This window comes from Girardinichthys multiradiatus, chromosome 3 (assembly GCF_021462225.1).
Source record: "Girardinichthys multiradiatus isolate DD_20200921_A chromosome 3, DD_fGirMul_XY1, whole genome shotgun sequence".
NCBI classification, from domain to species: domain Eukaryota; kingdom Metazoa; phylum Chordata; class Actinopteri; order Cyprinodontiformes; family Goodeidae; genus Girardinichthys; species Girardinichthys multiradiatus.
The window spans coordinates 49,225,467-49,293,849 of NC_061796.1; the positions used below are offsets into that span (position 1 = coordinate 49,225,467).

A 68,383-nucleotide genomic window follows, 5' to 3' on the forward strand; every position below is an offset into this window, starting at 1 on the left:
TGTTCTGCTGCTATTCTATCTGCACAACTGCACACATTTAGACTTGTTCCAGTCCGTTCCAGGATGGAAGGTCCAAGTCTAAACTTTAAGATCTGCTTCAGAAAGACAACCTTGAGGCAGAAAAAATAAAGTAGATAGGGTCGACATCTAGTTTACAGACACTTTATTAAAGATTCAGCAGGTCTTTATTACATCGAGTTCATTTTTGCTGAGATGTTTAATTCTCGTCTTGACCAGCAGGCGGCAGTGAATAACCTAACTGTCCCTTAACTGAAGATAAGATGAACATGTTTGCTTCAGGCCAACAGGTGGCGGTATTGCTCTCCAAGCGTGTTAACCACTTACAAAAGAAGAAGAAGAAGAAGCTAACATGACGGATTAACCCTAAACTGAGGAGCTCCGTTTCACTGTGAGTTCTGCTCATCTGTAGGTCCAGCTCTTGCTCAATGGTTGTGGTTCGATTCACGCGTTTTAGTTGTAATGCTGGTGCCAAACGAACTAAAAGAGAACGTTCAACGCATTGGGCAGCCCGCTGCGCGTTAGCTTAGCCACTGACTGGATGCAGTCTGCTGGGTTTCCTTGGATAGAAACTTCTTAACCAATTTGAAAAATAAACTGCATCTCACTGTTTGATTGTTAGGATTAATTGGAAGGTATGAACCGGACTTGGAAACTGTATGACTGGATTGAGTTGACTTTGTAAAGTGCCTTGAGACGACAGGTGTTATGAATTGGCGCTATATTCTATAAATAAAACTGAATTGAATTGAAACCAATTAGCTTTGGTGTTTTAGATCCAATAGGGATTCAGTTGGGTGGCCGCGGCGAACCAACCAGTAAAAACCGATTTGGTCTGATGGGTTTTTAAAAATGTGAACTGTGCTTGAAAATAATCGGCCTAACTGTAAAACTTTTAGTTCAATCATTAAACTATTATCGGATGGAAACAGCGCGGTAAAATGTGACTGTCCGCCAAAATAAACATCCGCTCTTATTTATACCAAGACCAATCTAACCTGAACACCGGTCTGCTTCAGTTAAACGGACACTAACTAGTATATATATACACAGTACAGACCAAAAGTTTGGACACACCTTCTCATTCAAAGAGTTTCTTTATTTTCATGACTATGAATATTGTAGCTTCACACTGAAGGCATCAAAACTATGAATTAACACATGTGGAATTATATACTGAACAAAAAAGTGTGAAACAACTGAAAATATGTCTTATATTCTAGGTTCTTCAAAGTAGCCACCTTTTACTTTGATTACTGCTCCACACACTCTTGGTATTCTGTTGATGAGCTTCAAGAGGTAGTCACCTGAAATGGTTTTCACTTCACAGGTGCCGGTCCGTTGTGGTGAAGAGAGAGCTGAGCCGAAAAGCAAAGCTCTCAATTTACCGGTCGGTCTACGTTCCTACCCTCACCTATGGCCATGAACTTTGGGTCATGACTGAAAGAACGAGATCCTGGATACAAGCGGCTGAAATGAGCTTCCTCCGTAGGGTGGCCGGGCGCTCCCTTAGAGATAGGGTGAGGAGCTCGGCCATCCGGGAGGAGCTCGGAGTAGAGCTGCTGCTCCTCCACATCGAGAGGAGCCAGTTGAGGTGGCTCGGGCATCTATACCGGATGCCTCCTGGACGCCTTCCTCGGGAGGTGTTCCAGGCACGTCCCACTGGGAGGAGGCCCAGGGGACGGCCCAGGACACGCTGGAGGGACTATGTCTCTCGGCTGGCCTGGGAACGCCTTGGGCTCCCCCTGGAGGAGCTGGAAGAGGTGTCTGGAGAGAGGGACGTCTGGGCGTCTCTCCTGAGTCTGCTGCCCCCGCGACCCGGTCCTGGATGAAGACGATGAGTACGAGTATTGTCGCTACATGCATGCTCAGTATGAGGGATTGCTGCAAAGTCAACACCAGTGACTGTCCACTGTCTCTACATGCTCATCCAGGAGGAGTGAATGCTGCAAGTCACTGACTGGATGCAATCTGCTGGGTTTCCTTAGATAGAAAAACTTTTTATCCAATTTGAATAATAAACTGAATCTGACTGAACTGTTCAATGATTACGATTAATTGGAATGTATGAACCTGACTGTTGTGAAGAACCTTGAGATGACATGTTGTGAATTGGCGCTATAGAAATAAACTGAATTTAGTTGAATTGAATTGCACACACAGGCAACAGCGTTGCTAAGGAACGGGTAAGATTTCAATGTAACGTTCACTGCTACGGTGGCTCATTAAGTCCAAAGGATGTTTTCTGTAGTTGGCTCGAATCAAGGCCTGTTCGTATGCACACCAGTAGTGAACCGCACCAGAGTTTGTTTGAAGGGAACCAAGACCACCTCCTCTCGTTCTCACCTGTGCCTTCATCACTCTGTGGCATTCTGGGTAATGTCATTAGTGTCCGGTCGGGGCGTGTGCTGCCGTGAGACCTGGCTAAATACCACAATAGCATGAAAAATGCAGGTTCATAACATTTGGAATATATAAGCCAACAATTATTGCTCTCCAAACAGTCCTTGGTGATATGACTATTGTACACATTGATATTGCCATGACCATATATTTGTGATAGGGATATTTTCTATTGTAATATCTGGTCCCATTTCCTCAAAGCCAGTACTGAGATTTATTGGTCATGGTGAGCAGCTAAGCTGTGTCGTCCTAATCCATAGTCAGGATAATGAATAATATCGTTGGTCTCTGCGTTCCAGATGGCACAGGGTCATCCAGCCGAGGACACTTTCTGTCCTTTGGAAGGAAAATCAAGGACGAGCAGACATATGATGGAAACCAAGACAAAGGTTCAGGAAGAAGAAGCGGCAGCACCTGGCTCAGGTGAGCTTTCATCCAGCCACAGGAGGGGGCGGGGCCACAGGTAGGTGCACAATTGTGTTGGGCGGAGACAGTTACTCATACCGTTTTCTGTCCTGTGCAGATCAGGTGGGGCTAAATTGGGACGTAGTTGCCATGGAAACCAATGAGTGCAGCGACGTAGAGCTGGGACAGCTGGACATCGATCTGAGTAGGAAGTCCAAACAGCACAATCTGACATCCAGGAACGTGCGCGCCATCCTACACGTGAGAAGCACAGGTCATCACACTCATGCTTCAAGCATGTCATGTGCATGTGCTCAGTGTAACATGTGTTGATGTGTTGCAGGAGGTCATAACACACGAACACGTGATCGCCATGATGAAAGCTGCCATCAGAGACACTCGGGATCTGCCCATGTTTGTGAGTTCTGATTGGTTAACAGTATCTGAGTTAGGGCTGTTGTAAACGATTATTTTAGTAATCAAGTATTCTATCAATTATTCTGACGATTAACCGGGTAGTCGAATAAAAATACTGTTTTTGTGTAGCAACTTAAGATAGTAGAAATACGGGGGTTGGACAATGAAACTGAAACACCTGTCATTTTAGTGTGGGAGGTTTCATGGCTAAATTGGACCAGCCTGGTAGCCAGTCTTCATTGATTGCACATTGCACCAGTAAGAGCAGAGTGTGAAGGTTCAATTAGCAGGGTAAGAGCACAGTTTTGCTCAAAATATTGAAATGCACACAACATTATGGGTGACATACCAGAGTTCAAAAGAGGACAAATTGTTGGTGCACGTCTTGCTGGCGCATCTGTGCAGGACTTGTATATGTCATTCCCAAGATGAATTGATGCTGTATTGGCCGCAAAAGGAGGCCCTACACCATACTAATAAATTATTGTGGTCTAAAACCAGGTGTTTCACTTTCATTGTCCAACCCCTGTATATGAAATAGAAATTGAAGTAAAAATTCAATAAATTTTTAAATAACATTTTATTGCTTAAAATGCAAAAAGATACAAAACAATCTAAATCTTGCATATAATTTTTACAGATTACAAAAGTAAATGTGATCTTTGTAATGTTATCAATTAGGTGAGTCAATAGGTTTGAATTTAGAAATTTGGCTACAATAAACTGAATTTTGTTGAGTTACTGTTAACGTTTTAATATGTTTTAATTAAGACTGTATTATTATTATGTTGGTCCAGTGTTTGCAAACTGTCTGTAAACAAATACTACACTCATAGAACATAAAGGTGAATGACGGCTTCCAAAGCAGAGGTTTGGTGCCAGTCATAAAAAAGGAAAACCATGCTAATGACTAAAACTGTTTTTTAACTAGTAATATTCACTCCAAGTATCTCATCAATGAAGCTGAAGCACATCAACAAATAAACGGTTTTTAGCTCAAGCGGTTCATCTGTTGCTGTCTTCGTATCTTCCTCATGTCGGACGCCAGCAGTAGAGCTTCGTGTTCTTTCTTCTTGCCAGCGAGTACATAACGTTTGCCAAAATGTATTTCTTTGTCCTTTTATAACATGGCAGATGCTGCACTATCGATCAGATTGCAAAGGGAAAATAAACATCACCCAACAGGTGAGCTCAATGTATGCAGCAGATGTTTCCTGCTGAGGTGTTGCAGCATCGAGGACGCGCTGTTATGAAATGCCAAATCCATTTAGCAGTGCACGCGTTGCACTGTGTTTTCCTTTCTGTTTTAAAGTGATCCCACACTTTAGACGCTTTCAGTTTCTTTCTTGGCGGCACGTCTTTCCCCACGCCTTCTTCCTCTATAGCTGCTAGTATCCCTTAGCGTCCTTGCGTCAGCTCCGGTCAGCAGCTCATTGGCAGAATTGAGAGAATTGTGCAACACTAACACAGATCTGGGTGGAACACATTGCGCTGAATAGTAAAACATAATTTAACGAAGCCTTGAGGGAGATAATTTGCCTGGAGGAATTTTATAAATCAAGTTACTTGAGTTATTCGGGAATCGTTTCAGCCCTAATTTCAGTCCATTCACACAGATGGTTCCAGATATTACAAACAGAAAACCCCAACCCTCAGGTTTTCAGGTAGTTTATTCTGGAGATGAGAAGTTCTGGTTCTGGGAACACTGAGGAAACGGGTCTCTGAGGAACTGAGGGCTCTACATCGTTGATAGCTGTGAGACCATTCAGCTCCTAGACTTGGAGGAAGAAGTTAATACCGAACCTAAACCTGGAGCCAGTGCAGTGATTTAAGCGCTGCTAGAATATAACTCATGTTCCTGTTGTTGGCCAGGAGTATGGCAGCAGCAGTTGGAAGCTTTCTCATTTAGTTTTTATCAGAGAAAGCTTTGCAACGATCCAACCTGCTGAATATAAAATCAGGCAGCTGTTTTTCTCTAAGGGCCTCGTGTGGCATTTCTAGGCCAGTTATGGGGTACCCTTGGAGCTGCTGTTGAGAAAACAATTCTGTAAAGATTTCCCCACAACCTTAGGGCACAAAGATTTGGATGGGTTTCCTACTAAACTATGTTTTGTGCTGGTGTTTCCTACATGTAGTTTCTTTTTTATGACCACCTCCACGTTTCAGAAGAGCCTAGAATAACATCTTCAGTACAGCTGAGCTGCCTCATTGTCAGGACAGTTATTTTTCTTAGGCGACACTGGTGCTAGTTCCAAGCAGCTCATAATGTTTAATAGATTCTAAAGTATGAAGTTACAGATGAACTTTTTACCTTGTTGTTCAGAATATAGAAGATGACTGTAACAAAAACAACAAAACGGACCTAAGCCACTGAGGCGCTGCTGACTGGACTTACTTAATTGACGCGTCGTCTTCTGGCTCCAATGAGTAAACAAACACATGAGTGTCTTATACGATCACGTCCTGTCTGAAAACCTATTAGTTCAGGGCTTGGATTACCAAGGTGCGGTTGAACGCCTCATCACATGAGCTGCGTCTGAACCGAGTTTTGCAGGCTGCTGCACAGTTGTCGCCTCATGGAGATGACTAAGCAGACATGGAGAACGCTTGTTCCCAGTTTCATGTGTGTTTTGTGAATACCAAGTAGGTTTGATGCTGCCGTAGTACTTTCACACAAATTAATCTGTTTAAACGTGCTAATTTGAGCTAGCTTAGTAATGTTGATTTTCAATGCTGTAGATGCAGTAATGTTATTCGTACTCCGTGTGCATTAATAAACCCACCAAATGTTGAGTTAGAACCTATTTCTGTTTACAAGTGCGGATACACCTATGCAGTTCTTTTGCTATGTTTATTATGTTGCTAACCGCTCGGATTGTTATAACAGTGCCAGTGTCTGAGACATATTTACAGCAGACATTAAAGGGTACCTATTGAGAGGTCATTTAGTGTGTTGTATAGCAATGCTATATGTCCGGTTGTTGTACTGTGTTGTTGTAAATAATGACAAGGAGCATGGTAGTTTAAGTTTATTACTTTATTTACCATTATCCTTATGGCATCGTTTCTCTTTATATTTCTGTTTAGACCACACATATACAATAGCTGTACATTTCCTGGATTTGATGACCTGCTGTGTGGAAATAAAGCTGATAAAAGGATTCTCTGGTCGGAGTCTATCCATAGTGTTTCCCTCCTAAACTGAACCACTTGTCCAGTATTTGATATGGCCGTTTATTGCTTGTGCGCTCTTCATAAGAATGCGATCTTAACTGTGAAAACAATTACATGCGTGTAACTTGTAATACAGACAAGATGTAGCTCACATAATTGCCACAATGCAAACCCATTGCTACAACAATAATGACAATGGTCAAAAACTGTGTGTTTCTCCCATCAATCAGCACACCTTCCAAGTGATTACTTTTCACTCTATTTATTGGCACAGGGTGCCACCTACTGTGGTCTTCAGGTATTACACCAAACAAAACAAATACATAAACCCAAACATGGCTCTAACAATACATTTTGTAGCTCACTTTTGAGTGAGCCTGACTGACAGCTTTTATAGTTTCGCAGGTTTTTTGGCAGTGTTCGTACGGGTGCTTGAAATCCTTGAAAATGCTTGAATTTTAACAAGGTGTTTTCAAGATTGATCATTTTGGCTCTAGTGAAGTCTTAAGCCTCGCTGCTTTTTCTAATACCGCCGTGAGAGCAGCAGGCAGCACCTGATGAACGTCCTCTGGCATAGCAATGAACCAGACCTACATTGAGAACGTAACTGTGTCTCGCTAGTCGAACACGTCTCCGGTGAGCAGGAGAAAACAGCATGGCTGAACATGGTTGAAACGAGGACATAATCCTCAAACAGCTTCCTGAAACAAGACGGACCTGCAGCTTTTCACGGTGGGAGAGTCGGCGCCCTCCAGCGGTAGGCCATAGTAGTGGGACGTATTCCTAAATTTAAGCTCGCTTACAACTTTGCAGGTAAATTGCAAATTGATTGTTTGAAGGATGGATCAGGCTAGGGTTTTATGTCATCTACTGTACTTTACAATGTGCAGCAACAAAACATTTTATTGAAAAGGTTAGTAAAGGTGGTTAGCTAATGGTTTAATTAAAGGGCACATGTTATGTAAAATTCACTTTGTGATCATTTTTATACTTCCATTTTGGTCTCTAATGCTTCTACAAACAGTTCAAACGCAAAAAGAAGATGGTACTAGTTTGCACAAATCACTTCACTACGGACTGCTTTGAGAACTTACATCAGCACACGTCAGGATTTGCAGGAACACTTAGACTGAAGAGAAATTCAGGCCCTACTGTTCATTGCAAATCTGCAGGTGACAGAAATGTAAGTGCTTATTGTTGTGTCTTAAGGGCAGAACACAGTCGGGTGGACTGCGCACAGTGTCCGGGGCTTCATAGTCGAGCGTACCGATTTCTATATTTCTGGTGACAGATTCCTACAATTCCCAGACTTTCTGCCATGGCGTCATCGGACAAATGCAGAACTAATTTGCCGCGTAGCTTTGGAAAAACAAAAAGAAAAGAGGTGCTGGTTGGGGGCGTGGCCAGATTAAACTAATTTGCATTAAAGTGACAGAGCCCTAAAACAGTTCATTCTGAAAGGAGCCCATAAAAGGGGGAACTGAGGAGGTGAAATCCTATTATATGAAAATGATTTTGTGCAAAAAATGTAATTAACATGTTTTGTAAAGCCCTAGATCTATCCCAAATGTTTAAAAGGAAGTATGATAGGTCACGTTTAAGCAAAGAGCAGCTGTGCCTTGGCAGTGCTCAGTCATGCGTGTTTGGACTCTTATGCTGACATGTCCATTTTATAAATACCATAACTTGTAGAAGATACAGAGATACAGACTGCTCTGCAGTTTAATGCTGGAAAAGTTTGAAAATTTACATTGAAAATGCTTGAAAAGTGCTTGAATTTTACTGTGGGAAAAGTGTATGAACCTGAATAAATGTTGATTGACTGAGATCCACGATCAGTGTGCAGAATTCACCTTTTTCTGGGTTCCGATTGTTGCCTGAAGGTTCTGTTTTCCTTCAGGAGCCCAAGATGACCCGGTCCAGGCTGAAACAGGCTGTACAGCAGGGACAGGTGAACAGAACCTCCACTCTCACATTAACCCTGTTGATCAGAACCAGCATGTTAATTTTGTCTATTTACAGCATCTGAACTGGGGCCTATCAGCTCTGAGCACAGTTAAGGTAAACTTTGTCTACCTGCCTCTCTGTCTCTGAAACTATCTGTTTGTTTGCTTTCTAACAGTTTTTCTCTTCTCCAGCCTCCTCAGTTTGTCGACATCGATCTTGAGGATGGTGAGGACTCCTCTGATGAAGAGTATTGTCCTGATGAAGAGGAGGAGGAGGAGGACACAGCTGAGGAGGTGAGGCAGGAATGATGGACTGAATAATCTGTCTGACTCACCAGCACCTAAACTAATCATCGCTCTGTCTTTGGAACATTTATTAATATTTCACACTTAAAAACAAGTTCATTAAAATATTTTACAGTCTAACCAAACAACAACATGAAAGGAAAAATATTAAGGATCGTTAATAAATGAGGAACAGACAATTTTATTCTCGACCTTCTCTGTCTTCCTGATGGTAAAGAATTACAATAGTCCAGCCTTGAAGTAACAAATGCATGGACTAGTTTTTCAGCGTCACTCCTGGACAGGATATTTCTAATTTTGACAATGTTCTGGAGATGAAAGAAGGAAATCCTAGAAACCTGTTTAATATAGGATTTAAATGACATGTCCTAGTCAAAGTTAACACCAAGGTTTTTTACTTTATTACCAGAGGTCAATTTAATGCCATCCAGGTTAAGTGATTGACTAAGCAGTTTCTTTTTTTTTTTTTATACTCTTTATTTAACATTTGTCATGACAATGAGACATACAACACACACAGAACTTGGGGCACTGATTCTTAGTTAAGTAGGAAGAGAGAAAAAAAAAACATTACAAGTGTTACACCTAGTTATGCTTCCTTGCTCTTGTATGTCAGCTATTTAGACCAGCGTTTGTTATAAAAATGTCCTTTTATATGTAAAAGATATGTCACTTTTTCCATAGAGTGAATCTCCACAACCTCCCGCCAATGGTCCAGCTGGGGAGAGAGCTTCTTTAGCCAAGACCGTGTAATTGCCTTTTTGCTTGCAATTGATAGAACTTTAAAAAGATACTCATCTTCTTTTTGAAACACTTCTCCAGATATCAGCCCCAGCAGAAAAACTCTGGGATCCCTGGGGATGATATACCCCAAAATTATCCCAGTAGTCTGACAGATTCCATCCCAGTAAGTTGCCAACATTGGGCAGGACCAAAATACATGAGAGTGATTTACATTCTGATGGCCACATTGTCTCCAACATTGCTGTTCTTCTCCTTTATGTCTACTAGTAATTTGAGGTGTAATAAAATATCTAATTAAGCACTTCTATCCAAATTCCCTCCATCTTTTAGAGCTGGTAGATGTCTGTTGTGTCACACACATTGAAAGCCAATCACCCTCTGTAATTTCTACACCCAATTCCCTTTCCCATTTAGACTTAATATTCAAGGTGTTATTTCCATTATGTTTCTGCAACCCTTTATATAGTTTCGAAACAGTTTTACACAGGAGGTGAGTATAAGCATTTGTAAAAATGTTCACAATAGTATTATCTTCTGGAGGAACACCTTTTTTTATTTTGGTATTGTAAAAATGTCTTACCTGAAAATATTTAAATAAATCTCTGTTCTCGAGATTATAATCCCTTTTCAGTTGTTCAAATGTTTTAAAGGTGTTACCTTCTACAAACGGGCACAAAGCCACAAGTCCTCTATCTCTCCAGCCCATAAAAGAGGAATCTAATTCTCCTGCCTGAAAGTTTGAGTTACAGGAGGGCCACATCAGAAGTCCAGTGACATCCACCAATCTGTACCTATCGACCACTTCTTTCCAGATTAACAACGTGTTTTCAACTATACCATTCCCATTTTTGTCTGTTACTATTTTACTTCTGTTGAAGTACCTCTTTAAAGAGGCCTTCTGCGCGTTCGTTTATTCACCATAACCTGGAGGAATTCACAACACATTAGAATAAATCACACGGAGATAGCTGTATGTAATTAAAATACCTGGACCAGGAGAAGCTCTCATGTGATCAGGCCACACCTCGAGACAACTTCAGAGCTTCTCACTGGGCACATTGTTTTTATTAAAACACATGAAAATGGGCAGCGCCCTGTTTACAGTTTTTTTTCTCACATGTAGTCACGTACACACTTTTTCCGGCTTACCATATTTAGACAGTCATTGTCCAGCACCTGCACTATGTTTTCTACTGATATGAGAAGGGAGTAACACTTATCACCAATTTTCACACACTTCTGCAGTTTTCAGTAATTTTCCACTTCACCTCTTCCGTGAGAAATACTTCTGTAGACCACACAATACACAATGTCTTTATACTAACACATGTTACACATTTTATTTCCCACACTGGTTATGAACATAATAATAATGATGCACACACATAATATATCTCCACACCTCCCAGTCGTGTTTGGTGTTGGACCCCACCCTGCATAAGTTTAATCTGTTTCCATCCAGCCTCTATTTCCGAGGAGCACCAGCAGACCATGAGTCTCATCTGAGATGCGTAATAGTACTCCCTCAGATTTGGAAGGGCCAGACTCCCCTGGTCCCTATTAATTTGGAGTGTTTTAAATTTTATCCTTGGTCTGGTCCCAGACCAAATAAATGTGGAGATCAACCTGTCCCAGGCAGGAAACTGCTCTAGATTTTCTAATAGGCAATGACATGAAAAGATATAAAAATCGAGGAAGCAGATTCATCCTCACTATTTCCATTCTAGCTGTGAAATCCAACAGTAACTTTGCCCAGGCTGTCAAGTCTTTTTGTATGTTTTTAGTAAGATTACCAAAGTTCAAACTAAATAACTCATCCAAATCTCAGGAAATAAATACTCCTAGGTATTTTAGCTTATTGGCATTCCACCTAAGTCCATAGGTCTTTCTTATAAATTTACTAGGGGAGTAGTTAATCGTCAGAACCTGTGTTTTTGCGATGTTTAGACTGTAGCCCGACAGTTGACCAAACTCAGTTACAGCCGACATAACTCTGGGGAGCGTTATATTTGGACTTTGGAGATATGTGATTACATCATCTGCGAAAAGGCCAATTTTGTGTTCTATATTTGCAAAACTAACACCCTTTATCCCATCATCTTCTCTAATGGCCTGTGCCAAGGGTTCAATGAATATTGCAAAAAGCGATGGGCTCAGACAACATCCCTGGCGGGTTCCTCTGTGTAGTTGGAAGCCACTTGTTAGGTGCCCATTGATTTTTACCCTGGCCCGTGGTTCATCATAAAGTGACTGCAAACAACTAATAAACTGGTTATTAAAGCCCAGATCCTCTAGTACCTTATATAGAAAAGTCCAGTTGACCCGATCAAAGGGCTTTTCTGCGTCTAGACTAACTAATGCGGCACTGAGGCCCTGCCTTTTGGCTTGGTCTAGTATATGTAATGTTCGTCTTATGCTGTCATGAGTTTGTCGGCCCCTGATGAATCCCGTCTGGTCTTCGTGTATTAGATCTGACAGGTAACACCCCATTCTCCAAGAAATTATTGATGTAAAAAATGTATAATCGACATTCAGAATTGAGATTGGGCGATATGATTCGCAGTATTCAACATTTTTCCCTTCTTTAGGGAGGACAGATATTACAGCTTCTTTCCAAGATGGTGGGATCTCAGCTCTGCTCAATGTCCAGTTTAAAGAATCAAGCAGGACAGGAGAAAGCTCCTTCCTGAACATCTTGTACCATTCATTTGGAAACCCATCACCACCTGGGCACTTATTACTTTTCAAATGTCCAATAACTGTATCTCATTCTTTCTGGGTAATGGGAGCAGATAAAGCTTTGTTTTGGATTAGTCCAAGTGAAGGTAGGTCCAAAGCTGCCAAATAATTGTCAATAGCAGTTATGTTAACTGGTCCTAGGGCAGAGTATAGTGTTTTAAAGTAATTTTCAAAGGTCTTATGTATTTTATCCATGTCATAGGTTAAGTTACCAGTTGAGGATTCTCTAATTTTGGTAATCGAATGCTTCAAATGGTGTTTACAAAGTTGCTTAGCTAAGATTCGTGTAGCTTTTGGGCCTGATTCATAAAATGTTTATTTGGAGAATCGTAATTTTTCCTCAAGTTCTTCAAGTATCATATCATTTATATTGTTTTTAGTTGTCGTTATTTGTTCTGAAAATTCTCCATTGTTGGTCATTTGCTGTTTTAATTCTAATTTCCTCAATGTTCTCTCCAATTCATCGTATTTTAACCTTTTTATTTTTTTAAGATAAGCAGTTCTAGAAATTAGTCTCCCTCTCATTACTCATTACTGTATGATTCGATTCAATTGACTTTGTAAATTACCTTAAGACAGCGTGTTGTGAACTGGCGCTAAAACTCAGAGTAGTTAGTGGCAGTGTTTCCATGAGGACTTAGTTGTGGTCCCATGAGGACTACTTACCAACACAGTGTACATGACTACTGATCCGACTGTTTCCATAAAGATGGATTAAACTGACTGATGTTCTGTGTGCAGATGCTTCTCAGTGATGCTGACAGCCTTGCCTCGCCTCCCAGAATCCACCTGTGCGCTCCACCTGAACATTCAGACCAGACTCTAGGAACTCTGCAGGTACTCTGAAGTTTAACTTGTTGTTCAGTGTAGGTAGGTCACCTGATCTCTGACCCCTCACCTGTTGTTCAGACTGCTGCAGGTCAAGTGATAGATCAGATGAGGAGCTCCTCCTGCGTTTGTTCATCTGAGAGCTCCTTCCTTGAGAGACTAAATGCTGTGGAGGAGGAGCTAATCTGCAGCTCCACCTACACCTATGACCAGGTAACATTTAATCTGTTTCTCTCTCTGAGGTAACTGCCGGTCTGTCTCTAACCCGTCTATCTCTCTCTTAGGCCCTGGACAGGAAGCCAGCAGCTGATGATGGTAACGACGGTGATAAGGGATGTTTGGCGTTCCGAACACGCTCCAAACTTCCTCTGGTCAATGTTCCTTTGGATCAGCTGGAGGCGGAGCTTCTGGCCCCTGACATCACAGCTGACATGTATGATCAGAGCCCTGCCCAGCTGGAGGAAGACCGTCACTGGACGAAGTGGCTGCAGGGTCTCATGGCACCTGGTCCTGAAGGTCAAAGGTCTTGTTTATTCTTGGGGAGTAACTCAGTGACATAGCACCTAGTGGCAGACCGAGTGTGCTCTGGTTTCTTGTTTGACTGATGGTTTGTAGCCATCCCTGCTCTCTCAGGCCAGTTCAAGTCTCAGTTCTGCTGTAAATACATCACAACCTTCCTTTAACGGTCATTTTGTTGAATCGCACAGTTGATCTGCAAAGATCACAGAACACAGGCTGTGTCTGCATTCAGAATATGCAGCTGGGATTGGGCAACCAAAGGGTTGTGACCTATATCTTGCAGCAGTCATCCGACTAATGTGCAGACCAGTGGTCATTTGGATCTGTCTGATGAGGTCGTGGGGGCCTCAGACTTAGTAGAGACACCCACACTTCCCTCCCCCCAGACACCTCCTCCAGCTCCTCCGGGGGAGACCAAAGGGTTCCCAGGCCAGTCGAGAGACAAAGTCCCTCGAGTGTGTCCTAGGCTGTCCCCCGGGCATTCTTCCTGTGAGATGTGCATTGAACACCTTCTGGGTGAGGCATCCAGGAGGCATCCGATACAGATGCCCGAGCCACCTCAACTGGCTCCTCTCAGAGTGGAGGAGCAGCAGCTGTACTCCGAGTTCCTCCCCTATTTTTAAGAGAGTGCCTGGCCACCCTGCGGAGGAAGCTCATTTCAGCTTCTTGTATCTGGGATCATGCTCTTTTGGTCATGACCCAAAGTTCACGCCCATAGGTGAGGGTAGTAAGGTAGACAGACTGGTAAATCGAGGACTTATGGGACCATGTCATTTGCAAAAAGAAAAGACAAAATCCACTGTGAACAGGACCAGTGACAAATGGCAGCCCTCCCGAAGTCCAGCATGCCCTGGAAACAGGTGCGACTACCGGCAATGCGGACCAAACTCCTGCTCCACTTGTACAGAGACCGGATGGCCCCGAATAAAGGACCCCCAACTCCATACTCCTGGAACGCCCCCCATAGGGCCCTACGAGGGACACAATTGAATGCCTTCTTCAGGTCCACAAAACGCACGTGGACCAGTTGGGCAAACTCCCATGAACCCTCGAGCACCCTGCAGAGTGTGTAAAGCTGGTCCAGTGTTCCACGGCCAGGACGAAAACCACACTGCTCCTCCTGAAGCTGAGGTTTGACTATTGGCAGGAGACTTCTCTCCAATACCCTGGCATAGCGTCCCTGCATTACCAGGGAAGCCGAGGAGTGTGATCACCCTGTAATTGGAACACATCCTCCGGTCACCCTTCTTATGAAGGGGGACCACCACACCGGTCTGCCAGTCCAGAGGCACTGTCCCCGACTGCTACGCAATGTTGAAGAGCCACATCAGGCTCGACAGCCCCACAACATCTAGAGACTTGAGGTACTCAGGGCAGATCTCATCCACCCCCGAATCCTTGCCACCGTGGAGTTTTTAACCACCTCGATGACCTCAGCCTGGGTGATGAAAGAGTCCATCTCCGAGTCCCCAACCTCTGCTTCCACCAGGGAATGCGTGACGGCAGGATTGAGGAGATCCTAGGAGTACTCCTTCCACCGCTCGATAATGTCCCCAGTCGAGGTCAGCAGCTCCCCACCCCTACTGTAAACAGTGTTGGCGAAGCACTGCTTCCCCCTCCTGAGTTGCTGGACGGTTTGCCAGAATTGCTTCGAGGCCAACTGGTAGTCCTTCTCCATGGCCTCACCGAACTCCACCGAGGCCAGAGTTTTTGTCTCTGCCACAGCCCGGGCAGAGGCACGCTGGGCCTCATGCTACCCGTCAGCCGCTTCAGGAGTCCCACAAGGCAACTTCAGCCGATAGGACTCCTCCTTCAGCTTGACAACATCCCTTACTGCCGGTGTCCATTACTGGGTTCGAGGATTGCTGACGCAAAAGGCACCGCAGACATTACAGCCACAGCAATGGCCAGCAGCATTGACAATAGACGCGGAGAACATGGTCAACTCGGCTTCTGTCTCTGCAACCTCCCCCAGAATCTGGTCGAAGCTCTCCCGGAAGTGGGAGTTTAATACATCCCTGGCCGAGGGCTCCACCAGACGTTCCCAGCAGATCCTCACTATACGCTTGGGCCTGCCAAGTCTGTCTGGCTGTCTCCTCGTCCAGTGGATCCAACTCATCACCAGGTGGTGATCAGTGGACAGCTCAGCCCCTCTCTTCACCCGAATGTCCAAGACGTCTGAAGACACCACTACAAAGTCGATCATTGACCTCCTGCCTAGGGTGTTCTGCTGCCAAGTGCATTGAAGAACACCCTTATGCTTGAACATGGTGTTCATTATGGACAATCCGTGACTGGCACAAAGTTCAATAATGAAAAACCACTCGGATGTAGATCAGGGAGGCCATTTCAGCCAGACTCACCGCTCCAGTTGTCACTGTTGTTTCCCACGTGGGTGTTGAAGTCCCCCAGCAGAATGACGGAGTCCCCGAAAGGTTAACTATCGCCCTTGACAGAGACGTTAAAAAGGCCGGGGCACTCCGCACCACTGCTCGGCCCGTAGACTGAAACAACAGTCGGACACCTCTACCCGACACGAAGGTGCAGGGATGCAACCCTCTCATCCACTGAGGTAAACACCAAAACGTGATGGCTGAGCTGGCGGCAATAAGCAAAGCCACACCAGCCTGCCGCCTCTCCCCGCGGGCCACTCCAAAGTAGAAGAGAATCTAATCTCTCTCCAGTAGCTGGGGTCCAGAGCCCACACTGTGCGTCGAGGTGAGTCTGACTCTTACAACCTGGTATCTCTCGACCTCCCGCTTAAGCTCAGCAAGGTGACATTTCATGTCCCTAGAGCCAGGTTAAGCATCTGGAGATCTGGTTGTTGAGGTCTCCACTTTAGTTTGCTGCCCAGTCCTCTTTACTGCAGTTCTTAATGGTTCCCCCTGCAGGTGGTGGGCCCACTGGGTATGGCCTCACTTCTCACGTTCCGGCTTGGCCCAGCTTGACCCTCACTGTAACCCTTAAGAAAATATGCTTCAGCCTCACTGCGTTAGTATCTGCATCTGGTTGTGCAGATCTACATGTTATCTGGATCAGGATTTGCTGATAGGGGGTGAAAGGTGTTAGTGTGTTAGACTGAAGTGCCACTGTCTTTGCTTTGTATTGTCAGACTTGTTCTGTGAATCCCATCTCATCTTTACAGCTCAGTGACGCATGTGGATCAGAGGCATGATATGTCACCTTTTGTGACAAGGTTATTTACCTATCCTGCAGTCAGTCACACTGAGACAGGTGTACGTCACCTGTTCTAGTCTCTGCAGCTTCAACAGCTAAAGGGTTATCGGGTCTCAATCAGAGCCATCAGATCAGGTTCAGATTAAATTGTTCAGCCGATGGTGAAAATCACGTCATGCTGACTTACAGGAAGTGTCTGCTTTCACTATGTTCTTCTGGTTTGGTCCCTAGCTAGCTTGGACCTGTAGGAAAGTATTGGTAATATCCGTGTGTGGAAGTGGTGCATCTTCTCCCAAACAAACCATCAGAGGAACATGGACAATGAAGCGGCAGACCCAAATTAACACAGGATTTGTTCTCTGTCACCAGTGATAGATGTTTTTATTCCCACCTGTTCCGTCTAAATGTGCCAGAGATGGAAAACGACCATCCACCGTGGGGACCTGTGTTGGCACTGATCTAAGGTCTAAACACTGGATGTGGCAACAATAGTATTATATGTAGCCTCGGCATCATCGTGTGCAGAAATACAGTACAGACCAAAAGTTTGGACACACCTTCTCATTCAAAGAGTTGTCTTTATTTTCATGACTATGAATATTGTAGCTTCACACTGAAGGCATCAAAACTATGAATTAACACATGTGGAATTATATACTGAACAAAAAAGTGTGAAACAACTGAAAATATGTCTTATATTCTAGGTTCTTCAAAGTAGTCACCTTTTGCTTTGATTACTGCTCCTCACACTCTTGGTATTCTGTTGATGAGCTTCAAGAGGTAGTCACCTGAAATGGTTTTCCAACAGTCTTGAAGGAGTTCCCAGAGATGCTTAGCACTTGTTGGCCCTTTTGCCTTCACTCTGCGGTCCAGCTCACCTCAAACCATCTTGATTGGGTTCAGGTCCGGTGACTGTGGAGGCCAGGTCATCTGGCGCAGCACCCCATCACTCTCCTTCTTGGTCAAATAGTCCTTATACAGCCTGGAGGTGTGTTTGGGGTCATTGTCCTGTTGAAAAATAAATGATGGTCCAACTAAACGCAAACCGGATGGAATAGCATGCTGCTGCAAGATGCTGTGGTAGCCATGCTGGTTCAGTATGCCTTCAATTTTGAATAAATCCCCAACAGTGTCACCAGCAAAGCACCCCCACACCATCACACCTCCTCCTCCATGCTTCACGGTGGGAACCAGGCATGTAGAGTCCATCCGTTCACCTCTTCTGCGCCGCACAAAGACACGGTGGTTGGAACCAAAGATCTCAAACTTGGACTCATCAGACCAAAGCACAGATTTCCACTGGTCTAATGTCCATTCCTTGTGTTCTTTAGCCCAAACAAGTCTCTTCTGCTTGTTGCCTGTCCTCAGCAGTGGTTTCCTAGCAGCTATTTTACCATGAAGGCCTGATTCACACAGTCTCCTCTTAACAGTTGTTCTAGAGATGTGTCTGCAGCTAGAACTCTGTGTGGCATTGACCTGTTCTCTAATCTGAGCTGCTGTTAACCTGCGATTTCTGAGGCTGGTGACTCGGATGAACTTATCGTCTGCAGCAGAGGTGACTCTTGGTCTTCCTTTCCTGGGGCGGTCCTCATGTGAGCCAGTTTCTTTGTAGCGCTTGATGGTTTTTGCGACGGCCCTTGGTGACACTTTCAAAGTTTTCCCAATTGTTTGGACTGACTGACCTTCATTTCTTAAAGTAATGATGGCCACTCGTTTTTCTTTACTTAGCTACTTTTTTCTTCCCATAATACAAATTCTAACAGTCTATTCAGTAGGACTATCAGCTGTGTACTGTATCCACCTTCTGCACAACACAATTGATGGTCCCAACCCCATTTATAAGTCTTGAAATCCCACTTATTAAACCTGACAGGATACACCTGTGAAGTGAAAACCATTTCAGGTGACTTCAGGTGACCTAGAATATAAGACATATTTTCAGTTGTTTCACACTTTTTTGTTCAGTATATAATTCCACATGTGTTAATTCATAGTTTTGATGCCTTCAGTGTGATGCTACAATATTCATAGTCATGAAAATAAAGAAAACTCTTTGAATGAGAAGGTGTGTCCAAACTTTTGGTCTGTACTGTAGCTCTGTCAACTGCAAATATTTGACCTTCACACACAGTTCTGAAAAAGTTTAATTCCTTCTCCCTAAAGATGGCTTTTGCATAAATGTGTCAATGACAGCTTTGAACAGAAGCAGAACAAGCACATTTCCTTGTTTTCCACCAAGGAAATCTTTAGAGCGATTGTGTGACAGCTTCTGCTGTTGTTTTCTGACTGTAACATGTTCTTTTTCAGATGAAGCTGATGATGATGATGACCCAGAGTACAATATCCTGGATGACCTCGATGAACCGGACCTTGAGGACTACAGGACGGACCGAGCCGTCCAGATCACCAGTAGGTGTTACTGGGTGGTAGTGTTGGTTTGGAGTAGCTACTGGTGGTCTCAAGTTCAAAGTTCTTTATTTGTCTCCCATGGGAGAAATTTACCTTGGTATAAAAGGGCACTGTTGCTCAACAATAAAAAACATTCAAAACCACAAGGAAATGACTCCAGTACAATAAAAACATTAGTAAATAACAAACCATCAATGTGCAAATATGCTAACTTTAAAAATGGCTGTAGAATTAACCAAACATAATTTCCTGAATATTATGAATTGATTTGTTTATTGACAGCTTTAAGAGATAGAGAAACAAATTACTGTTTGTACCTGTTATATTTACACAGTGGTACTGAACATAGGGGAGAAAGAATCACGCGAGTGATTACTTGTTGCTTCTCTCTTGCAGTAGTTTAATGCAATGGAGGAGAGAGCCCCATAGTGGAGAATGGAGCCACTACCAATCGATCCCAGAAAAGGCTTACTAGCTGATTCCTGATGCACACATCGCCATTCCCTTGAAGAAATTACATTAATTCAACATGAAACCTCACTTTTTAACACTTTGTTTTACTGTATTTACATTGTTGTTTAGGCTTATGCTTATTAATATGAATGAATATTTATGTAACCCTTTTTACTGTCAACTCTTAAGTATGAAATCAACGTATGAGCACATCTATATAAAATCTTTTAGTACCACATTGGGGGTACAATAGTAGTCTTTCCACCTGGGCAACGCACAACAGTGCGTTGCCCAGGTGGGTGTGGTCTGTAGCAATGTGTCTGGCTCTTTTCTGGACTCGATCTCATTGTGGTCTGAATTGCTGAGGGGAAGTTTTGCTCTGGTGGTATAACCTCCTTGAAATTACCGTAGGACTTCTCCAAGATGTTACATTTCACACATTGATTGAAGCCAAACAGGCTCTTATCCAGGCTACAGTGCTTAAAGTCTCCAAGTATTAACATTGGAGCATCAGGTTTACTCTGCAAGTGACGGTGGACTCAGTCGGTGATTTGATGAGTTGCCCTGCTGGGTTTCCAGTTTGGTGGAATTAAAACAGCGCACACAGATATGTTCCCTTGATAAGTAGTATGGCCTTGATGTAATACACAACAATGCTAGTTGCAAATTATGTCTCTTGCCGCTGTTTTAGTACCAATTGTCCTTAATATAAAAATATATAGTCTATTTCCAGAGTTTGAGTCCCTCTCCATGCACATATGGGATAAGCCATCTAATCTAATAAAGTTGTCTGGTACACCACTGCCAAGCCAAAGCTCTGAATACCATTAGATCAGACTCATTATATTCATGACGGCTGCTGAGATGTAAACCGAGCTTCTCCAATTTGTTTTTTTCAGAGAAGGAAGTGAACGAGCTGCTGGAGGAACTCTTTGAAACTGTGAGTTTGTTTCACTGATTTCTAATCCTGAGGCTTTTTCTGGGGAATGTTTTACTTCTTGCTTCATTTAAATCAGACATTGCTGTGGTGATCCAGTTATTATGAGTGATTTGGATTGTTCAGTGTTTTTGTTTTGTGTTTTTTACTTGTGTCCTCTGTAGCTCCAGGAGGAAGAGGTTCCAGCTGAGGAGCAGGAGGCCCCATTAGTGACTGCTCCTAAATTTAATATCCCGCAAGCCTTACGGTAACTCAGCTTAAATAATTAATGGTGAAAATGAACTGAATTTGTTTATTTTCAGAAGCATTCAGCTCATCTGTGCTGAAACATCTGCAGTCACCATATGGCAAACGGGGACGAGGCTATCATCTAAAAATACATCACCTCAGTCCTAAATCCCTGAACATCAAAGGTAGCACTCAACTACTCTCAGTAGGAATCTGTTTTCCCAGGAAGTCCTAGGAAGAAGTAGGATCAAACTTATAGAAGCTTTAGTTTAATGCATCTGATGGGATTGGCATGATACTAAAATTTCAAACTCAATACCAAGAAAAATATTCAACACTAGTTAGTTTTCAATACTGCAGGAAAAACACATGTATAAAATTCTTTTCCTGAAGATTTTCCTGAAGCCAAATCTGTAAGCAATAGCCAAGTCCTCAGCCAATTAGATAAAAAAAGACATGTAAACTTATCTAGCTAAAGATCGGAGAGCACTTTCTAGAAGGGGGGGAATGTAGTGGGAGGAAGACAGATCATCTATATGCATTGTTGTATAGTGGCTTTCTGCTAAAAAGGCAGCAGTGAGCCATGAAGAGGATGTTGATGCTGTTGTCATGTATGAGCAACACCTCTGGGAAGATTGAGCTGAATCAGCAGCTGACTAGAGCAGCCTGCCTTCTAGGTGACTCAAATGGGTATGCTGTGTAATTCTGGTTTTTGTGTGTAGTGAAATTAGTGTCTTGCAGTTTTTTAGCAGAGAAACTAAATTACTGCGGTGTCTTTGTGTTTAGATCAGCCGTTCTAAATGTCTGGACTCCGGTATGTCAAGCAGGACCCGGGCCAATGAGCGGAAAATCCAGCATAAATTGTGGAATTTTACATATAATATATGGAGTGTCATAGTTACAGGAGTTTTAAGCTTCCTGCATGACCCTGCTGTCTTAATGTCAGCCATCAGTGTTCAGGGGAGCCACTGCAAGGGAGGTGAGAGGCTGATGGCGTTTGTCTGCAACACGGCTGTGGGAAGATATCCCAACTTGGGGCTGGCTCAGTTTATTTTAATGCTCAATAAAATCACCAGCAACATAAACAAACCTGCCCACAGGAAAACAATCTTACTTATGAATAGAAAGTCTACTAGCTGTAAAAACTGAGCTGACATCAGACTTTGTCATACCGCAACAGGTTGGTTTGGCTATAACTATTATTAAGTGTCAACAGCAATTATTAGCAAAGTTAGGGATTTTAATCAAAATGACCAAGTCGGGTCACCAGTTGATTATAAGGTATTAATAGCCAATCAGTTCTCAGTCTCTGTCAGTTATGGTTGTATGAAGACCTGTCTGGTGAGGTGTGGTGCTCTGATCTCAGAATGAAAAGCATTTTAAAACAGCAGCGTCATGATAAAGGACAGGAAAGAAAAGTTGGACTACAGATGGAAATTCATGAGTTCAACTTGTTGGTAAAATCACAAGATTAAATGAACCCCCTGCAGGAAAATTTTAATCTTTAACCCATTCATTGATGCACCCGGTCCATATTTTTCCTTGAGGAGGTGGCAACTCCTTGGAACCGTTCTGACCCATTATGCATCTCCATAAAGGGGCAATATTCCTTTAAAACGTTTCCACGTCTGGACCAAGAGTCAGAGACTTCCTGGAGCTCTGTATCTTCCTCCTAATTTCTTCTAGGAGGACCCATCTCATCCAGGGGTCTTTAATGGTGAATTGTTTCTCATTGTGGAGATAGCGAGGTCCTTTCTGCGAGGTCCTTTCTGTTCCAAAGGGGAAAATCCTAATTGACCTTTAACCCCAGTAGAAACCTTTAGCAATATGTTTTAATAGAACCAATAGGTTTAACTTGGATCTAAAGGAACTCAGGGATTCAGCATCTCTGCAGGTTTCTGGAGGTTTGTTCCAGATTAGTGGAGCAGAAGAACTGAATGCTGCTTCTCCATGTTTGGTTCTGGTTCTGGAGATCCAGAGTAGACTGGAACCAGAAGACCTGAGTGGTTTAGAAGGTTGATTCAACAGCAGTAGATCTTTACTGTATTTTGGTGCTAATCCATTCAGTGACTTAGAAACTAACAGAAGGATTTTAAAGTCTCTTCTCTGAGGTCCAGGGAACCAGTGGAAGGACTTTAGAACTGGGCTGATGTTCTCTACCTTCTAGGTTCAAGTGAGGACCAGGCAGCAGCGTTCTGGATCGACTGCTGCTGGTGAACCTTTTAGGTTGTGAAGAACCTGCAGCGATCAGTTCAGATAAACACATGAATGAGTTTCTCCAGGGTTCTGCCAGACATTGGTCCTTTTAATCCTGGAGATGTTCTTCAGGTGATAGAAGGCTGACTTAGTTATTGTCTTTATGTGGTTCTGGAGGTTCAGGTCCATCACTACACCCAGATTTCAGGCCTGATCAGTGGTTTCTAGCTGTAGAAACTGAAGCTGTGTGCTGACTCTTGATCTCTCCTCCTTTGGTCTAAAAATAATGACTTCAGATTTGCTTTTTTTTCCAACAGAAGAAAATTATAATTCATCCACGCATTGATTTGTCCTCTGCATCGACCCAACACTTGAATAGCTTACTACCCACCTGGTGACGTTGTAATGTAGAGCTGTGTGTCATCTGCATAGTTTTGGTGACTTATCTTGTGGTTATGATCTGAGCTGGGGGGGGGAGCATGTCGATATTGAATGGTAGGGGTCCCAGGATGGAACCGTGGGGAACCCCACATGATGTAAAGTTACCTATAGATATAAACAAGTCCCTGTCCTTCAAATAAGAATTAAAACAGTCAAGTTCTGTACCAGAAAGACTGACCCAGTTTTCCAGTCACTCCAGTTATATACCATGATCAACAATGTTCAATGCTGCGCTGAGGTCCAATAATGCCAGCTCTGCCAGAGGGAAGTAGAACTAATGGTGGCTACCGTCTTAGCATAACATTAGCAGCTCAGATACTGGTTACACAATTAACCACCATAAACAGAACGAAACATGGTGAAAAAAACAATATCTAAATTGTCATATCCTAAGCCGATTTTCTCTGCCCAAACACAGCCTCTTACTGTGGCTCGTTCTGATGAACAGGAGAGCATGTTGAGTTCAGCAGGTCCAATCAACAGAGATAGGACAGCTGCTTTTGGTCTAGTGGCTGTAGCGAGTGTCTGCCCAAACTGGCACATGTGGACAAAGTGCAGGGCTGTGGTTTCAATGCTATCCTCATCAGAAGGTGGGGAATAACAACTTTGTCAACGTAATTAGGAATTATGGCGCGTTCACACCGAACGCAGTTTCTGGGAAAGGAGCGGCCAATTTACATGTTATCCCTATGTAGAGGCGTGTTCAGGAGCGGCGCGTGCAAAGGACACGGAGGGCGCGGCGCGCCAAGCGAAGCGGGAGCAAGAGCGATGGACGAGTTGAAAAATCTGAAAATTTTCCTAAATTCGCGTCGCATTGCGTCAACCAATCAGGGACTGGATGTGGCTGTGACGTAGGGTGAAGGACCAAAGCGGAGAAGAAGCAGTTGTCAGTGAAGATGGAGGACCAGATCATAGTGGCGGTGTGTAGCAAGCCAAAGTCGTATGACTCAACTAATTACTTTTACTGTACCGTTAAGTACAGAAAGGACCTGGTTATGTTTAGGCACGAATATCTTATATTTATAAGATGTGGACATTAAAAATCGGCTGTTTTTTTTTACTGAGCTGAGATTTATTTACTCACTGAAGACATTTGGACAGGCGTTCAGCAGCGGGGATACAGCGTCGGTAGACCGCGGTGAAGTTAGTTTGAAGTTGGATGTTCAATCTCCGCGGAGTTAGCGTCATCTAGCTCACGGTTGATCCGATTCAGGCACTCAGATTTTCCACGATTGTTTGGTTCGGAAACTTATTGACAGTCCCTAGTGAACCACCGCGCGTCAGAAGAGGGAGCAACAGAGAGCAGCTACCCGAAATCTGGGTGCCTGACTCGGATCGGCCATGGGCTGGATGCTGCTGGCTCCGCGGAGCTTGAGTGTCCGGCTTCGGGCGGGCTTCACTCCGGTCACCGGTAGTTGGCGTCCCGGAGGCCAATTCGTCTCACAACGCGGGACAGCAGATCTTCGAATTGGGTCCTGGATAGACGGAAGTACCGCTGAAATCGACCGTCATCCAGACGCAGCTCCTGGAGTAGGTGGTGGTGATCTCCGAACTGTTCCCGTCCCTGAAGAATCTGGTGAACCCAGGTGTGTCGACATCGGCGGCTTTTTTCGGCTCTCCACAGGTAAAACACCGTGATTATCCGTGAAATCCTTGTCGGTTCAGTTGATACCAGCAAGCAGCAGATGGAAGCTCCTCCTACTTGATGACGCGGCGAAGCGTTGCCGCTTGTTGCCAAATGGCAACGCGGAGTTCATGCGGAATGTCAAGCGGGCAAAAGCACACAAATGAGGCGAAATATTCGCAGAATCCGCTTTTGGTGTGAACACACCATTAAGCTCAGATTCTTTCTGCAGAAGCCCAGCCAGCCAAATTCAGGTGGCTAAACTTATTTTGGCTGTCGTATGGTCACTTGATATACAAACAGGCGATCGTACTTATGATTCAAGGTTTCTTCCAAGATGTGGTATTTTCTCGGCCTGCGAGCTCAAGACGTTCTTGCGTGTGTTCTTCCCAATGCAGCTTCTGGAGGCTGTGGGCAAAGAGAAGAAAATGCTGCTGATAGCAGAGTTTTGTGGCTCTATAACATCACAGGAATTCTGGCTGAGACCCATAAGATAATGCTGTTGGAATGCATTCTGGAATCCAGAGTTTTTACCTCTATCTTCTGGTGCAGTTCAGTCTTTTTCCAATGGCTGGACCCAGGACAGATTCCATTGCTTGGTTAGGGTTAGTTATTCCTGATTTTTCTTCAGGAATTATATTTAACAGTCTTTACATGCTTATGGAGAACTGTCTTCAGTGAATGCAGTAAAATCCTACATGTTATGAGACTGATATCTGTACCAATACAAATCTGTACCAATACAACCCAACTGCAGATCTCCTTTATAAGTTGGATTATAGCTGTAACATTTCTATATTTTTTTTTTGTAAGTATAAATGTCCTTCATTCTATAAGAAATGTGTTTTTTCCGTCAAGGGAAAACCTTGACTCTGCTAACAGCTGTTGTTCTTCTTTTGACTTCTGTCTATAACAACTTCCACACCACAGAGTGCTGTCAAAAGCACGGAGTACTTTGTTGTGGGGTGTTCACTGAGCAGAAAGAAAGATTGGGGTTTTGAGGTACTTCTTGTATCATCTGCTGATGTTTTTTTTCTGCTGCTGTGAAATCTCTTTTTAGCGGAATTTGTACAAAAACAGACATTTAAATTGTAATCATGCAACTGTGAACACATTGAGACCCTCTGGTTGGTTGCTACCTTTGATGGGTGGGTCACCATAACAATAAATGTCTGAAACCCTAACACATGTTCAGCTGTCCCATCTCATCAGTAACATGTCACACCCAGTCCTCCTGTTGGGACGGTTCAGCAGAGAAGTGCTGTGACCGTTTGGGTCAGGAGGAAGAGAAATTTCCTCAGCTACTTCTTTTACTAAAGGTCTTTAGAGAAGAATTCAGCCAAGAGGAAAACATCCTGTTACCTCTTCTGACTGAAACACATCCTTTCTCTACCAGAGTCAATGAACAGAAGTACATGTGCTTTGAAATGTGACAGTTTTTTCCACCAGTAAGAGGTTTAATTGCATTGAGGTATTGTGCTCTATTTTATCAAATTTATGCTTTGGATTGTTTTATGTGAATCAGCTGAAACTGATGAAAAGAAAACTGTTCGGAGCTACTGATGGAGTGAAAGGTGTTTTTAGATTAGACACTTTTGAATATTTGATTGCCTTTGTTGCCTTGTGTAGTTTTGAGGCTCCATTAGCTGGGATGTTGACGGAGCGAAGGGAGGTGGTCAGAAAACAGTATGAAGCTGTGCATCAGAGGAGAGCTCTGCAGGATACCACCAACCATCTCCGGAACAACACAAAAGATTTATCTAGTCCTCTTCCTCACGCTTTAGCATCTGTCTTTGTACTGGCAAGCCAGACATGCCCCGCCCTCCACCTGGACCCTGCCCAGAAACTGCAGCTGCAGCAGCAGGTGCAGCAGGTATGTAGGCTGCACTTTGCGTCTTTCTTAAATTGTTGTATTTGTTTGGCCACCTAACCCCAGGTTGCCTACTGATCTGTGCATCACTGTATGAATGTGAGTGTGGCTGTAGTGTAAAAGTCTTTGAGAAGTTGGAATGACAAGAAAAGCTCTATAGAACTTCAGTCCGTTGATTACCAGAAAGTTTCATCAGGAAAACCAACTGGGTTCATCATTGAACTTTATTAGATATGTAAAAAGGACGTATGTAAACAATATTGCATGAGAGGGACAACACTCAGTAGAATACAGTAGAAATTATGTAAAAATCTATAAATTAGTTTATATTACAATCAGTCATTGGTCAGTCGTGGAGTGCATCCAGACTGGACTTTTGTTCTGGTTAAGGTCAGAACCTAGTGTGTTTCTCATTAACTTTAATGCAGATGGTAGAAGTTGGGTGAATTGTTGATCCAGGAGGGAATAGAAGCAGAACAATGTACTTCTTTCTCTATTGAGTAAAAGCTCTGCTGAGTTGGACAGACTTTGTAGAGCAGACCTTAATGAACAGAGGTCATCACATAACCTGATGCTTCTCTCCTGCAGCACGTGCAGCTGCTGACTCAGGTTTACCTATTGAGCCGCCGAATCCACGCCCTGAACCATGAGACACATGTGACCAAACGCTACCTGGTGAGTAATCCACACAGACCCCCGCTTAACTGTAAGGCAGGATTCAGGGCTGGGCTGGGTGGCAGATTGTTCCGGAAAGCTGCTGAGATGAAAACAGGTTCAAACACATTTACCTTGTTGATGGATGTTGATGGATTCCTAGAGTGTCCTGCAGCCACTTAATTAGGTCCGCCTGTTTAATAGCTGCATCTACTGGTGGTGAAGATCACTTGCTGAAGTTCACAGCGAGCGTGAAAGGATTTAATTTAATGAGGGTGGAATGAATTTCAGAACCCACTGATCCACTGGGATTTTCACCGACAACCATCTGTCATGTTTACTGTTTACTAAGGTCTCAAGCATAGAAACTATCCAGAGCACAGCAGCTGTGTGGTTGAAAATGTCTTGCTGATGTCAGAGGAGAATGGGCTGACTGGTTCCAGATGATGGAAAGGCAGCAGTAGTCAAATAAGGGCTGGTTCCAACCAAGTTCTGTCAGAACATAATCTCTGAACACATGTACAACCTGGAAGAAGATAAGCTTCAGCAACAGAGGACCATACCAGATATTGCTGCTCTCAGCTAAGAACAGGAAACCGAGGCTACTATTCACGCAGGTTCACCAGAACTGCACCAGAAAAGAAAAAACGTTTCCTGGTCTGAGGAGTCTGGATTTTAGCTGCAACACTCAGATGGTCTGGTCAGAATTTGGTGAAAGCAGCAACTGGAACCATCCTGCCTTGTACCAATGGTTTAGACTGGCAGTGTGGGTGTCATGATGCAGGAGATAAGTTCTGGGATCACTTGGGACTTTTCCAGCTAGAAGAATCAGGAGATCACCTGTAACTTTTTTACTGGGAATTAAATATTTTATGAAGAACACCATAAAACATTTAGTTTCATCGCTGAGTCAACAGACAGGACAAACAGACAGCGTTTACCTTTATACAGGTCCTTCTCAAAATATTAGCATATTGTGATAAAGTTAATTATTTTCCATAATGTCATGATGAAAATTTAACATTCATATATTTTAAATTCATTGCACACTAACTGAAATATTTCAGGTCTTTTATTGTCTTAATACGGATGATTTTGGCATACAGCTCATGAAAACCCAAAATTCCTATCTCACAAAATTAGCATATTTCATCCGACCAATAAAAGAAAAGTGTTTTTAATACAAAAAACGTCAACCTTCAAATAATCATGTACAGTTATGCACTCAATACTTGGTCGGGAATCCTTTTGCAGAAATGACTGCTTCAATGCGGCGTGGCATGGAGGCAATCAGCCTGTGGCACTGCTGAGGTCTTATGGAGGCCCAGGATGCTTCGATAGCGACCTTTAGCTCATCCAGAGTGTTGGGTTTTGAGTCTCTCAACGTTCTCTTCACAATATCCCACAGATTCTCTATGGGGTTCAGGTCAGGAGAGTTGGCAGGCCAATTGAGCACAGTGATACCATGGTCAGTAAACCATTTACCAGTGGTTTTGGCACTGTGAGCAGGTGCCAGGTCGTGCTGAAAAATGAAATCTTCATCTCCATAAAGCTTTTCAGCAGATGGAAGCATGAAGTGCTCCAAAATCTCCTGATAGCTCGCTGCATTGACCCTGCCCTTGATAAAACACAGTGGACCAACACCAGCAGCTGACACGGCACCCCAGACCATCACTGACTGTGGGTACTTGACACTGGACTTCTGGCATTTTGGCATTTCCTTCTCCCCAGTCTTCCTCCAGACTCTGGCACCTTGATTACCGAATGACATGCAGAATTTGCTTTCATCCAAAAAAAGTACTTTGGACCACTGAGCAACAGTCCAGTGCTGCTTCTCTGTAGCCCAGGTCTGGGGAATGCAGCACCTGTAGCCCATTTCCTGCACACGCCTGTGCACGGTGGCTCTGGATGTTTCTACTCCAGACTCAGTCCACTGCTTCCGCAGGTCCCCCAAGGTCTGGAATCGGCCCTTCTCCACAATCTTCCTCAGGGTCCGGTCACCTCTTCTCGTTGTGCAGCGTTTTCTGCCACACTTTTTCCTTCCCACAGACTTCCCACTGAGGTGCCTTGATACAGCACTCTGGGAACAGCCTATTCGTTCAGAAATGTCTTTCTGTGTCTTGCCCTCTTGCTTGAGGGTGTCAATAGTGGCCTTCTGGACAGCAGTCAGGTCGGCAGTCTTACCCATGATTGGGGTTTTGAATGATGAACCAGGCTGGGAGTTTTAAAGGCCTCAGGAATCTTTTGCAGGTGTTTAGAGTTAACTTGTTGATTCAGATGATTAGGTTCATAGCTCGTTTAGAGACCCTTTTAATGATATGCTAATTTTGTGAGATAGGAATTTTGGGTTTTCATGAGCTGTATGCCAAAATCATCCGTATTAAGACAATAAAAGACCTGAAATATTTCAGTTAGTGTGCAATGAATCTAAAATATATGAATGTTAAATTTTCATCATGACATTATGGAAAATAATGAACTTTATCACAATATGCTAATATTTTGAGATGGACCTGTATATAGATAGATATATCTAGATAGATGGATAAATATATCTATATATACATCTAGATAGATGCATAGATTATTAATCGCTAGAATCTTCTATATTTTCAGCCCTTTTTTCAGATCTATGACCTTTGCTCAGAATTTAGCTGCATTCTGCAGATTGTTGTTTATGTCCAACCAAGTATTAAGGTCTGGGTAAATAATAATAATGCACCAACCGTTGACTTGCTAGATTTAGATACCTGCTACATGGAGAAAGCTTTTCCACATTTTAACTAGGTTGCAAAATGCAAAAGAATGAAGAAAACTGTTCTGGATTAATGCTACGTCAACATCAAGGGGCTTCTACTTCCACCTCTCTGCCTGCTCAGACGCTTTTTTCCTAAGCTCCCCGTTTGCTTGCTTTCTTTTACTCCTAACTTTTTATCTCTTAGTCAAAATTACAGAAATATTGGACTAAAACAACTACTTACCAACGACTCCCAAGGATTATTATTACTTTTATTTTTTTTCTAAAGGATTTTGATGCTTTTATAATCAAACTTCAAAGAAGGACAAGTTGACGACAGCTAATCAGCACAAAATGCCTCTCTTCACCATAGAGGACTTCGACAAACGTTTACAGACATTGTCTGTTTTGGAGATGAAAATCCATGGACTAGAAGTGAATGTGGAGGTGAATATGAGGTACAACGATGATTTAACTCTACCTGTGATCCCAAACAGTGACAGCCAGCTCAACAACTCAGCCGTCAATCAGAACACTGAGAATAAACCTACCAGCAGACCCCCCTGGCATGTTTTAGGGGCATGCCCAAAAAATCAAGGTGGACGACTCACTGGAAGATCTCAGCAATTTAAGAAATTAGAATGGCCAGAATTACAGAGAAATGTCCCCATTTCCCCTGGGAAAAGGAGACTTTGACAGCGAGCTGCTGTCACAACAACTGATAGGAGTGAGACAGCTGGAAATGATGGAGTTCTCCTCCAGAACAGATTTGTTCTACTACAGAATGAAAACCAGGAAAATGATCCATCTTCTGAGAACAATAAAAGGTTTGAGAACAACCTTCATTCTAAACAGTCTTCTCCTAAGCTGCCAGAGAAAAAGCGCCCCACCAGACCAAGAACCCTAATAGTGGGCAACACAGCTGTGGATGGGATTAAAAACTTCTGCAACAAGAAAAACACAGAAGTTCTGATTGGTACCAGTAACGTGGTGTCTGATATCTCAGAGAATATTCTTGCAATCACAGAAAAGCGCCCGTCTCTAGAAAACCTTATTATACACTGTGGAGCCATGGATGACGTGGCTAAGAAAAAATCAGAAGTATTGAAGGAGGATTTCACTCGTCTTCTGAATATTGTTGGAGGTCTCAATATCAAGGTGTTTCTCAGCGGACCCTTTGCACAGATTTTCTGTGGAGATGAGGTTTTTTCCAGACTTCTGATGATTAATAAGTGGTTGAAAAAAACATGTGCCACCACACTTGTGAACTTCATCGACAACTTTAATATTTTTTGGGAAAAAAGACAAATCTTCAAGCAAGAGGGTTTCTGTTTGAACAACCCAGGAGCCAGACGTCCAACATCTAATCTCTTCTATTCAGTAAATAATCCACCAGCAGCTTCAACCTTCAGCAGAGAACATGGAGTATCAACAACAATGATAACGCTGCCTCCAACAGCTCCAGCAGAAACAATCAGCCAGTGGGCTGAGAAAGAGAGGTCATCACAAAAGGTCTCCCCGTCGAAATCCACAGGAGAAGTGGACCCCCCCATTATACCCCCCCTCAAACCCAGACCCCGACCCAGAACGCACAGAACTCTCCCATCTCCCCACTGAGCCCAGTTCTTGCTTTACTGGATTCTGATAACATGGAAGGAGCTCTAAGATCGGGACCCAAATGGTTCTGACATCTTCTCCATTCAACACCCCCCGTGGCCGAGGACCTGCTACTAAACCAACATCTTCCAAATGCTGCAGACCTCCACCACCTCCTAATCTATCTCCTCCTAATCAGGACCTTCAAATCACTTCTCTGTGATACAGTCTGGGCCCCAGTGGTAACTCTATCAGAAATGATCATCTCCAGGAAAAACTTGGGCCCCTAATAGGAGATAGTTGTAAAATCTCTGTGCTTATACGTGACAAAGAACAAAGCTAAAAGGATAAGAGACAGTAATAAACAATCAATGAAAGCCATAAACTGTCAGGTACAACCAGACACAGAGTTAATATCAGAAACTAATTCATATAAACTGGCTTTATTGAACATTAGATCTCTGTCAGGAAAATCATTTTTAATCAATGACTTCATTACTGACCACGATCTTGATGTTCTGTTTTTAACAGAAACATGTTTACATGAATTTAATGAAGCTCCCATTCTGATAGAGGCGACGCCTCCAAACTACTATTGTCTTTGTGAGAGCAGACAGCAAAGAAAAGGTGGAGGGGCCACTTTGTTTAAAGATTTATTAGAGTGTAAAAAAGTATTTCTGGGCAAATTTGACTCTTTTGAATATTTGGCTCTCCAGGTAAAGAGCCCGGTCTGAACCATGTTCTTGAATATTTACAGGCCTCCTAAGTCCAAAACAAACTTTATCAATGATTTTAATGAACTTTTATCTGTGATATGTGTTGATTATGACTGTTTAATTATTGTGGGAGACTTCAACATTCACATGGACAATCCTGAAGACAGAAGTCCAATAGATCTATGTGACACTCTTAGAAATGTTGGTTTGACTCAACATGTTAAACAGCAAACGCACAAACAGGGACATATTTTGGACTTGATCATCACTAAGGGTCTAAACATTTCCAAGGTGTCTGTAACTGATGTTGCTCTATCTGACCACTTTTCTGTTATTTTTGAAAGCATCATCTGCAATGACTCAGTTTACCAAAGAGACATGATAAGAAAACGCATCTTTAAGGACGGTGCTGCTGAAACCTTTAACCAGATTTACTCTTCTACCTCCACTTTGCCCTGTAACACTGTAGATGAGCTGGTAGATAACTTTCATTCTAAAATCTCAGACATCATTGATTCAATTGCTCCAATTAAAGTGAAAGTTGTTTCTGGGAAGAAAATGTCTCCATGGAGAAGTGCTCCACCAGTCAGAAGTGAATAAAAGGAGTGTTGAAAAGCTGAATGCAGGTGGAGAAAGACTGGACTCCAGGTTCACTATATTATCTATAAAGAGAGACTATACAGATATAACCTACAACTGAAAAATGCAAGAGAATCTTTCTTTTCTGAGATCATCAGTAAAAACATTAACAATGCTGGTGCATTATTTGCCACGGTCGACAGGTTAACAAACCCTCCTGTAACTGTAGCATCTGAACTCCACTCTACCAGGACCTGCAATTAATTTGTTAACTTCTTCACTGAAAAAACCCAAAAGATCAGAGAGGCAGTCAGAACATCCACATCAACTCCAGGACCAATGTTGTCTCCAACTAGAACTGATTTTGACAAAATTTCCCAGTTTCACCAAATAAACTACAAAAACCTAGCAGAAATCGTACAGCAACTAAGTTCTTCTTCCTGCAGTCTCGATCTTTTACCCACAGCTTTCCTTCAGAAAGCTTTGCCTGTAATAACATCTGATTTAACACAAATAATAAACACGTCCCTTTTGTCAGGTATTTTCCTCCAGGCCCTGAAAACAGCAATTATCAAACCTCTATTGAAAAAGAGTAACTTGGACAAGCTGCTACTACAGAACTACAGGCCTATATCAAACCTCCTCTTCATCAGTAAGATTATTGAAAAATCTGTGTTTCAGCAGTTAAACAACTTCCTAACAACGACCAACCGCTTCGATGTCTTCCAGTCAGGCTTCCTGCTCACCACAGTACAGAGACTGCTCTTGTCAAGGTGTTCAATGACATCCGTATAAATGCAGACTGTGGAAGAACCACGGTGCTGGTATTATTGGACCTTAGTGCAGCATTCGACACTGTTGATCACTCCATTTTATTAGAGTGCCTGGAAAACTGGGTCGGCCTTTCTGGTACAGCACTCAACTGGTTTAAATCTTATTTGAAGGACAGGGACTTTTTTGTGTCAGTAGGTAACTTTACATCAGAGACACAAAAATCACATGTGGCGTTCCCCAAGGATCCATCTTAGGGCCCCTCCTATTCAATATCTACATGCTCCCCCTAACTCAGATTTTAATAAACAACAACGTAAGTTATCATAACTATGCAGACGACACACAGCTATACGTTACGATGTCACCAGGTGACCATGAACCCATTAAAGCACTGGGTAAATGCTTAGAAGAAATCAATGCATGGATGGGCCTAAATTTTCTTCAGCTGAATCAAAACAAAACTGAAGTAATAATCTTTGGACCAAAGGAAGAGCGTTTAAAAGTTATCACACAGCTTCAGTTAATACAGCTAGAAACCAGCAGTCAGGCTGGAAACCTGGGTGTAGTGATGAACTCAGACCTGAACCTTCAGAGGCACATAAAGACAGTAACAAGGTCGTCCTTCTATCACCTAAAGAACATCTCCAGGATTAAAGGACTAATGTCTCAGCAGGACCTTGAAAAACTAATTCATGCGTTCATCTTTAGTAGAGTTGATTACTGCAACGGTGTCTTCACAGGTCTGCCTAAAAAGTCGATCAGACAGCTGTAGTTGATCCAGAACGCTGCTGCCCGCGTCCTCACTAGAACTAAGAAAGTGGAGCACATCGGCCCGGTTCTAAAATCCCTACACTGGTTCCCTGTAGCTCAGAGAATAGACTTTAAAATACTTCTGTTAGTCTATAAATCACTGAATGGCTTAGCACCAAAATACATTACAGACTTGTTGTCAGTGGATCAACCACCCAGACCTCTCAGGTCTTCTGGCTCAAATCTACTCTGCAGAACCAGAACCAGAACCAAAACATGGAGAAGCAGTTTTAGTTCTTATGCTCCAATAATTTGGAATAAACTCCCAGAAAACTGGAAAAGGGCTGAAACCCTAAGTTGCTTTAAATCAAGATTAAAAACATATTTGTTTAGAGCGGCCTTTGACTGGGCCATCTAGGCATGATTAGTTAAGTTTTCAGTCCAATTTTTCTTTCGTTTTCTTATCCATCATTCTATTCTCTTTATTTTTTTAAGTTACCTCTGATGTTTGATTGTCTGTATCATTGTAATGTTTTTCCTTATGTACAGCACCTTGATGCCTTGTTGCTGAAAATGGTTGTATAAATAAAAATGACGACTTACCAACGGCTTACTCTGACTATAGGTTGTTTATACATTTCATGTTAGCCCCGTTGGGATCTGCAATCTTATTTTAAAGAAGGACGTGTTGACACAACATACAACACAGCTGATGAAATTATGCTAATGAAAGCACTAAAATAGCAACAGATGAACGGCTAAGTGTCATTAAAATGGGACGAAGAGGCAGCATGAAGGCTAAGCTCTGAATGTTCAGACGGGATGATGAGATTTAGAAAGGTGTGACTGCACTGATTTGGGATGTAAAAGTTGATAAAGATGATGCTAATAGTCCAATTATTGATTTAATATATTGAAATGCTCCAGTGGATGTATATGTGTGTTTGATGTCCAGTTGATCAAAGAATACAAAGTTCAGCAATGTGGGAAGCTTACATCCTGTTATGAGCCCTAAAGCACTGCAGTAGAAAGTGTTAGATCTGGCAGAAGCAGTCAGGTAAATATTGTCTCCATTATTCAGGACAGGTGGGAAAGTTTCTGGTATTCTGTTTCTAAAAAGAAACAAAGCTGTTGGTTAATATGATAATAAAAAGAGATTTTCATCAGTTTTTATATTCTGATACAAACTCCATACAGCAGCCTTGGTTAGTTGAGCTTTCTGGCACTTTGTGTTGAGTTGCATCCGACATAAATCACATCAACAGGTTTAGGATGACAATAAACTGAAATCATCATAGAGACGAATGAACGAATTAGGTATTTCCCCTAAATCATCGACATAAATAGTAAATATGGGGAGTGGGAGGACTGAGGATGGTGAATGTCCATTGTTGCCATTTAATAAACTAAGAGTGAGAACAAAGAAATGTAGAGCTGCTAAAATCTCTGCAGACCCCACACACCCTGCACATAAACTGTTCAGAGCTTTACCTTCAGGTGGCGCTACAGAGCACTGTTCACTAAAACCAGCCGCCACAGAGACAGTTTCTTCCTCCAGGCTGTTTCTCTGTTGAACATTTAATAAAGTACAAAACAACAGCATACAGATGTTGCAAATGTACCTTTTTATTATTATATATGTGTATATTGTACATTGTAAATATGTATATTCTGTAATGCAGAAACAAAACCAAAGAGCAAAGTGGACCGGAGTCAAATTCTTTGTTTGTATGTATGAACTTGGCAATAAAGCTGATTCTGACATTGCTACTGACCTGTGTCTGCAAGACATGAAATGAAAACAGATTTAGATATATGGCTCACACAAGTCTTTGGAGTCCGACACTTCAACATCATTTATCCCTTTCTGTCATGGTGCTGTTTGGCAGCCTGGTAAGGTGACCATTCTTTGCTGGAGCAAAGCTTATGAACCAGTAATAATTATTTAATATTATGGCATCCCTTCCTGTCATTAATGAGTTTTTAAGCAGGTTTTCAGACCTCAGATTTTTTAACTAAGAAACTGATTCAGCAGTAATCTCTGCAGCTCATTGTAACGTAAAGGCCTTAAGATTTATTTAGTAGTTAGGGCTTTAATGATTTACATTTAATTAAACAAGAAAACTGAGACCTTAAAAGGTGTGACTTGCTCAAGTTTGAAAAAAAGGTGTATGGTCTGAAATTGTCAAACAGGACAGAAGTTTTTACTGAACCGGTTTAATATTTCAGCTTTTCAGACACTGGGACTGAATTCAGTATTCATAATTCAGGGTTATGAAGGCCCTCGGTGATCTGGAAAAAAAGTTGAGCTTTCTTTATGGCAGCAGTAAAAAAGTTTCATGATGGTCTGAAATGCAGCCGGTCGGCTCCAAAGCCAGATTTACTTGCAGGTGCCCATAACTTGTTTGTTTTGTGCAGAAAACCCAGCAGTGAACCAGATACTGACACAAACCTTAAACTTTGAAGGACATTTTTCTGAACCAGGTCAATATTTTCAGCTTATTTTGTTAATGAGGCATTAATAGCCCTGAAAGCCCTGATTTTACAATGATTAAGCAGAGAACCAAGTTGCTGAGTATTTATATGGCATATTTGTAACAAGTGGGACCACTAGCCGGTCCCAGCTAAAATCACCTCCATCAATGAGGTCCCTAACCCTCTGGACAGACTGGGGAGGGAGGGTGTGCAGGACTGATGGGGAGTGTCTTCGTGGTGTCTCTCTGTGGCAGGACTAATATGTCTCAGGAGGCTTAATAGCCGTCAAGCTACTTGTTGATATTTGATGTTTTAACTGATGAACTGTCCTGCCTCTAAGCTTGTATAGATGCTCAGGCATCCAGGACAGTCCTGTCCTGTCTCTGTAAAGTTGTCTTTCAGTGGGACAGACAATTAGATATTTTTTTACAGGTCTGATCTCCATTCTCCTTCTCCTCTTGCAGGAGGAGCTGCAGCAGTTAGCTAGTCGTCGGGAAGAGCTCCGTCTCCCCAGCAGTTTTACAGCATGTAACCTTCAGGGGGCGCTAGATCTTCTTAAGGAGGTAGAACAGAGAGAGCAGGCTCCACCCGCACGTCCTGGTCCTGGTTCTGGTTCTGGTTCTGGAGCTTCCAAAGGGCTGCTGCCGACAATCACTCCAACTACCAGTAGTAAGACAGAAACCTTCTAAAACCTAAACTTTATTCTTTGTCTTTGAAGGTCATTTTTGGTTCTGGTCCTGTCTAGGTCATGCTTTCCCGTTACTGCCCGCTGACACCGCCTGGCTGTTTGCCACACAACCTGTCTTCCTGTATCCAGAACTACTTCCTGTGTGTAGCCTTGACCCCACCTTAAACAGCAAACAACAGCGCAGACTTTACACAGGAGGAGAGGACGGGTACAGATTCACAATATTTCCACACAGAATGTGGCTGAAATCAGATTCTGGTTAATGCAGAATATATCCATGACCTGGTCACTGGATACATCAGTTGCAGATATGTTTGCACAAAGTGACCTTGTTCCCATTTCTCCTTGGTGCAGGCTGATTGTTCTGGGTCTAAAGCACTTTGAGGGGGCGGATCAAACTGATCAACTGATCAGCTCCTACCTGCTCTGTAAAAGTCGATCGAACATCAGGAAACGCATCCGAGAGATGAGTGGTCCAAGAGCTCCACAGGGCAGCGTGATTAAGGTGACATCATCACACCTGTATAATTTACCCAGGAGATGATTACATCATAGATTTCTTTTTTGAAGCATTTGATAATGAGACAATTGCATTTGTTTTGTTTTCAGTTGTTCATGACTCACGGAGTTGTTCCTCCGCTGCCTGTCGCCTGCAGCAGAGTTCATCCAGAAGACCAGCGGCCCCCAGTGGACAGAAATACCTCCAACATGCCAAAATGGCTAAAGGTCAGAGGGCAGTAGTGACCTGTTAAGAGACTTGTCAATCAACTCTTATAGATTACGTAGCTATCAGCTTACCTGTAATGGTTCTTACCTGTAGAACAGTCAACCAATCATCCAAAAGAACCGACTACACGGCACTCATTACCCCCAATCCCTCCCCCCGGGCTGCACCCTCAGGCTCCACCCCTCTTACGTAAATAAGCCTCAGGTGCCTCGGCAAGTCCAAAAACGCCTTTTCATCCTGGCCCACAATGCATCTCTACTTCCCCTCGCTAAAGCCCCAACAAACCAACCAGTCGAGCAGCGGGTGGAGCAAAAGCCAATCAGCCGTCTGTCCCCTCCTCCTCCTGGTGTTGAGTTACTGTCAGACTCCTCTGCTGTGTCGGGACCGCTACCGTTGGCTTTGTCTCCATTCTGTGGGACCGTCCCATTGACTGCTGTTCATCCAAGGCCCTCCAACCCCATATGTCATGATGTCCTCGGGTTTGGCTTTCCTGTTGGGCAGAATATGCAGCAGAAATCTGCTCCATTTCTCTTACCTATCAACTCCCTATCACGCTCCAGTTCTACAACCCCCATAATGTCTTGCTCAGCATCTTCACGAGAGTCAGGCCACTTTCTCCTCCAGATGGTGGGGACACCTCCAGTTTCCTGTTCTACCACTTTCTCCCACCATGCCATTGGTCCTGAGTCCCTTGGGCCAGTTGAACAGCAACACCCAAAGAGCACCATCAGTCCATACCCACCATGTGAAGAAGAAGTAAAGGACAGCTCTCCATCCACACTAAGTCCATTCTCGTCCAGTGCAGGAGACAAGGAGGAGGAGCAGGAAGAGGACTGGTCTGTGATGTGTGTTAGTCTAAAAGGAGGAGAAGGAGGGAACGTGGAGAGAGGCGAACAGGAGAAGACAAAGGATGGAGGTGACCAAGAAAAGGGGGAAACTGACGGGGATGGAGAGGGTGAGGAGCAGGGGGGAGAAGAGGATGACGGAGAAAGAGAGGAGAGGGGAGGAGAGAGAGAGGATGGAGACAAGGACCGTCGTGGTGATGAGGAGGAGGATGAAGAAGACGACGACGAAGAAGAGGAGGAGGAAGACTTTGACGACCTTACACAAGACGAGGATGAAGAAGAAGTGATGTCATCGGCATCGGAGGAGTCTGTGCTGTCGGTTCCAGAGCTACAGGTAAATAATTTATTGGGTAGTCGATGATGTCATCCACAATTGTGTTGTTATGACTACAGCTGGCGTCTCGTGCAGGAGACGATGAAGCAGCTGACATGGCTAGCAGCGGAGCGGCGCCTCTGCAATGGAGACTCAGAGGATGACCACTCTCCAACCTCTCAGGAGGACGAGGACGAGGAAGACGATGAGACTAAGGGGGAAGAGCCAGAAGAGGGGCGAAGCTTTAAGACCAGTCTTGACAAGGAGATGCCATCCGGAGAGAAGACAGCAAAAGGACGAAGGTGTTCGGGACGGGGACGAGGTGAGATCTGTCTGTCAGGTTCGTTTGATTCTGCTGTGAGAACACATTCATCTGAACTAAATGTTTTTCTGTTCTTCCTGTACTCTTGGGACCTCTTGTCCTAAACGTCCCCTGTGGACCCCTGTCCTCTCTGTCCTGTTCACAGGTCGCACTCCTCCCCTCCGTGGTTTGGCGAGGACGCGTCAGGAACGTCTCAGTAAGGACACCTCCAAGCTGTCTCTACTGTATGACGAGAACCTTCTGGAAAAGGACCCGCTCAGAGAGAGCAAAGATGCAGCGTTTGCTCAGAGCTACCTGAACAGGGTTAGTTACAGAGCTGTAAAAAAGTATTTACACCTTTACAGATTTTTTCTACTTTTCTTTTTATTTCAGACTAATGTTTCAGGTACACAAACACTTGTTCTAACTGCATTATTTGAAAGCAGAAAACAGTTCTTCCTAATACTGAAATAAAATATTGACTCTTGCCATAATAATTTTGTTCATTGTAATATTTATTTTCTTATTGATTTTATGTAAAAAACAAAAATGGCAATACATTTTGTAGTAGTTTATTAGAGCTTGTACCTTGATGTACTTGGATATCAGTATCAGTCCAGTCCTACTCACTGGGATTTTACTGTCTACAGGTGCGTGAGGCACTGGAGGGTGCACCTGAGCAGGTGCATGAGTTTGTTTCTCTGCTCAGCAAGTTTGAACAGGTGGGAGAAGGACAGGAAGTGACACAGCTGTTCAGGAAGCTGCGCTGCATTCTGGGAGACCATACAGACCTGCTGCGAGACTTTGCTGCATTCCTGCTTCCTGAGCAGGCACTGCTATGTGGACTGGTGAGCATGTCTTCACTAGTTATTAAATTAAATAAATGTAATTATTTATTGCAGTTTACCATCATCTCAAGCCATGCCCACTGACCAAGGGTGCTGATCATAAAAATTGAAAAAGAACAATAACAAAATCAGTAAAATATTAAAAGTAAATTGAAGGCAATAAGCCCTAACAAATTTTATATGTAGTCAGTTCAGTCCAATTATATGAACAGATCCAGAATTCACCAGAACTATGAATGGGTTCCAAGCCCTCCCCAGCTGGTCGATCCCAGCCTCGCCTCACCTGGAGCCCCATCTACCAGTGATACGTTGGCCCCTAAATAAACATGTCCACTGCTGGAACCGTGTACATGGGCGACTCACCACGTCGTTACTCGCAACGCTTTGTCATTTTGCGCAGTAGCTACACCTACTTTGGCCATTCATCACATTTGTTCACATGTGGCCTCAGAGCTGTTCCCTGAGCATAGAACTCATCTCTGGCCAGCAGCTGTTTGGTAGTTTTTCCAGTTATTGTTTAGTAGTTTTTCTACAGATGTATGATGGTGATCAGTAAAGCGCTTCATGTTCCTCATCATATCTGAATGAATCTGTTGTTCTGTGTTTTGGGGCAGTTTGAGGAGCAGCAGGCGTTCGAGCGCAGCCGTCGGTTTCTAAGACGGTTGGAGATCAGTTTTGGAGATAATCCGTCACATTACCAGAAGATTATCAAAGCTCTTCAGACCGGACCGGACCTGAGTCCATCCAACATCCAGGAGGTACCACTTGGATCAGCCAGTTGTGGTCCAGTCTAACGCCACTGATCTGTGAGTAACATTGATCAGTAACTTTGTACCACATTTTCAGCTCAAAGCCCAGATGGGAACGCTTCTCAAAGGCCACACCCATCTCCAAGCTGAATTCTGGGTATTTTTTGATGATCTCCGACCACCATTGGCCCGGCCTGAGCAGTTTGAAGATGCTTACCTGCCTGAGGAAGCAGAAGGTGGAGAGGGAGGTGGCCAGGTATCAGGTGGCGGAGCCAGTCGCAGCTTTGAGGAAGTAAAACTGCCAGACCTGGAAGAGGAAGAGGATGGGCATAAAATCCGACCAATAACAAGCCGGCGCCAGAGGAGGAAGATGGAGTCTCACCGTAGCTACAAGGTATGCAGAAAAAATCTGTTCCTGTTTGAAGACAGTGAGTTTCACTGTCTGATGGACCCATTGTTGACTGCAGCGAAACTGGATGACACTTGGTGATGTCACAGAGTCCAGCAGCTGTGATTGGTCCATGGAAATGTTTTAATTTGTACAAAAAGTTTTAATTTGTACAAAATGTATAACAGCTGAATCTGCTTTTAAATGAAACTGAGACTGTTGCTGCTTGTTAACAAAGATCCAGCTTCAAGCATCAGGGCCCGTTTTCCCAAAAGACTAAAAGTAGCTCCTAGCGACGTCATTCTAAGAAAAATCTGAGAATGTCTCAAATTCTCAGATTTTTCTTAGAATTTTCACCTGGTAAGATAAAAGATATTCACGAAGCATCTTAGGCCTTAACCTGTTAAGGTATAAGGGGTTTTAGAGCAATTTCTGCCTGAAATTACATACCTTAAATAAATCAAGTATAGCTCCAGAGTTATAAGGTCTACATGCAAACTTTTGGTACCTGTGTAAAGGTAAGATATAAAAGAATATTATTCCAGTGGAACCACTATTGTAACTGTTACTGTGTCTGATTTATTTGTGATTAAACAAAGAAAAAAATAAACATTTTTTGAGCTTTGCCAAAAGTTTTTTCTAAATGAATGTTGCAAAACACTTTGGAAATCCTTTAGAATTCCTAGGAGAACCCCCAGGTTGCATTGATCCACAACTTCACTATAACTGCAGCACATTTGGACTAAATAAGTTGAAGCAAGGGGCGTTGTGGAGCCGCAGATCGGAATGGTAGCTTAGGGTGTGTGCTCCCCTTGCAATTCCGCAAAAGCTAATAAATTCTTGATTATTGACGCTATTACCAGCTCAACACGGGGTCTAAACAACCCTGGTCAAAGCTCTCCCGGAGGTGGGAGTTGAATACATCCCTGGCCGGGATGGTGTTCATTATGGACAATCCGTGACTAGCACAGAAGTCCAATAATGAAACACCCATCGGATTCAGATCCGGGAGGCCATTCCTCCCAATCACGTCTCTCCAGGTGTCACTGTCGTTTTCCACATGGGCGTTGAAGTCCCCCAGCAGAATAATGGAGCACCCCCAACAGGGATGCCAAGAAGGCCGAGAATTCTGCACTACCGCTTGGGTCATAGCCCAGAACAACAGTCAGAGACTTGTCCCCAACCTGAAGGCGCAGGGATGCGACCCTCTCATCCCCCGGGGAAAACCCCAACATGAAACGGCTGAGCTGGGGGGCAAGAAGCAAACCCACCCCAGCAGATCCCATCTTTCTTTTATATCGTAATATCAGTAATATTGACAGCACCAGTCGGTCTATGCAGAAACAATTTAGACACACAAACACACTTAAAGGTAAAGTAGGTAAACTAGAAAAACACAGAGATAAATCATACTACGAAGCAGGTTCAGTCTAGGCTTTTTACAGAGCATCCAGAAAGTGTTCACAGCGCTGCAGATTTTCCACATTTAGTTCTGTTCCAGCCTTTTTCCAAATGGTATCAAATGAAACTCTTACCTCAAAGTTTCACGATACCCCATTATGACAATGTGAAATGGAGACAAAGGCAAACTAAGAATGTTACATATGTATTCATAGCCTTTGCCATGAATTCCCAAACTGAGCTGAGGTCTGCATACCGTTTCCACTGATCGTCCTTGAGATGTTTCTACAGCCTAAATCCAGTTGAGTGGACATGATTAGGATTGGCACACACCTACAGGGGTTGGACAATGAAACTGAAAAACTGTCATTTTAGTGTAGGAGGTTTCATGGCTAAATTGGACCAGCCTGGTAGCCAGTCTTCATTGATTGCACATTGCACCAGTAAGAGCAGAGTGTGAAGGTTCAATTAGCAGGGTAAGAGCACAGTTTTACTCAAAATATTGAAATGCACACAACATTATGGGTGACATACCAGAGTTCAAAAGAGGACAAATTGTTGGTGCACGTCTTGCTGGCGTATCTGTGACCAAGACAGCAAGTCTTTGTGATCAAGAGCCACGGTATCCAGGGTAATGTCAGCATACCACCAAGAAGGACGAACCACATCCAACAGGATTAACTGTGGACGCAAGAGGAAGCTGTCTGAAAGGGATGTTCGGGTGCTAACCCGGATTGTATCCAAAAAACTATAAAACCACGGCTGCCCAAATCACGGCAGAATTAAATGTGCACCTCAACTCTCCTGTTTCCACCAGAACTGTCCGTCAGGAGCTCCACAGGGTCAATCTACAGGTCCATCTCAAAATATTAGCATATTGTGATAAAGTTCATTATTTTCCATAATGTCATGATGAAAATTTAACATTCATATATTTTAGATTAATTGCACACTAACTGAAATATTTCAGGTCTTTTATTGTCTTAATACGGATGATTTTGGCATACAGCTCATGAAAACCCAAAATTCCTATCTCACAAAATTAGCATATTTCATCCGACCAATAAAAGAAAAGTGTTTTTAATACAAAAAACGTCAACCTTCAAATAATCATGTACAGTTATGCACTCAATACTTGGTCGGGAATCCTTTTGCAGAAATGACTGCTTCAATGCGGCGTGGCATGGAGGCAATCAGCCTGTGGCACTGCTGAGGTCTTATGGAGGCCCAGGATGCTTCGATAGCGGCCTTTAGCTCATCCAGAGTGTTGGGTCTTGAGTCTCTCAACGTTCTCTTCACAATATCCCACAGATTCTCTATGGGGTTCAGGTCAGGCGCTTCTGCCGCTGTTTCTGGTTCAAAAGTGGCTTGACCTGGGGAATGCGGCACCTGTAGCCCATTTCCTGCACACGCCTGTGCACGGTGGCTCTGGATGTTTCTACTCCAGACTCAGTCCACTGCTTCCACAGGTCCCCCAAGGTCTGGAATCGACCCTTCTCCACAATCTTCCTCAGGGTCCGGTCACCTCTTCTCGTTGTGCAGCGTTTTCTGCCACACTTTTTCCTTCCCACAGACTTCCCACTGAGGTGCCTTGATACAGCACTCTGGGAACAGCCTATTCGTTCAGAAATGTCTTTCTGTGTCTTGCCCTCTTGCTTGAGGGTGTCAATAGTGGCCTTCTGGACAGCAGTCAGGTCGGCAGTCTTACCCATGATTGGGGTTTTGAGTGATGAACCAGGCTGGGAGTTTTAAAGGCCTCAGGAATCTTTTGCAGGTGTTTAGAGTTAACTCGTTGATTCAGATGATTAGGTTCATAGCTCGTTTAGAGACCCTTTTAATAATATGCTAATTTTGTGAGATAGGAATTTTGGGTTTTCATGAGCTGTATGCCACAATCATCCGTATTAAGACAATAAAAGACCTGAAATATTTCAGTTAGTGTGCAATGAATCTAAAATATATGAATGTTACATTTTCATCATGACATTATGGAAAATAATGAACTTTATCACAATATGCTAATATTTTGAGATGGACCTGTACACGGCCGGGCTGCTATAGCCAAACCTTTGGTCACTCATGCCAATGCCAAACGTCGGATTCAATGGTGCAAGGAGCACAAATCTTGGGCTGTGGACCATTTGAAACATGTATTGTTCTCTGATGAGTCCACCTTTACTGTTTTCCCCACATCCAGGAGAGTTACGGTGTGGAGAAGCCCCAAAGAAGCGTACCACCCAGACTGTTGCATGTCCAGAGTGAAGCATGGGGGTGGATCAGTGATGGTTTGGGCTGCCATATCATGGCATTCCCTTGGCCCAATACTTGTGCTAGATGGGCGCGTCACTGCCAAGGACTACCGAACCATTCTTGAGGACCATGTGCATCCAATGGTTCAAACATTGTATCCTGAAGGCGGTGCCGTGTATCAAGATGACAATGCACCAATACACACAGCAAGACTGGTGAAAGATTGGTTTGATGAACATGAAAGTGAAGCTGAACATCTCCCATGGCCTGCACAGTCACCAGATCTAAATATTATTGAGCCACTTTGGGGTGTTTTGGAGGAGCGAGTCAGGAAACGTTTTCCTCCACCAGTATCACATAGTGACCTGGCCACTATCCTGCTAGAAGAATGGCTTAAAATTCCTCTGACCACTGTGCAGGACTTGTATATGTCATTCCCAAGACGAATTGATGCTGTATTGGCCTCAAAAGGAGGCCCTACATCATACTAATAAATTATTGTGGTCTAAAACCAGGTGTTTCACTTTCATTGTCCAACCCCTGTATCTGTATGTGGTATTTCAGCTCTAAGAGAGTAGTCAACTTCTGATTAGGTCCACAAGGATCAATTCTGCTGAGATATTTCAAAAAAATGTTCTGATTAAGATAAAATTGTTGAATGGGGTGGATGAGTGCATTCACGTTGTCCTTTACATTTTGTCATGGCTCTGATTGGTTGAGAGGCGGAGCTTTCTTTCCCTTGACCTCTAACCTCGCATCATATAAAATGACAGGTCACAGGACAACCAGCATTGTGATACCGAAAACCCCAAACTGAACCTAAAATTGGCTCAGTAGGATTCTAATACTGCTTTGTAGTTCTGGTCATTTCTGTTCATCAGTTTCACGACATCTGGATCTGATTGTTTGTTTACATGAAGGCTGTTTGTGTTTTCAGGGGACTGATTGGTTCTGCCTGTGTCACGATGCAAAGATCAGTCGACATCGAAGGAAAGGATGCTCTCGCTGTCATAGCAACAAGGTTAGAATAATTTACACTGAGGACATTTATTCAAAATTGCTGAATTCAGTTTTGTTGCTTTTTCATCTAAAATAAAATGTAATACTACATTTAAGAATATCTTGACTGCCATCTGCTACTGATCTTTTTTTGCATTGATTATTCTCAGATTGAATTGGTTAAAAAGTGGTGGATCTGTATGTTTTTTTCATATCTTAAAGGTGGTGGATCTGTATGTTTTTTTCATATCTTAAAGACCCCTTTATGTTAAGTAAAGCCCGCCATTTCGAATTTCAGACGTCACAACTCTGTAATGCCGGCATCGTCATTGGGCAAGGTTGGCACTAGAGGGCAGCTATGAGTTAGCTTTTAAAAAAAAATTTCAGACAAAAGCAAACATGGCGGCAGTGAGGAAATAATTTGAACAATAAGAACTCAAGTGTTCGGAGCATTTGCCCAGACCAACATGGGTACTATTATTCAGTGGTAATAATTTCCTGATGATCACAGTAAAAAACCACTGCTGCTGTGAAACTGAAAGATGAGCTTCTATATCTCAGAGGAGTTAAAATGACGTCAATCAGGTAGTCGATGAAACTGACTCACCTCTTTCTCTTATGACAGACCTCAGCAAGTGTCTCCAGGGCTTTGAAGAACTTAGATCCACTTTACTCCCAAAGAAGGTCCACCAACGACGAGCCATGTGAGAAAAACTTGGACGTGAAAGGGGGCAACAGTAGTCCACATCCAGGTGAGTGATGTAATGTCCTTTTTTAAGTGCTTTTATGGTGTTTAATTTTTTGTTCAAATATACAGTGAAATATAAATATCTAGTGTATGTATATATATGTATATATATGTATATATATATATATCTGTGTATGTACAAAATGTGCATTTATAGTTTGCAGTTATGTGCAGAACTTTATAAAGTTGGTATCGGTGGGTCAACAGATCAGAGTGGTGCATCATGGGAACGCTCCGTCCCACTGACTGATGAAAAGGAAGAGGAGCAGCTAAATTGTGAAGGCAATGAACAGGAGAGCCCCACAGTAAAGAGGAGGAGAGAGGAGCTGCTACAACCACAAACCGTTTGCTCCTCCATTGCTCCCTCCATCAGCTCCTCTGACACCTCGTCCTTCATCACATTTGTCTCCACCTCCTCTTCTTTGGATGCTCCAACCGTTAGTGTCTCCTCTCCGTCCTCTGCTCTTTCTCGGCCCAGCCCTCCTCCTGACCTCCCTGTTTGTGCCAAAAACATTTCTCTCACTGCAAGTGGAGAGAAGGTGATCCTCTGGACCAGGTACTAAACCCACCTCCTCTTCTTAACTCCTCCTCTCCAGGTATTCTTCTTTGCTGAATGTAGAAAAGGGAAAGTTAACAGACTTTTTTTCTTTAGAGAAGCAGATCGTGTCATATTGACAATGTGTCAGCAAGAAGGAGCCAATCAGCAAACCTTTCAGGCCATTTCTTATCTGCTTGGCAACAAAACTCCCAATGAGGTGATTGGCTGCTTATTTTTGTGCTGTTCTCCGGTTGGCCTTTTTAAAACCTTCTTTCCTCCTCCCCAGGTATCTCAAAGGTTTCGGGATTTGATGCGATTGTTTCGAACGGCAGCTCGTCACACCACCTTAGAGGATGAAGTTCCCTTCACTGAACCAATAACAGATGAAGCTGCAGACTGACCAATCAGAACAGTTTTGGGGACTCTTATTGTGACAAGGGTTGCTGTGCATTTAACAGCCCTCTTTAAGGACCAACTTGTAAATATAAATATGCAGACAATTTTATGTTTTTATAAAATTGACATTTTGTAACAAATAAGTTTGTGTAACAGTCTGGTGTGAATTTATTTACTCTGATTGCAGTCAGCCAACCCTCAAGAGGGGGCAACAACAAACTTCAAATATGTACTGTGTCTGCATACATTTAATAAACAGCAAACATGTTTTATAAAATTATTGAAAAGGATAATGTGGATGATAATAAAGCTGCTGATTGGGAATGTGTTGGGATGGTTTAGGGTTATAAGTGAAACATCACTTCTTGATGAGACAAAATACCTCAGGTGGAAGGGTTGCTATGGTAACGTGGTTCCCACCTGTAGTCCTCCGTTCTATAGTTGCGGTCATCCTGGCGATCTCTCCTCCGTCTCCTTCTGCAGTCAACCACGGTCCAGGCGTCATCTTCAAATCGAGCTCGCATTATGAGTCTATTCTTATAGCTTCAAACTACTCATAAAAGAGCTAACTGTATGAAAAAAGGTGATGCCACATGGCGCTATGGTAGCAAAAAGAAGAAGGAAAAGAGCTCCCTCTATTGCCAAAAAGCCGTTTTAATAATGAAAACAAGCCAAAAGTGCAACGTTTCGGTTTAAAACCAAACCTTCATCAGGCTGGCTTGTTTTAAAATGCACAAACTTACATGAACAAAACAGTTCAGTATTCATGAAACGCAGTCTGAGTGGGTGTTCGGCCTTGATTTGCTCGTGCTGTCCAACAGTGACTGGGGCTTCCTGGTGCCCAGAGCCAATCAGGATGAGTCTTTCACAGGGCTCAGCCGATTTCTGCTGAACGCGTTCCATTGGTGCGTCCTTCATATGTTGCCTTCAGGGGCATCCGAGTCTTGATATCAATAAATAAAACCAACAAAGAATGACCACATACAAATATATTATGGATCTTATACTGTTATTTTTACAAAATAATCATAAGGACAAAGGATACCCGTCCACGGAATGAAGCCACAACAAGTTTCAATCCCACTGCAGGCAATCAAACTGGCCGGCATCCCCGAGCCACCATGAAAACCCAATACCGGAAAGAAGCTAAGCAAGGGGCTCGGATGAACTCCCCGCGCCGCAATTCAATCCGGCTAGGAACCCACAGTAGTCCAAGGACAACCGGTCACAGAATGGAGCCACGACAAGTTTCTTCCCCAAATGACAAATCAAACCGACCCAGGACCCCCACCACCACTCTACCCATGTCCCCACACCCCCGCCCACAACCCCAATGCAGGAGGTTGTAGGTAAAATGTTTGGAGGGAATAAAAACTTAAAGTTAAGCTAATGGGAACGTTAAAAATTTGGCTTAAAAATCGAATGAAACAGAAATATAAATTTAATTCTGATCTTAGAGATTGTAAGTTAAAAGGGATAATTAAATGTAAAACTAAAATTAAAGTAAAATTTGAACTAAAAATAGAAATTTGAGACACATCATCAGTAGTGGACCCCGGGATCATTGGGTGTTTCGGCCATTATCACTAGACACCCTACCCGAGGAAGGCCCAGCCAAGGTTGATCAAGCCTTGGTGTGTGTCATGAAGACCAATTGGTTTTTGTTTAAAATTGTTCAATAGGACCTTCTAATTTTGGAATTAAAATGAGATACTGCAGGGAGTAAAATTTAATATAGAAAATAAACAATATACTAAAGCTCGAGCTTTGAAAAACGTTATCTGAGTGAGTTAGTAAAAATTTAAATAGTCTGAATAAACAAAGGGTTAGGGTTAGGGTAGGGTGAGTTTAGTGTCACGATGACATCCCCCTAATTCAGTCTAATGACCGAAAAAGTTTGGTGTAGGGAGTCAAAGGCAAGGCACGGGCCGACGCATGTCACTCAAGAGCTCATCTCCGTATGTTAGGGTTAGGGTTAGGGTTAGGGTTAGGCAATTTTTCTCTCTCGGTGACTCTCCCCAACTCGTCCAGCGACTGAGTGGTTGAAACTGGAAAGTCAAAGGTAATGCACTGGCCGTCGCACGCCGTCCGCAGCTCTCATGTCCTTGGCCGCACCCAAGTAGAGGAAATAGTAGTAATAATAGTAATAATAATAATAATAATAATAATAATAAAGAGCTAAAGTCAGAGTTGTATAACATGCTAAGGCTGTAGAAGCTCTCCTTCAAACAAGCTAACTTACTAAATAAATGCTGAGGTCCTAATCCCACTGTAAGATAAGTCCTGAAAGGCTGGTTACTGAAAGACTAAAATTATGGAAAGATTCTATTTCCCAGTGTAAAATACAGAAAAATCAGTAGTGAGGAAAAGAAGAACAGCAGTCGAAAACATGAAATTGAAGAATAGCTCAGGATTGAAGCAAAATTAAGTTAAAAACGCCTATAGTTGAGCCATAAATGGTAAACATTTAATATTAAATATTGAATGGTTAGAGATTAAACATTAAAGGAGTAGACACATCATCAGTAGTGGACCTCTGGGTCATTGAGTGTTTCGGCCATTTATCACTATATAAACAAATATATATTAAGAAAATTATATAAAAAATTATTAATCAGACACAAACTCAATAATTTTAGGTGTTTAGGCATCAAGCCCCAAAATACAATAAGCCAAACTTTTAAGTTTAGGCATTAAAACACCCAGTGAATTTAGGTTTTAGGCAATAACCCTGAAACCTTAGGTTTAGGGTAAGACATCAGGGTAGGTCATAAATTGAAAGATAAAAAGTATATAAACAAATATATATTAAATATTATATAAAAAATTATTAATCAAACATAAACTCAATAATTTTAGGTTTTAGGTATCAAGCCCAAAATACAATAAGCCAAATTTTTAAGTTTAGGCATTAAAACACCCAGTGAATTTAGGTGTTAGGCAAGAACAAGCATTAAGGGTATGAAACTTAAGGGATTATTAAGGATTACACATAAAAAAGAAAAGGGGAAGAGAAGAGTAAGTCGAGGAGGACAGAGGTCAGGGAGAACCGCCTGAACGGGCTGCATTCTCCCCCGCCGGATCGGGCCGTTACTCTGCCCCCCTCTACTCCCTCAAGGCAAGACCTGAGGGAAAAGAGGTGAGGAAAGGGTGAAAAACCTACCAGTAAAAATCACTAAACTCCTTCCAATGAGTAGTATACTATTACTAGTATTTGGATCAATATTATCACCATTAACAAACCCAGTAAGGTCAAATGTCAAAGGTGAGAAAACAGCTAAGTGTGAGTTATGTACCTAGTACATGATCCCTATAGTCAACTGAAAAGAGCACTATGTTCTATTGTGGCTGTACAACATAAACTATGCAGTTAAAAATTGATAAAAACAGGTACTGAAAAACTAAAAGTGTGGAAAGATTCTATTTTACAGTGTAAAATACAGAAAAAGCAGTAGTAAGGAAAAGAACAGCAGTCTAAAACATGAAATTGAAGAATAGCTCAGGATTGAAGCAAAATTAAGTTAAAAACGCCTATAGTTGAACCATAAATGGTAAACATTTAATATTAAATATTGAATGGTTAGAGATTAAACATTAAAGGATTAGACACATCATCAGTAGTGGACCTCGGGTGTCATTGAGTGTTTCGGCCATTTATCACTATACACTCTAACCCGAGGAAGGCCCAGCCAAGATTGATCAAGTCTTGGTGTGTGTCATATAAATTAGGTTTTGCATAATCCTAACAGGTAAATTTGAAGATCGGTTTTAGAGTGAACATCACTGTCATTTTCAGGAACAGTCACAGCAATCTGCAGTTTTGTACCGGTTTAAGTTTGAAGATCGGTTTTAGAGTGAACATCACTGTTATTTTCAGGAACAGTCACAGCAATCTGCAGTTTTGTACCGGTTTAAGTTTGAAGATCGGTTTTAGAGTGAACATCACTGTTATTTTCAGGAACAGTCATAGCAATCTGCAGTTTTGTACCGGGTTAAGTTTGAAAATCGGTTTTAGAGTGAACATTACTGTTTTGTACAAGAGGATTGGCAAACACCATTATAACACAGATCTTTGTCTTAGTTTCTCTAAAGTTTGGTGAAAATAGCACAAAATGAGGAATAGTCACAACAATCTGCAGTTTTACACAGGGTTAATAGTTAAAGTTGCAAATCGGTTTGTAGAGTGAACATCACTGAGGTTTACAGGAACAACCATAGCAATCTGCAGTTTTGCACAAGTGTAATAGTTAAAGTTGAAAATCGGTTTTAGAGTGAATATCACTGATTTTCACAAGAGGATTGGCAAACACCACTTTCTGTTTAATTTTGTAAATTGCGGTAGAAAGAGCTCAAATTGATGGCCCCAAAGGACAAACAGGATCAGCCACAGCAAACTGTGACCATCCTGCCAGCCTCCAGGAGGGGCAACCTAAAATGGCAACAGCAAAATGTCACCATCCAGGCACCCCAGATGCCAGTTCAATTTTGAGCAGCTTTTCCAGCGTTTCATAGGGTTAGGGTTAGGGTTAGGGTTAGGGTTAGGTTAGGTTAGGTTATAGGATAAAAACCAAAAAATGGTTTTGCTCACTAAGAATAACTGAAAAACTAAAGGTCGTAGAGAGCTGAAACTTGGGCTGTAGCACCCTCTAGGGGGCCCCCAGGGACCCTGTGAATTTGGTGGATGGGTTAGGGTTAGGGGTTAGGGTTAGGGTTAGGGTTAGGGTTAGGGTTAGGGTTAGGGGGTTAGGGTTAGGTTAAGGCAAGAACACCACCTGAGGATCGGTCAGTCGGCAAATAACTGGTGAACGGAAAGTGGTAGAGGGATGGAACCAGTGTCTAGGGGGGGGTTTTGGGGGGTTCCGGACGTCCCAGTGAAGACCCCATGTCGATAGCACTTACGGTTCCCGAGATAGTCCAAAATTGGGCAAAAAGGATCGGTCGCTGAGGACATAAGTCTCCGTAGGATGGTCCGACAGGGCTGGGAGTTTGCCCAGATGCTCAGTTCCTCGTGGCGAGTAGATAGACACCCTACATGGCCTATTTCTGAGAGGTGTGAGGATCGGTCGCTTTTTGTCCCAAGTGTTTAGAGTGTGGTAAAGTGTGGGAAAAGCGGTTGTGGGCGTGTGTGAGGGCCAGTAGGCGTTCCTGTGCGTGATTGTGAGTGTCCAAGTGTGGGTTGGTGTGTCCAAGTGTGAGTGGGTTAGTGCAAGTGTGTGAGTGGGTGGTTCCAAGTGTGAGTGGGTGGGTGAGTGGGTGTGTCCTGAAGTGAGTGGGAGTGTCCAAGTGTTAGTGGTAGTTTGCCAGCAGTCCTGTGACCTTAGGTTTAGTAAAAAGGTTAAGGCAAGAACACCACCTGAGGATCGGTCAGTCGGCAAATAACTCGTGAACGGAAAGTGGTAGAGGGATGGAACCAGTGTCTAGGGGGGGGTTTTGGGGGGTTCCGGACGTCCCAGTGAAGACCCCATGTCGATAGCACTTACGGTTCCCGAGATAGTCCAAAATTGGGCAAAAAGGATCGGTCGCTGAGGACATAAGTCTCCGTAGGATGGTCCGACAGGGCTGGGAGTTTGCCCAGATGCTCAGTTCCTCGTGGCGAGTAGATAGACACCCTACATGGCCTATTTCTGAGAGGTGGGAGGATCGGTCGCTTTTTTTCCCAAGTGTTTAGAGTGTGGTAAAGTGTGGGAAAAGCGGTTGTGGGCGTGTGTGAGGGCCAGTAGGCGTTCCTGTGCGTGATTGTGAGTGTCCAAGTGTGGGTTGGTGTGTCCAAGTGTGAGTGGGTTAGTGCAAGTGTGTGAGTGGGTGGGTGAGTGGGTGTGTCCTGAAGTGAGTGGGAGTGTCCAAGTGTTAGTGGTAGTTTGCCAGCAGTCCTGTGACCTTAGGTTTAGTAAAAAGGGTCATGTGAGGTGATAGATGAGTGTTTTGGGTTTAAAAGAGGTGAAGTAGGTGTTTTGAGGTGACTTGACCTTTGGTGACCTTTGTCCGTAACTCTTGAAGTGAGCGTGTTAGAGAGTTGGGAGTAGCAGGGTTGGATCGGGCTCGAAGAGCTCTATAAGATATGTGAAAATGAAGTTTGTAGTGTTTGTCTTTGATATTGATCTCCACTATGAGGAAGGGTGTTGGGTGCGAAGGACCTGAGAGGCTGTTGTGGGAGTGTGCGAGGGTTGTGAACTTTGGCACGGTAGGTGGTAGGATGACAAGTGAGGCATGTATGGAAAGGCCTTGTCTCCCTGAGTGTGGCTGCAGTGGAATGGTGTGTGCAAGTGGTTCCACTTTGCTGCTAGAAGGGGTGAAAGTAGTGGAAATTGGAGTGTCTTTTAATTTTTCATTTGCTTATAGTAAGGGGTAGAGGTATGAAAGTAGTATATTGGGGTACTGTAGGTGAGTCCGAATGACATATATTTTGTTGGTTTCCGTAGGCCTTTTAGAACCTGTAGATTGGGCATAACTTGGGTTAGAAAGGTGGGATTGAGGCAAGGACATGGTGGTTGTATTTGGCATGGGATGCCGAGTTGTTTGAGTACAAACATGACTCCATTTGGAGACATAAGTACTTTATTATGGGGCCCCTTTGTGTTGTTGTATCTGTGGGTAGGAAGGTGCTATGGAGCTGGGAGGTGGTCCCTCGTGCTCAGGGGGTCCCCCTGAGTAAAAGGACACCTGACATGGGTGGGTAGAAAGCCCTTCCTGAAATGGTCCATAATGAGTGAAAGTGTGAGTGGGTGAGTGGGTGTGTCAAAGTGTGAGTGGGTGAGTGGGTGTGTCAAAGTGTGAGTGGGTGTGTCCTAAAGTGAGTGGGTGTGTCCTAAAGTGAGTGGGTGTGGCTAAGTGGGAGTGTCTAAGTGTGAGTGGGTGTGGCTAAGTGTGAGTGGGAGTGTCTAAGTGTGAGTGGGTGTGTCCTAAGTGAGTGGGTGTGGCTAAGTGGGAGTGGGTGTGTCCTAAGTGAGTGGGTGTGGCTAAGTGTGAGTGGGTGTGTCCTGGGTGAGTGGGTGTGGCCAAGTCCTGTGACCTTAGGGTTAGTAAAAAGCATCATGTGAGGTGATAGTGTGAGTGGGTTAGGGTTAGGGTTAGGGTTAGGGTTAGGGGTTAGGGTTAGGCAATTTTTCTCTCTCGGTGACTCTCCCCAACTCGGGTTAGGGTTAGGGGTTAGGGTTAGGGTTAGGGGGTTAGGGTTAGGGTTAGGGGGTTAGGGGTTAGGGTTAGGGTTAGGGTTAGGGTTAGGGTTAGGGGGTTAGGGGTTAGGGTTAGGGGGTTAGGGTTAGGGTTAGGGTTAGGGGTTAGGGTTAGGGTTAGGGTAGGGTTAGGGTTAGGGTTAGGGGTTAGGGTTAGGGTTAGGTTAAGGCAAGAACACCACCTGAGGATCGGTCAGTCGGCAAATAACTGGTGAACGGAAAGTGGTAGAGGGATGGAACCAGTGTCTAGGGGGGGGTTTTGGGGGGTTCCGGACGTCCCAGTGAAGACCCCATGTCGATAGCACTTACGGTTCCCGAGATAGTCCAAAATTGGGCAAAAAGGATCGGTCGCTGAGGACATAAGTCTCCGTAGGATGGTCCGACAGGGCTGGGAGTTTGCCCAGATGCTCAGTTCCTCGTGGCGAGTAGATAGACACCCTACATGGCCTATTTCTGAGAGGTGGGAGGATCGGTCGCTTTTTGTCCCAAGTGTTTAGAGTGTGGTAAAGTGTGGGAAAAGCGGTTGTGGGCGTGTGTGAGGGCCAGTAGGCGTTCCTGTGCGTGATTGTGAGTGTCCAAGTGTGGGTTGGTGTGTCCAAGTGTGAGTGGGTTAGTGCAAGTGTGTGAGTGGGTGGTTCCAAGTGTGAGTGGGTGTGTGAGTGGGTGTGTCCTGAAGTGAGTGGGAGTGTCCAAGTGTTAGTGGTAGTTTGCCAGCAGTCCTGTGACCTTAGGTTTAGTAAAAAGGTTAAGGCAAGAACACCACCTGAGGATCGGTCAGTCGGCAAATAACTGGTGAACGGAAAGTGGTAGAGGGATGGAACCAGTGTCTAGGGGGGGGTTTTGGGGGGTTCCGGACGTCCCAGTGAAGACCCCATGTCGATAGCACTTACGGTTCCCGAGATAGTCCAAAATTGGGCAAAAAGGATCGGTCGCTGAGGACATAAGTCTCCGTAGGATGGTCCGACAGGGCTGGGAGTTTGCCCAGATGCTCAGTTCCTCGTGGCGAGTAGATAGACACCCTACATGGCCTATTTCTGAGAGGTGGGAGGATCGGTCGCTTTTTGTCCCAAGTGTTTAGAGTGTGGTAAAGTGTGGGAAAAGCGGTTGTGGGCGTGTGTGAGGGCCAGTAGGCGTTCCTGTGCGTGATTGTGAGTGTCCAAGTGTGGGTTGGTGTGTCCAAGTGTGAGTGGGTTAGTGCAAGTGTGTGAGTGGGTGGGTGAGTGGGTGTGTCCTGAAGTGAGTGGGAGTGTCCAAGTGTTAGTGGTAGTTTGCCAGCAGTCCTGTGACCTTAGGTTTAGTAAAAAGGGTCATGTGAGGTGATAGATGAGTGTTTTGGGTTTAAAAGAGGTGAAGTAGGTGTTTTGAGGTGACTTGACCTTTGGTGACCTTTGTCCGTAACTCTTGAAGTGAGCGTGTTAGAGAGTTGGGAGTAGCAGGGTTGGATCGGGCTCGAAGAGCTCTATAAGATATGTGAAAATGAAGTTTGTAGTGTTTGTCTTTGATATTGATCTCCACTATGAAGAAGGGTGTTGGGTGCGAAGGACCTGAGAGGCTGTTGTGGGAGTGTGCGAGGGTTGTGAACTTTGGCACGGTAGGTGGTAGGATGACAAGTGAGGCATGTATGGAAAGGCCTTGTCTCCCTGAGTGTGGCTGCAGTGGAATGGTGTGTGCAAGTGGTTCCACTTTGCTGCTAGAAGGGGTGAAAGTTGTGGAAATTGGAGTGTCTTTTAATTTTTCATTTGCTTATAGTAAGGGGTAGAGGTATGAAAGTAGTATATTGGGGTACTGTAGGTGAGTCCGAATGACATATATTTGTTGGTTTCCGTAGGCCTTTTAGAACCTGTAGATTGGGCATAACTTGGGATAGAAAGGTGGGATTGAGGCAAGGACATGGTGGTTGTATTTGGCATGGGATGCCGAGTTGTTTGAGTACAAACATGACTCCATTTGGAGACATAAGTACTTTATTATGGGACCCCTTTGTGTTGTTGTATCTGTGGGTAGGAAGGTGCTATGGAGCTGGGAGGTGGTCCCTCGTGCTCAGGGGGTCCCCCTGAGTAAAAGGACACCTGACATGGGTGGGTAGAAAGCGCTTCCTGAAATGGTCCATAATGAGTGAAAGTGTGAGTGGGTGAGTGGGTGTGTCAAAGTGTGAGTGGGTGAGTGGGTGTGTCAAAGTGTGAGTGGGTGTGTCCTAAAGTGAGTGGGTGTGTCCTAAAGTGAGTGGGTGTGGCTAAGTGGGAGTGTCTAAGTGTGAGTGGGTGTGGCTAAGTGTGAGTGGGAGTGTCTAAGTGTGAGTGGGTGTGTCCTAAGTGAGTGGGTGTGGCTAAGTGGGAGTGGGTGTGGCTAAGTGTGAGTGGGTGTGTCCTGGGTGAGTGGGTGTGGCCAAGTCCTGTGACCTTAGGGTTAGTAAAAAGCATCATGTGAGGTGATAGTGTGAGTGGGTTAGGGTTAGGGTTAGGGTTAGGGTTAGGGTTAGGGTTAGGCAATTTTTCTCTCTCGGTGACTCTCCCCAACTCGGGTTAGGGTTAGGGGTTAGGGTTAGGGTTAGGGGGTTAGGGTTAGGGTTAGGGGGTTAGGGGTTAGGGTTAGGGTTAGGGTTAGGGTTAGGGTTAGGGGGTTAGGGGTTAGGGTTAGGGGGTTAGGGTTAGGGTTAGGGTTAGGGGTTAGGGTTAGGGTTAGGGTTAGGTTAAGGCAAGAACACCACCTGAGGATCGGTCAGTCGGCAAATAACTGGTGAACGGAAAGTGGTAGAGGGATGGAACCAGTGTCTAGGGGGGGGTTTTGGGGGGTTCCGGACGTCCCAGTGAAGACCCCATGTCGATAGCACTTACGGTTCCCGAGATAGTCCAAAATTGGGCAAAAAGGATCGGTCGCTGAGGACATAAGTCTCCGTAGGATGGTCCGACAGGGCTGGGAGTTTGCCCAGATGCTCAGTTCCTCGTGGCGAGTAGATAGACACCCTACATGGCCTATTTCTGAGAGGTGTGAGGATCGGTCGCTTTTTGTCCCAAGTGTTTAGAGTGTGGTAAAGTGTGGGAAAAGCGGTTGTGGGCGTGTGTGAGGGCCAGTAGGCGTTCCTGTGCGTGATTGTGAGTGTCCAAGTGTGGGTTGGTGTGTCCAAGTGTGAGTGGGTTAGTGCAATTGTGTGAGTGGGTGGTTCCAAGTGTGAGTGGGTGGGTGAGTGGGTGTGTCCTGAAGTGAGTGGGAGTGTCCAAGTGTTAGTGGTAGTTTGCCAGCAGTCCTGTGACCTTAGGTTTAGTAAAAAGGTTAAGGCAAGAACACCACCTGAGGATCGGTCAGTCGGCAAATAACTCGTGAACGGAAAGTGGTAGAGGGATGGAACCAGTGTCTAGGGGGGGGTTTTGGGGGGTTCCGGACGTCCCAGTGAAGACCCCATGTCGATAGCACTTACGGTTCCCGAGATAGTCCAAAATTGGGCAAAAAGGATCGGTCGCTGAGGACATAAGTCTCCGTAGGATGGTCCGACAGGGCTGGGAGTTTGCCCAGATGCTCAGTTCCTCGTGGCGAGTAGATAGACACCCTACATGGCCTATTTCTGAGAGGTGGGAGGATCGGTCGCTTTTTTTCCCAAGTGTTTAGAGTGTGGTAAAGTGTGGGAAAAGCGGTTGTGGGCGTGTGTGAGGGCCAGTAGGCGTTCCTGTGCGTGATTGTGAGTGTCCAAGTGTGGGTTGGTGTGTCCAAGTGTGAGTGGGTTAGTGCAAGTGTGTGAGTGGGTGGGTGAGTGGGTGTGTCCTGAAGTGAGTGGGAGTGTCCAAGTGTTAGTGGTAGTTTGCCAGCAGTCCTGTGACCTTAGGTTTAGTAAAAAGGGTCATGTGAGGTGATAGATGAGTGTTTTGGGTTTAAAAGAGGTGAAGTAGGTGTTTTGAGGTGACTTGACCTTTGGTGACCTTTGTCCGTAACTCTTGAAGTGAGCGTGTTAGAGAGTTGGGAGTAGCAGGGTTGGATCGGGCTCGAAGAGCTCTATAAGATATGTGAAAATGAAGTTTGTAGTGTTTGTCTTTGATATTGATCTCCACTATGAAGAAGGGTGTTGGGTGCGAAGGACCTGAGAGGCTGTTGTGGGAGTGTGCGAGGGTTGTGAACTTTGGCACGGTAGGTGGTAGGATGACAAGTGAGGCATGTATGGAAAGGCCTTGTCTCCCTGAGTGTGGCTGCAGTGGAATGGTGTGTGCAAGTGGTTCCACTTTGCTGCTAGAAGGGGTGAAAGTAGTGGAAATTGGAGTGTCTTTTAATTTTTCATTTGCTTATAGTAAGGGGTAGAGGTATGAAAGTAGTATATTGGGGTACTGTAGGTGAGTCCGAATGACATATATTTTGTTGGTTTCCGTAGGCCTTTTAGAACCTGTAGATTGGGCATAACTTGGGTTAGAAAGGTGGGATTGAGGCAAGGACATGGTGGTTGTATTTGGCATGGGATGCCGAGTTGTTTGAGTACAAACATGACTCCATTTGGAGACATAAGTACTTTATTATGGGGCCCCTTTGTGTTGTTGTATCTGTGGGTAGGAAGGTGCTATGGAGCTGGGAGGTGGTCCCTCGTGCTCAGGGGGTCCCCCTGAGTAAAAGGACACCTGACATGGGTGGGTAGAAAGCCCTTCCTGAAATGGTCCATAATGAGTGAAAGTGTGAGTGGGTGAGTGGGTGTGTCAAAGTGTGAGTGGGTGAGTGGGTGTGTCAAAGTGTGAGTGGGTGTGTCCTAAAGTGAGTGGGTGTGTCCTAAAGTGAGTGGGTGTGGCTAAGTGGGAGTGTCTAAGTGTGAGTGGGTGTGGCTAAGTGTGAGTGGGAGTGTCTAAGTGTGAGTGGGTGTGTCCTAAGTGAGTGGGTGTGGCTAAGTGGGAGTGGGTGTGTCCTAAGTGAGTGGGTGTGGCTAAGTGTGAGTGGGTGTGTCCTGGGTGAGTGGGTGTGGCCAAGTCCTGTGACCTTAGGGTTAGTAAAAAGCATCATGTGAGGTGATAGTGTGAGTGGGTTAGGGTTAGGGTTAGGGTTAGGGTTAGGGGTTAGGGTTAGGCAATTTTTCTCTCTCGGTGACTCTCCCCAACTCGGGTTAGGGTTAGGGTTAGGGTTAGGGTTAGGGTTAGGGTTAGGGTTAGGGTTAGGGTTAGGGGTTAGGGTTAGGGTTAGGGTTAGGGTTAGGGTTAGGGTTAGGGTTAGGGTTAGGGTTAGGGTTAGGGTTAGGGTTAGGGTTAGGGTTAGGGTTAGGATAAGGGATGAAAGCCAAAAAAAAAGTTTGCACGTTCTCAATAACTCGAAAAGTAAAAGTCCTAGGGAGCTGAAAGTTGGGCTGTAGCACCCTCTAGGGGGGACCCAGGTACCCTGTGAATTTGGTGGATGTAGCCCCTTCCTTTGACATAGCTGCCATAGACACCCACTGATTGAAAAAAGTTGCACGTTCTCAATTACTCGAAAAGTATAAGTGGTAGATGGACCAAAGTTGGTGTGTATACTCCCCTGGGGGGCTGCCAGGTCCCCAGGAAGTTTGGCGTCTCTAGGTGACTCCCTTCATATAGCTGCCATAGACTCCCATTGATTTTGGGGCCAAGTCCAAGTCTGGGTAGGAAGGTGGTATGGAGTTGGGAGTTGGTTCTTGGTGCTCAGGGGGTCCCCCTGAGTAAAAGGAGGGGTGACATGCCTGGGTCCTTGAACCTTTGTGAAATGTTGAAAAATGGGTGCAAGTGTGGGCGTGGCCAAGTGTGAGAGGTGTATGGCAGAGTGTTGTGGGGTGTGATTGTGGGTGTTTAAGAGTGTGTTGTGTATCAAAGTGTGAGTGGGTGGTTCCAAGTGTGTGAGTGGGTGGGTGAGTGGGTGTGTCCTGAAGTGAGTGGGTGTGTCCTAAGGGGTGATTGGGTGGGTGAATATGAGCAAGTGTTAGTGGTAGTTTGCCAGCAGTCCTGTGACCTTAGGTTTAGTAAAAAGGGTCATGTGAGGTGATAGATGAGTGTTTTGGGTTTAAAAGAGGTGAAGTAGGTGTTTTGAGGTGACTTGACCTTTGGTGACCTTTGTCCGTAACTCTTGAAGTGAGCGTGTTAGAGAGTTGGGAGTAGCAGGGTTGGATCGGGCTCGAAGAGCTCTATAAGATATGTGAAAATGAAGTTTGTAGTGTTTGTCTTTGATATTGATCTCCACTATGAAGAAGGGTGTTGGGTGCGAAGGACCTGAGAGGCTGTTGTGGGAGTGTGCGAGGGTTGTGAACTTTGGCACGGTAGGTGGTAGGATGACAAGTGAGGCATGTATGGAAAGGCCTTGTCTCCCTGAGTGTGTCTGCAGTGGAATGGTGTGTGCAAGTGGTTCCACTTTGCTGCTAGAAGGGGTGAAAGTTGTGTAAATTTGAGTGTCTTTTAATTTTTCATTTGCTTATAGTAAGGGGTAGAGGTATGAAAGTAGTATATTGGGGTACTGTAGGTGAGTCCGAATGACATATATTTTGTTGGTTTCCGTAGGCCTTTTAGAACCTGTAGATTGGGCATAACTTGGGATAGAAAGGTGGGATTCAAGCAAGGACATGGTGGTTGTATTTGGCATGGGATGCCGAGTTGTTTGAGTACAAACATGACTCCATTTGGAGACATAAGTACTTTATTATGGGGCCCCTTTGTGTTGTTGTATCTGTGGGTAGGAAGGTGCTATGGAGCTGGGAGGTGGTTCCTGGTGCTCAGGGGGTCCCCCTGAGTAAAAGGACACCTGACATGGGTGGGTAGAAAGCCCTTCCTGAAATGGTCTATAATGAGTGAAAGTGTGAGTGGGTGTGTCTAAGTGTGAGTGGGTGTGTCTAAGTGTGAGTGGGTGTGTCCTAAAGTGAGTGGGAGTGTCTAAGTGTGAGTGGGTGTGTCTAAGTGTGAGTGGGTGTGGCTAAGTGGGAGTGGGTGTGGCTAAGTGTGAGTGGGTGTGTCCTAATGTGAGTGGGTGTGTCCTAAAGTGAGTGGGTGTGGCTAAGGGTTAGGGTTAGGGTTAGGGTTAGGGTTAGGGTTAGGGTTAGGGTGAGGAGATTCACATAGACAATGAATGGGCGAAACCACGGATCCATTTACAATACAATTTGCGGACCCGGAACTCAATCTATCATATGGGAGTTGGTGGCGAGTTTCCAAGTGTTACTTGGACCAATTCTAAAAACTGTAGGGGGCGCTAGAGGACCAAAAATCAATTCCGGATTACAATTTATCCATATTTTCTTCCAAGTTATAAGTTATTTAAAGGGGAATTTGGAATATGTGGTACTACACGTAGGGGGCGCTAAAACATGAAAAATTATTAATATAGAAGTACTTTCAAAATAAAATGCAGGCATTTGGAGGTGATTAAAAATACATTTTAAAACATTAAAATTTGGTATTTTTTGACCAAATTTTCTGAAATTTATGGTCCAACTTGAAAATATTGAAATTAATATAAAATACTCAAATTAAATAAAATTACATATTAAACTGTTTTAAGTGTATTTCTTTCATTTTTTTTTTGCCGAACTTAATTGTAGGTCAACTGTTATCACACTTTTCATTGAAAACAAACCTGTAGGTGGCGCTCTAGCATCAGAAACGTTTTTCAGATTACATTCTATCCATTGTTTCTTCCAAGTAATAAGTTATTAAAGGGGAATTTGGAAGATGTGGTACTACACCTAGGGGGCGCTAAAACATTAAAAATTTGCAATTTGGAGGTACTTTCAAAATAAAGTACAGGCATTTATTGGTGATCCAAAAAACATTTTAAAACATTAAAATTTGATATTTTTTGATAAAATTGTCTCAAATTTACGGTCCAACTTGAAAATTATTAAATTACTAAAAAATATTAAAATTAGTTAAACTTACATATTAAACAGTTTTAAGTGTATTTCTTTCATTCTTTTAGCCCAACTTTATTGTAGGTGAACTGATGGACTGTTTTACATTGATTTCAGAACGATGATATGAAAACCACCTGTTTCAGTCCTTTAAGGTACATTTTAGGGTTAGGGTTAGGGTTAGGGTTAGGGTTAGGGTTAGGGTTAGGGTTAGGGTTAGGGTTAGGGGGTTAGGGTTAGGGTTAGGGGTTTAGGGTTAGGGTTAGGGTTAGGGTTAGGGTTAGGGTTAGGGTTAGGGTTAGGGTTAGGGTTAGGGTTAGGGTTAGGGTTAGGGTTAGGGTTAGGGGTTAGGGTTAGGGTTAGGGTTAGGGTTAGGGTTAGGGTTAGGGTTAGGGTTAGGATAAGGGATGAAAGCCAAAAAAAAAGTTTGCACGTTCTCAATAACTCGAAAAGTAAAAGTCCTAGGGAGCTGAAAGTTGGGCTGTAGCACCCTCTAGGGGGGACCCAGGTACCCTGTGAATTTGGTGGATGTAGCCCCTTCCTTTGACATAGCTGCCATAGACACCCACTGATTGAAAAAAGTTGCACGTTCTCAATTACTCGAAAAGTATAAGTGGTAGATGGACCAAAGTTGGTGTGTATACTCCCCTGGGGGGCTGCCAGGTCCCCAGGAAGTTTGGCGTCTCTAGGTGACTCCCTTCATATAGCTGCCATAGACTCCCATTGATTTTGGGGCCAAGTCCAAGTCTGGGTAGGAAGGTGGTATGGAGTTGGGAGTTGGTTCTTGGTGCTCAGGGGGTCCCCCTGAGTAAAAGGAGGGGTGACATGCCGGGGTCCTTGAACCTTTGTGAAATGTTGAAAAATGGGTGCAAGTGTGGGCGTGGCCAAGTGTGAGAGGTGTATGGCAGAGTGTTGTGGGGTGTGATTGTGGGTGTTTAAGAGTGTGTTGTGTATCAAAGTGTGAGTGGGTGGTTCCAAGTGTGTGAGTGGGTGGGTGAGTGGGTGTGTCCTGAAGTGAGTGGGTGTGTCCTAAGGGGTGATTGGGTGGGTGAATATGAGCAAGTGTTAGTGGTAGTTTGCCAGCAGTCCTGTGACCTTAGGTTTAGTAAAAAGGGTCATGTGAGGTGATAGATGAGTGTTTTGGGTTTAAAAGAGGTGAAGTAGGTGTTTTGAGGTGACTTGACCTTTGGTGACCTTTGTCCGTAACTCTTGAAGTGAGCGTGTTAGAGAGTTGGGAGTAGCAGGGTTGGATCGGGCTCGAAGAGCTCTATAAGATATGTGAAAATGAAGTTTGTAGTGTTTGTCTTTGATATTGATCTCCACTATGAAGAAGGGTGTTGGGTGCGAAGGACCTGAGAGGCTGTTGTGGGAGTGTGCGAGGGTTGTGAACTTTGGCACGGTAGGTGGTAGGATGACAAGTGAGGCATGTATGGAAAGGCCTTGTCTCCCTGAGTGTGTCTGCAGTGGAATGGTGTGTGCAAGTGGTTCCACTTTGCTGCTAGAAGGGGTGAAAGTTGTGTAAATTTGAGTGTCTTTTAATTTTTCATTTGCTTATAGTAAGGGGTAGAGGTATGAAAGTAGTATATTGGGGTACTGTAGGTGAGTCCGAATGACATATATTTTGTTGGTTTCCGTAGGCCTTTTAGAACCTGTAGATTGGGCATAACTTGGGATAGAAAGGTGGGATTCAAGCAAGGACATGGTGGTTGTATTTGGCATGGGATGCCGAGTTGTTTGAGTACAAACATGACTCCATTTGGAGACATAAGTACTTTATTATGGGGCCCCTTTGTGTTGTTGTATCTGTGGGTAGGAAGGTGCTATGGAGCTGGGAGGTGGTTCCTGGTGCTCAGGGAGTCCCCCTGAGTAAAAGGACACCTGACATGGGTGGGTAGAAAGCCCTTCCTGAAATGGTCTATAATGAGTGAAAGTGTGAGTGGGTGTGTCTAAGTGTGAGTGGGTGTGTCTAAGTGTGAGTGGGTGTGTCCTAAAGTGAGTGGGAGTGTCTAAGTGTGAGTGGGTGTGTCTAAGTGTGAGTGGGTGTGGCTAAGTGGGAGTGGGTGTGGCTAAGTGTGAGTGGGTGTGTCCTAATGTGAGTGGGTGTGTCCTAAAGTGAGTGGGTGTGGCTAAGGGTTAGGGTTAGGGTTAGGGTTAGGGTTAGGGTTAGGGTTAGGGTGAGGAGATTCACATAGACAATGAATGGGCGAAACCACGGATCCATTTACAATACAATTTGCGGACCCGGAACTCAATCTATCATATGGGAGTTGGTGGCGAGTTTCCAAGTGTTACTTGGACCAATTCTAAAAACTGTAGGGGGCGCTAGAGGACCAAAAATCAATTCCGGATTACAATTTATCCATATTTTCTTCCAAGTTATAAGTTATTTAAAGGGGAATTTGGAATATGTGGTACTACACGTAGGGGGCGCTAAAACATGAAAAATTATTAATATAGAAGTACTTTCAAAATAAAATGCAGGCATTTGGAGGTGATTAAAAATACATTTTAAAACATTAAAATTTGGTATTTTTTGACCAAATTTTCTGAAATTTATGGTCCAACTTGAAAATATTGAAATTAATATAAAATACTCAAATTAAATAAAATTACATATTAAACTGTTTTAAGTGTATTTCTTTCATTTTTTTTTTGCCGAACTTAATTGTAGGTCAACTGTTATCACACTTTTCATTGAAACAAACCTGTAGGTGGCGCTCTAGCATCAGAAACGTTTTTCAGATTACATTCTATCCATTGTTTCTTCCAAGTAATAAGTTATTAAAGGGGAATTTGGAAGATGTGGTACTACACCTAGGGGGCGCTAAAACATTAAAAATTTGCAATTTGGAGGTACTTTCAAATAAAGTACAGGCATTTATTGGTGATCCAAAAAACATTTTAAAACATTAAAATTTGATATTTTTTGATAAAATTGTCTCAAATTTACGGTCCAACTTGAAAATTATTAAATTACTAAAAAATATTAAAATTAGTTAAACTTACATATTAAACAGTTTTAAGTGTATTTCTTTCATTCTTTTAGCCCAACTTTATTGTAGGTGAACTGATGGACTGTTTTACATTGATTTCAGAACGATGATATGAAAACCACCTGTTTCAGTCCTTTAAGGTACATTTTAGGGTTAGGGTTAGGGTTAGGGTTAGGGTTAGGGTTAGGGTTAGGGTTAGGGTTAGGGTTAGGGGGTTAGGGTTAGGGTTAGGGGTTTAGGGTTAGGGTTAGGGTTAGGGTTAGGGTTAGGGTTAGGGTTAGGGTTAGGGTTAGGGTTAGGGTTAGGGTTAGGGTTAGGGTTAGGGTTAGGGGTTAGGGTTAGGGTTAGGGTTAGGGTTAGGGTTAGGGTTAGGGTTAGGATAAGGGATGAAAGCCAAAAAAAAAGTTTGCACGTTCTCAATAACTCGAAAAGTAAAAGTCCTAGGGAGCTGAAAGTTGGGCTGTAGCACCCTCTAGGGGGGCCCCAGGTACCCTGTGAATTTGGTGGATGTAGCCCCTTCCTTTGACATAGCTGCCATAGACACCCACTGATTGAAAAAAGTTGCACGTTCTCAATTACTCGAAAAGTATAAGTGGTAGATGGACCAAAGTTGGTGTGTATACTCCCCTGGGGGGCTGCCAGGTCCCCAGGAAGTTTGGCGTCTCTAGGTGACTCCCTTCATATAGCTGCCATAGACTCCCATTGATTTTGGGGCCAAGTCCAAGTCTGGGTAGGAAGGTGGTATGGAGTTGGGAGTTGGTTCTTGGTGCTCAGGGGGTCCCCCTGAGTAAAAGGAGGGGTGACATGCCGGGGTCCTTGAACCTTTGTGAAATGTTGAAAAATGGGTGCAAGTGTGGGCGTGGCCAAGTGTGAGAGGTGTATGGCAGAGTGTTGTGGGGTGTGATTGTGGGTGTTTAAGAGTGTGTTGTGTATCAAAGTGTGAGTGGGTGGTTCCAAGTGTGTGAGTGGGTGGGTGAGTGGGTGTGTCCTGAAGTGAGTGGGTGTGTCCTAAGGGGTGATTGGGTGGGTGAATATGAGCAAGTGTTAGTGGTAGTTTGCCAGCAGTCCTGTGACCTTAGGTTTAGTAAAAAGGGTCATGTGAGGTGATAGATGAGTGTTTTGGGTTTAAAAGAGGTGAAGTAGGTGTTTTGAGGTGACTTGACCTTTGGTGACCTTTGTCCGTAACTCTTGAAGTGAGCGTGTTAGAGAGTTGGGAGTAGCAGGGTTGGATCGGGCTCGAAGAGCTCTATAAGATATGTGAAAATGAAGTTTGTAGTGTTTGTCTTTGATATTGATCTCCACTATGAAGAAGGGTGTTGGGTGCGAAGGACCTGAGAGGCTGTTGTGGGAGTGTGCGAGGGTTGTGAACTTTGGCACGGTAGGTGGTAGGATGACAAGTGAGGCATGTATGGAAAGGCCTTGTCTCCCTGAGTGTGTCTGCAGTGGAATGGTGTGTGCAAGTGGTTCCACTTTGCTGCTAGAAGGGGTGAAAGTTGTGTAAATTTGAGTGTCTTTTAATTTTTCATTTGCTTATAGTAAGGGGTAGAGGTATGAAAGTAGTATATTGGGGTACTGTAGGTGAGTCCGAATGACATATATTTTGTTGGTTTCCGTAGGCCTTTTAGAACCTGTAGATTGGGCATAACTTGGGATAGAAAGGTGGGATTCAAGCAAGGACATGGTGGTTGTATTTGGCATGGGATGCCGAGTTGTTTGAGTACAAACATGACTCCATTTGGAGACATAAGTACTTTATTATGGGGCCCCTTTGTGTTGTTGTATCTGTGGGTAGGAAGGTGCTATGGAGCTGGGAGGTGGTTCCTGGTGCTCAGGGAGTCCCCCTGAGTAAAAGGACACCTGACATGGGTGGGTAGAAAGCCCTTCCTGAAATGGTCTATAATGAGTGAAAGTGTGAGTGGGTGTGTCTAAGTGTGAGTGGGTGTGTCTAAGTGTGAGTGGGTGTGTCCTAAAGTGAGTGGGTGTGTCTAAGTGTGAGTGGGTGTGTCTAAGTGTGAGTGGGTGTGGCTAAGTGGGAGTGGGTGTGGCTAAGTGTGAGTGGGTGTGTCCTAATGTGAGTGGGTGTGTCCTAAAGTGAGTGGGTGTGGCCT

General features: G+C 43.8%; 1 protein-coding gene across 3 annotated transcripts; it reads left to right on the plus strand.

The window, feature by feature from the left end:
• The first annotated feature begins 289 nt into the window (after positions 1-289).
• LOC124865805 (GON-4-like protein) lies at positions 290-48,630 on the plus strand. Of its 3 annotated transcripts, none has more exons than XM_047361239.1 (30): positions 290-409; positions 2,721-2,844; positions 2,945-3,087; positions 3,170-3,244; positions 8,318-8,368; positions 8,440-8,478; positions 8,556-8,657; positions 12,894-12,989; positions 13,062-13,193; positions 13,265-13,496; positions 18,984-19,085; positions 20,438-20,478; positions 20,640-20,722; positions 26,594-26,837; positions 27,423-27,509; positions 37,580-37,784; positions 37,861-38,011; positions 38,158-38,308; positions 38,413-38,529; positions 38,624-39,709; positions 39,785-40,028; positions 40,156-40,313; positions 40,640-40,837; positions 41,452-41,595; positions 41,684-41,980; positions 46,563-46,646; positions 47,250-47,376; positions 47,580-47,928; positions 48,025-48,127; positions 48,197-48,630. In XM_047361239.1, the coding sequence occupies exons 2-30, from the start codon at positions 2,721-2,723 to the stop codon at positions 48,308-48,310; spliced, it is 5,079 nt and encodes a 1,692-aa protein (XP_047217195.1). In that variant the 5' UTR covers positions 290-409; the 3' UTR covers positions 48,311-48,630. The 3 variants fall into 3 exon arrangements, with proteins under 3 accessions (XP_047217195.1, XP_047217196.1, XP_047217197.1); XM_047361240.1 differs by having other exon boundaries at positions 39,785-40,010; XM_047361241.1 differs by lacking the exon at positions 290-409 and having other exon boundaries at positions 2,730-2,844; positions 2,950-3,087.
• The last annotated feature ends 19,753 nt before the right edge of the window (positions 48,631-68,383 follow it).

What these genes read in the sequence shown, in the direction of transcription:
- LOC124865805 (XM_047361239.1), top strand. Translation starts at nt 2,721, where the DNA reads ATGGCACAGGGTCATCCAGCCGAGGACACTTTCTGTCCTTTGGAAGGA. An exon ending in CCACCTACACCTATGACCAG is followed by an intron (nt 13,194 to 13,264) that starts GTAACATTTAAT and finishes TCTCTCTCTTAG; the next exon opens with GCCCTGGACAGGAAGCCAGC. An exon ending in CTCGCTGTCATAGCAACAAG is followed by an intron (nt 46,647 to 47,249) that starts GTTAGAATAATT and finishes CTCTTATGACAG; the next exon opens with ACCTCAGCAAGTGTCTCCAG.